At 41.2% G+C, this 72089-nt stretch overlaps 3 protein-coding genes and 1 pseudogene across 4 annotated transcripts; 1 reads left to right on the top strand and 3 right to left on the bottom strand.

Moving 5' to 3' along the window:
• Positions 1 to 33164: 33164 nt before the first annotated feature.
• On the bottom strand, positions 33165 to 39301 carry LOC136501964 (putative disease resistance protein RGA1; annotated as a pseudogene).
• A 901-nt stretch (positions 39302 to 40202) lies between these two features.
• LOC136500416 (ADP-ribosylation factor GTPase-activating protein AGD3-like) lies at positions 40203 to 49571 on the bottom strand. The gene is made up of 19 exons (XM_066495760.1): positions 49139 to 49571; positions 48137 to 48213; positions 47940 to 48040; positions 47557 to 47627; positions 47070 to 47132; positions 46944 to 46988; positions 46617 to 46682; positions 46475 to 46522; positions 46287 to 46382; positions 46164 to 46205; positions 45334 to 45549; positions 45121 to 45252; positions 44775 to 44996; positions 44602 to 44688; positions 44187 to 44522; positions 43627 to 43748; positions 43434 to 43527; positions 40990 to 41486; positions 40203 to 40757 (listed from the first exon to the last, which is right to left on the bottom strand). The coding sequence occupies exons 1-19, from the start codon at positions 49181 to 49183 to the stop codon at positions 40643 to 40645; spliced, it is 2475 nt and encodes an 824-aa protein (XP_066351857.1). The 5' UTR covers positions 49184 to 49571; the 3' UTR covers positions 40203 to 40642.
• A 3712-nt stretch (positions 49572 to 53283) lies between these two features.
• Positions 53284 to 58047, bottom strand: LOC136498996 (OVARIAN TUMOR DOMAIN-containing deubiquitinating enzyme 1-like). 2 transcript variants are annotated; one of them, XM_066494694.1, is made up of 8 exons: positions 57552 to 58044; positions 56332 to 56397; positions 56146 to 56229; positions 55948 to 56070; positions 54675 to 54727; positions 54459 to 54508; positions 54281 to 54381; positions 53284 to 53788 (listed from the first exon to the last, which is right to left on the bottom strand). In XM_066494694.1, exons 1-8 carry the CDS (start codon positions 57765 to 57767, stop codon positions 53516 to 53518), a joined length of 966 nt encoding a protein of 321 aa, XP_066350791.1. In that variant the 5' UTR covers positions 57768 to 58044; the 3' UTR covers positions 53284 to 53515. The 2 variants fall into 2 exon arrangements, with proteins under 2 accessions (XP_066350791.1, XP_066350790.1); XM_066494693.1 differs by having other exon boundaries at positions 55948 to 56229; positions 57552 to 58047.
• A 223-nt stretch (positions 58048 to 58270) lies between these two features.
• LOC136498995 (O-fucosyltransferase 13-like) lies at positions 58271 to 61270 on the top strand. Its single transcript, XM_066494692.1, has 6 exons — positions 58271 to 58581; positions 58667 to 58761; positions 58841 to 58908; positions 59126 to 59214; positions 59292 to 59513; positions 60014 to 61270. Exons 1-6 carry the CDS (start codon positions 58286 to 58288, stop codon positions 60750 to 60752), a joined length of 1509 nt encoding a protein of 502 aa, XP_066350789.1. The 5' UTR covers positions 58271 to 58285; the 3' UTR covers positions 60753 to 61270.
• Positions 61271 to 72089: the final 10819 nt, after the last annotated feature.

Genomic DNA, 72089 nt, shown 5'->3' with positions numbered 1-72089 from the left:
ATGAAAAAATGGCCTATATAAGGATTGTATATATTGATGAGCTTAACAAACTCGGTATTCAAAACTTTTCAATTTGAGACAATCTAGGGTCCCGAAAACTAGTTTGTAGGCGTCGAAATTTAAAAATCACAAATTTGAACCGTCCAAACTTTCTCAAATGGAAAGTTGACCAAAACAACAATTGTAGATCTTTTTGAGTTTAACAAACTTGGTATTCAAAACTTTTCAATTTGAAGTCATTTAGAGTTCATAATACTAGAGTCAAAGTGTTGTTTTTTTATTTGACCAAATTTGACTTGGTCAAACTTGCTCAAATGAGACACTAAATGACCTCAGATGAAAAAACTCTGAATACCAAGTTTGATCATCTCAGCAAGATCTACAATTGTTACATAGCTCATTTTCCCATTTGAGAAATTTTTATCAAACACTAGTCACAACTTCTTGAATCTCATATATACTTTCTAAAACTATGTCACACACTTGTGAAATTTGAACTACATTTTGTTCAAGCTTTCTCAAATGAAAAAATGGCCTATATAAGGATTGTATATATTGATGAGCTTAACAAACTCGGTATTCAAAACTTTTCAATTTGAGACAATCTAGGGTCCCGAAAACTAGTTTGTAGGCGTCGAAATTTAAAAATCACAAATTTGAACCGTCCAAACTTTCTCAAATGGAAAGTTGACCAAAACAACAATTGTAGATCTTTTTGAGTTTAACAAACTTGGTATTCAAAACTTTTCAATTTGAAGTCATTTAGAGTTCATAATACTAGAGTCAAAGTGTTGAGTCAAGTGTGTTATTTGACCAAATTTGACTTGGTCAAACTTGCTCAAATGAGACACTAAATGACCTCAGATGAAAAAACTCTGAATACCAAGTTTGATCATCTCAGCAAGATCTACAATTGTTACATAGCTCATTTTCCCATTTGAGAAATTTTTATCAAACACTAGTCACAACTTCTTGAATCTCATATATACTTTCTAAAACTATGTCACACACTTGTGAAATTTGAACTACATTTTGTTCAAGCTTTCTCAAATGAAAAAATGGCCTATATAAGGATTGTATATATTGATGAGCTTAACAAACTCGGTATTCAAAACTTTTCAATTTGAGACAATCTAGGGTCCCGAAAACTAGTTTGTAGGCGTCGAAATTTAAAAATCACAAATTTGAACCGTCCAAACTTTCTCAAATGGAAAGTTGACCAAAACAACAATTGTAGATCTTTTTGAGTTTAACAAACTTGGTATTCAAAACTTTTCAATTTGAAGTCATTTAGAGTTCATAATACTAGAGTCAAAGTGTTGTTTTTTTATTTGACCAAATTTGACTTGGTCAAACTTGCTCAAATGAGACACTAAATGACCTCAGATGAAAAAACTCTGAATACCAAGTTTGATCATCTCAGCAAGATCTACAATTGTTACATAGCTCATTTTCCCATTTGAGAAATTTTTATCAAACACTAGTCACAACTTCTTGAATCTCATATATACTTTCTAAAACTATGTCACACACTTGTGAAATTTGAACTACATTTTGTTCAAGCTTTCTCAAATGAAAAAATGGCCTATATAAGGATTGTATATATTGATGAGCTTAACAAACTCGGTATTCAAAACTTTTCAATTTGAGACAATCTAGGGTCCCGAAAACTAGTTTGTAGGCGTCGAAATTTAAAAATCACAAATTTGAACCGTCCAAACTTTCTCAAATGGAAAGTTGACCAAAACAACAATTGTAGATCTTTTTGAGTTTAACAAACTTGGTATTCAAAACTTTTCAATTTGAAGTCATTTAGAGTTCATAATACTAGAGTCAAAGTGTTGTTTTTTTATTTGACCAAATTTGACTTGGTCAAACTTGCTCAAATGAGACACTAAATGACCTCAGATGAAAAAACTCTGAATACCAAGTTTGATCATCTCAGCAAGATCTACAATTGTTACATAGCTCATTTTCCCATTTGAGAAATTTTTATCAAACACTAGTCACAACTTCTTGAATCTCATATATACTTTCTAAAACTATGTCACACACTTGTGAAATTTGAACTACATTTTGTTCAAGCTTTCTCAAATGAAAAAATGGCCTATATAAGGATTGTATATATTGATGAGCTTAACAAACTCGGTATTCAAAACTTTTCAATTTGAGACAATCTAGGGTCCCGAAAACTAGTTTGTAGGCGTCGAAATTTAAAAATCACAAATTTGAACCGTCCAAACTTTCTCAAATGGAAAGTTGACCAAAACAACAATTGTAGATCTTTTTGAGTTTAACAAACTTGGTATTCAAAACTTTTCAATTTGAAGTCATTTAGAGTTCATAATACTAGAGTCAAAGTGTTGTTTTTTTATTTGACCAAATTTGACTTGGTCAAACTTGCTCAAATGAGACACTAAATGACCTCAGATGAAAAAACTCTGAATACCAAGTTTGATCATCTCAGCAAGATCTACAATTGTTACATAGCTCATTTTCCCATTTGAGAAATTTTTATCAAACACTAGTCACAACTTCTTGAATCTCATATATACTTTCTAAAACTATGTCACACACTTGTGAAATTTGAACTACATTTTGTTCAAGCTTTCTCAAATGAAAAAATGGCCTATATAAGGATTGTATATATTGATGAGCTTAACAAACTCGGTATTCAAAACTTTTCAATTTGAGACAATCTAGGGTCCCGAAAACTAGTTTGTAGGCGTCGAAATTTAAAAATCACAAATTTGAACCGTCCAAACTTTCTCAAATGGAAAGTTGACCAAAACAACAATTGTAGATCTTTTTGAGTTTAACAAACTTGGTATTCAAAACTTTTCAATTTGAAGTCATTTAGAGTTCATAATACTAGAGTCAAAGTGTTGTTTTTTTATTTGACCAAATTTGACTTGGTCAAACTTGCTCAAATGAGACACTAAATGACCTCAGATGAAAAAACTCTGAATACCAAGTTTGATCATCTCAGCAAGATCTACAATTGTTACATAGCTCATTTTCCCATTTGAGAAATTTTTATCAAACACTAGTCACAACTTCTTGAATCTCATATATACTTTCTAAAACTATGTCACACACTTGTGAAATTTGAACTACATTTTGTTCAAGCTTTCTCAAATGAAAAAATGGCCTATATAAGGATTGTATATATTGATGAGCTTAACAAACTCGGTATTCAAAACTTTTCAATTTGAGACAATCTAGGGTCCCGAAAACTAGTTTGTAGGCGTCGAAATTTAAAAATCACAAATTTGAACCGTCCAAACTTTCTCAAATGGAAAGTTGACCAAAACAACAATTGTAGATCTTTTTGAGTTTAACAAACTTGGTATTCAAACTTTTCAATTTGAAGTCATTTAGAGTTCATAATACTAGAGTCAAGTGTTGTTTTTTTATTTGACCAAATTTGACTTGGTCAAACTTGCTCAAATGAGACACTAAATGACCTCAGATGAAAAAACTCTGAATACCAAGTTTGATCATCTCAGCAAGATCTACAATTGTTACATAGCTCATTTTCCCATTTGAGAAATTTTTATCAAACACTAGTCACAACTTCTTGAATCTATATATACTTTCTAAAACTATGTCACACACTTGTGAAATTTGAACTACATTTTGTTCAAGCTTTCTCAAATGAAAAAATGGCCTATATAAGGATTGTATATATTGATGAGCTTAACAAACTCGGTATTCAAAACTTTTCAATTTGAGACAATCTAGGGTCCCGAAAACTAGTTTGTAGGCGTCGAAATTTAAAAATCACAAATTTGAACCGTCCAAACTTTCTCAAATGGAAAGTTGACCAAACAACAATTGTAGATCTTTTGAGTTTAACAAACTTGGTATTCAAAACTTTTCAATTTGAAGTCATTTAGAGTTCATAATACTAGAGTCAAAGTGTTGTTTTTTTATTTGACCAAATTTGACTTGGTCAAACTTGCTCAAATGAGACACTAAATGACCTCAGATGAAAAAACTCTGAATACCAAGTTTGATCATCTCAGCAAGATCTACAATTGTTACATAGCTCATTTTCCCATTTGAGAAATTTTTATCAAACACTAGTCACAACTTCTTGAATCTCATATATACTTTCTAAAACTATGTCACACACTTGTGAAATTTGAACTACATTTTGTTCAAGCTTTCTCAAATGAAAAAATGGCCTATATAAGGATTGTATATATTGATGAGCTTAACAAACTCGGTATTCAAAACTTTTCAATTTGAGACAATCTAGGGTCCCGAAAACTAGTTTGTAGGCGTCGAAATTTAAAAATCACAAATTTGAACCGTCCAAACTTTCTCAAATGGAAAGTTGACCAAAACAACAATTGTAGATCTTTTTGAGTTTAACAAACTTGGTATTCAAAACTTTTCAATTTGAAGTCATTTAGAGTTCATAATACTAGAGTCAAAGTGTTGTTTTTTTATTTGACCAAATTTGACTTGGTCAAACTTGCTCAAATGAGACACTAAATGACCTCAGATGAAAAAACTCTGAATACCAAGTTTGATCATCTCAGCAAGATCTACAATTGTTACATAGCTCATTTTCCCATTTGAGAAATTTTTATCAAACACTAGTCACAACTTCTTGAATCTCATATATACTTTCTAAAACTATGTCACACACTTGTGAAATTTGAACTACATTTTGTTCAAGCTTTCTCAAATGAAAAAATGGCCTATATAAGGATTGTATATATTGATGAGCTTAACAAACTCGGTATTCAAAACTTTTCAATTTGAGACAATCTAGGGTCCCGAAAACTAGTTTGTAGGCGTCGAAATTTAAAAATCACAAATTTGAACCGTCCAAACTTTCTCAAATGGAAAGTTGACCAAAACAACAATTGTAGATCTTTTTGAGTTTAACAAACTTGGTATTCAAAACTTTTCAATTTGAAGTCATTTAGAGTTCATAATACTAGAGTCAAAGTGTTGTTTTTTTATTTGACCAAATTTGACTTGGTCAAACTTGCTCAAATGAGACACTAAATGACCTCAGATGAAAAAACTCTGAATACCAAGTTTGATCATCTCAGCAAGATCTACAATTGTTACATAGCTCATTTTCCCATTTGAGAAATTTTTATCAAACACTAGTCACAACTTCTTGAATCTCATATATACTTTCTAAAACTATGTCACACACTTGTGAAATTTGAACTACATTTTGTTCAAGCTTTCTCAAATGAAAAAATGGCCTATATAAGGATTGTATATATTGATGAGCTTAACAAACTCGGTATTCAAAACTTTTCAATTTGAGACAATCTAGGGTCCCGAAAACTAGTTTGTAGGCGTCGAAATTTAAAAATCACAAATTTGAACCGTCCAAACTTTCTCAAATGGAAAGTTGACCAAAACAACAATTGTAGATCTTTTTGAGTTTAACAAACTTGGTATTCAAAACTTTTCAATTTGAAGTCATTTAGAGTTCATAATACTAGAGTCAAAGTGTTGTTTTTTTATTTGACCAAATTTGACTTGGTCAAACTTGCTCAAATGAGACACTAAATGACCTCAGATGAAAAAACTCTGAATACCAAGTTTGATCATCTCAGCAAGATCTACAATTGTTACATAGCTCATTTTCCCATTTGAGAAATTTTTATCAAACACTAGTCACAACTTCTTGAATCTCATATATACTTTCTAAAACTATGTCACACACTTGTGAAATTTGAACTACATTTTGTTCAAGCTTTCTCAAATGAAAAATGGCCTATATAAGGATTGTATATATTGATGAGCTTAACAAACTCGGTATTCAAAACTTTTCAATTTGAGACAATCTAGGGTCCCGAAAACTAGTTTGTAGGCGTCGAAATTTAAAAATCACAAATTTGAACCGTCCAAACTTCTCAAATGGAAAGTTGACCAAAACAACAATTGTAGATCTTTTTGAGTTTAACAAACTTGGTATTCAAAACTTTTCAATTTGAAGTCATTTAGAGTTCATAATACTAGAGTCAAAGTGTTGTTTTTTTATTTGACCAAATTTGACTTGGTCAAACTTGCTCAAATGAGACACTAAATGACCTCAGATGAAAAAACTCTGAATACCAAGTTTGATCATCTCAGCAAGATCTACAATTGTTACATAGCTCATTTTCCCATTTGAGAAATTTTTATCAAACACTAGTCACAACTTCTTGAATCTCATATATACTTTCTAAAACTATGTCACACACTTGTGAAATTTGAACTACATTTTGTTCAAGCTTTCTCAAATGAAAAAATGGCCTATATAAGGATTGTATATATTGATGAGCTTAACAAACTCGGTATTCAAAACTTTTCAATTTGAGACAATCTAGGGTCCCGAAAACTAGTTTGTAGGCGTCGAAATTTAAAAATCACAAATTTGAACCGTCCAAACTTTCTCAAATGGAAAGTTGACCAAAACAACAATTGTAGATCTTTTTGAGTTTAACAAACTTGGTATTCAAAACTTTTCAATTTGAAGTCATTTAGAGTTCATAATACTAGAGTCAAAGTGTTGTTTTTTTATTTGACCAAATTTGACTTGGTCAAACTTGCTCAAATGAGACACTAAATGACCTCAGATGAAAAAACTCTGAATACCAAGTTTGATCATCTCAGCAAGATCTACAATTGTTACATAGCTCATTTTCCCATTTGAGAAATTTTTATCAAACACTAGTCACAACTTCTTGAATCTCATATATACTTTCTAAAACTATGTCACACACTTGTGAAATTTGAACTACATTTTGTTCAAGCTTTCTCAAATGAAAAAATGGCCTATATAAGGATTGTATATATTGATGAGCTTAACAAACTCGGTATTCAAAACTTTTCAATTTGAGACAATCTAGGGTCCCGAAAACTAGTTTGTAGGCGTCGAAATTTAAAAATCACAAATTTGAACCGTCCAAACTTTCTCAAATGGAAAGTTGACCAAAACAACAATTGTAGATCTTTTTGAGTTTAACAAACTTGGTATTCAAAACTTTTCAATTTGAAGTCATTTAGAGTTCATAATACTAGAGTCAAAGTGTTGTTTTTTTATTTGACCAAATTTGACTTGGTCAAACTTGCTCAAATGAGACACTAAATGACCTCAGATGAAAAAACTCTGAATACCAAGTTTGATCATCTCAGCAAGATCTACAATTGTTACATAGCTCATTTTCCCATTTGAGAAATTTTTATCAAACACTAGTCACAACTTCTTGAATCTCATATATACTTTCTAAAACTATGTCACACACTTGTGAAATTTGAACTACATTTTGTTCAAGCTTTCTCAAATGAAAAAATGGCCTATATAAGGATTGTATATATTGATGAGCTTAACAAACTCGGTATTCAAAACTTTTCAATTTGAGACAATCTAGGGTCCCGAAAACTAGTTTGTAGGCGTCGAAATTTAAAAATCACAAATTTGAACCGTCCAAACTTTCTCAAATGGAAAGTTGACCAAAACAACAATTGTAGATCTTTTTGAGTTTAACAAACTTGGTATTCAAAACTTTTCAATTTGAAGTCATTTAGAGTTCATAATACTAGAGTCAAAGTGTTGTTTTTTTATTTGACCAAATTTGACTTGGTCAAACTTGCTCAAATGAGACACTAAATGACCTCAGATGAAAAAACTCTGAATACCAAGTTTGATCATCTCAGCAAGATCTACAATTGTTACATAGCTCATTTTCCCATTTGAGAAATTTTTATCAAACACTAGTCACAACTTCTTGAATCTCATATATACTTTCTAAAACTATGTCACACACTTGTGAAATTTGAACTACATTTTGTTCAAGCTTTCTCAAATGAAAAAATGGCCTATATAAGGATTGTATATATTGATGAGCTTAACAAACTCGGTATTCAAAACTTTTCAATTTGAGACAATCTAGGGTCCCGAAAACTAGTTTGTAGGCGTCGAAATTTAAAAATCACAAATTTGAACCGTCCAAACTTTCTCAAATGGAAAGTTGACCAAAACAACAATTGTAGATCTTTTTGAGTTTAACAAACTTGGTATTCAAAACTTTTCAATTTGAAGTCATTTAGAGTTCATAATACTAGAGTCAAAGTGTTGTTTTTTTATTTGACCAAATTTGACTTGGTCAAACTTGCTCAAATGAGACACTAAATGACCTCAGATGAAAAAACTCTGAATACCAAGTTTGATCATCTCAGCAAGATCTACAATTGTTACATAGCTCATTTTCCCATTTGAGAAATTTTTATCAAACACTAGTCACAACTTCTTGAATCTCATATATACTTTCTAAAACTATGTCACACACTTGTGAAATTTGAACTACATTTTGTTCAAGCTTTCTCAAATGAAAAAATGGCCTATATAAGGATTGTATATATTGATGAGCTTAACAAACTCGGTATTCAAAACTTTTCAATTTGAGACAATTAGGGTCCCGAAAACTAGTTTGTAGGCGTCGAAATTTAAAATCACAAATTTGAACCGTCCAAACTTTCTCAAATGGAAAGTTGACCAAACAACAATTGTAGATCTTTTTGAGTTTAACAAACTTGGTATTCAAAACTTTTCAATTTGAAGTCACTTAGAGTTCATAATACTAGAGTCAAAGTGTTGTTTTTTTATTTGACCAAATTTGACTTGGTCAAACTTGCTCAAATGAGACACTAAATGACCTCAGATGAAAAACTCTGAATACCAAGTTTGATCATCTCAGAAGATCTACAATTGTTACATAGCTCATTTTCCCATTTGAGAAATTTTTATCAAACACTAGTCACAACTTCTTGAATCTCATATATACTTTCTAAAACTATGTCACACACTTGTGAAATTTGACTACATTTGTTCAAGCTTCTCAAATGAAAAAATGGCCTTCAAAACTTTTCAATTTGAGACAATCTAGGGTCCCGAAAACTAGTTTGTAGGCGTCGAAATTTAAAAATCACAAATTTGAACCGTCCAAACTTTCTCAAATGGAAAGTTGACCAAAACAACAATTGTAGATCTTTTTGAGTTTAACAAACTTGGTATTCAAAACTTTTCAATTTGAAGTCATTTAGAGTTCATAATACTAGAGTCAAAGTGTTGTTTTTTTATTTGACCAAATTTGACTTGGTCAAACTTGCTCAAATGAGACACTAAATGACCTCAGATGAAAAAACTCTGAATACCAAGTTTGATCATCTCAGCAAGATCTACAATTGTTACATAGCTCATTTTCCCATTTGAGAAATTTTTATCAAACACTAGTCACAACTTCTTGAATCTCATATATACTTTCTAAAACTATGTCACACACTTGTGAAATTTGAACTACATTTTGTTCAAGCTTTCTCAAATGAAAAAATGGCCTATATAAGGATTGTATATATTGATGAGCTTAACAAACTCGGTATTCAAAACTTTTCAATTTGAGACAATCTAGGGTCCCGAAAACTAGTTTGTAGGCGTCGAAATTTAAAAATCACAAATTTGAACCGTCCAAACTTTCTCAAATGGAAAGTTGACCAAAACAACAATTGTAGATCTTTTTGAGTTTAACAAACTTGGTATTCAAAACTTTTCAATTTGAAGTCATTTAGAGTTCATAATACTAGAGTCAAAGTGTTGTTTTTTTATTTGACCAAATTTGACTTGGTCAAACTTGCTCAAATGAGACACTAAATGACCTCAGATGAAAAAACTCTGAATACCAAGTTTGATCATCTCAGCAAGATCTACAATTGTTACATAGCTCATTTTCCCATTTGAGAAATTTTTATCAAACACTAGTCACAACTTCTTGAATCTCATATATACTTTCTAAAACTATGTCACACACTTGTGAAATTTGAACTACATTTTGTTCAAGCTTTCTCAAATGAAAAAATGGCCTATATAAGGATTGTATATATTGATGAGCTTAACAAACTCGGTATTCAAAACTTTTCAATTTGAGACAATCTAGGGTCCCGAAAACTAGTTTGTAGGCGTCGAAATTTAAAAATCACAAATTTGAACCAGTCCAAACTTTCTCAAATGGAAAGTTGACCAAAACAACAATTGTAGATCTTTTTGAGTTTAACAAACTTGGTATTCAAAACTTTTCAATTTGAAGTCATTTAGAGTTCATAATACTAGAGTCAAAGTGTTGTTTTTTTATTTGACCAAATTTGACTTGGTCAAACTTGCTCAAATGAGACACTAAATGACCTCAGATGAAAAAACTCTGAATACCAAGTTTGATCATCTCAGCAAGATCTACAATTGTTACATAGCTCATTTTCCCATTTGAGAAATTTTTATCAAACACTAGTCACAACTTCTTGAATCTCATATATACTTTCTAAAACTATGTCACACACTTGTGAAATTTGAACTACATTTTGTTCAAGCTTTCTCAAATGAAAAAATGGCCTATATAAGGATTGTATATATTGATGAGCTTAACAAACTCGGTATTCAAAACTTTTCAATTTGAGACAATCTAGGGTCCCAAAAACTAGTTTGTAGGCGTCGAAATTTAAAAATCACAAATTTGAACCGTCCAAACTTTCTCAAATGGAAAGTTGACCAAAACAACAATTGTAGATCTTTTTGAGTTTAACAAACTTGGTATTCAAAACTTTTCAATTTGAAGTCATTTAGAGTTCATAATACTAGAGTCAAAGTGTTGTTTTTTTATTTGACCAAATTTGACTTGGTCAAACTTGCTCAAATGAGACACTAAATGACCTCTGATGAAAAATAGTGCTAATCTTGACGCAAGATAGATTCACGGTTTGGGTCGAACGTACCATAGGCTAGGAAATCATTTTGGATGCACCCAATTGAACTCCTAGGTGACGTGGGTCTTGTGGAATCTCACTTCTTTCCTATTTGAACTACATTTTGTTCAAGCTTTCTCAAATGAAAAAATGGCCTATATAAGGATTGTATATATTGATGAGCTTAACAAACTCGGTATTCAAAACTTTTCAATTTGAGACAATCTAGGGTCCCGAAAACTAGTTTGTAGGCGTCGAAATTTAAAAATCACAAATTTGAACCGTCCAAACTTTCTCAAATGGAAAGTTGACCAAAACAACAATTGTAGATCTTTTTGAGTTTAACAAACTTGGTATTCAAAACTTTTCAATTTGAAGTCATTTAGAGTTCATAATACTAGAGTCAAAGTGTTGTTTTTTTATTTGACCAAATTTGACTTGGTCAAACTTGCTCAAATGAGACACTAAATGACCTCAGATGAAAAAACTCTGAATACCAAGTTTGATCATCTCAGCAAGATCTACAATTGTTACATAGCTCATTTTCCCATTTGAGAAATTTTTATCAAACACTAGTCACAACTTCTTGAATCTCATATATACTTTCTAAAACTATGTCACACACTTGTGAAATTTGAACTACATTTTGTTCAAGCTTTCTCAAATGAAAAAATGGCCTATATAAGGATTGTATATATTGATGAGCTTAACAAACTCGGTATTCAAAACTTTTCAATTTGAGACAATCTAGGGTCCCGAAAACTAGTTTGTAGGCGTCGAAATTTAAAAATCACAAATTTGAACCGTCCAAACTTTCTCAAATGGAAAGTTGACCAAAACAACAATTGTAGATCTTTTTGAGTTTAACAAACTTGGTATTCAAAACTTTTCAATTTGAAGTCATTTAGAGTTCATAATACTAGAGTCAAAGTGTTGTTTTTTTATTTGACCAAATTTGACTTGGTCAAACTTGCTCAAATGAGACACTAAATGACCTCAGATGAAAAAACTCTGAATACCAAGTTTGATCATCTCAGCAAGATCTACAATTGTTACATAGCTCATTTTCCCATTTGAGAAATTTTTATCAAACACTAGTCACAACTTCTTGAATCTCATATATACTTTCTAAAACTATGTCACACACTTGTGAAATTTGAACTACATTTTGTTCAAGCTTTCTCAAATGAAAAAATGGCCTATATAAGGATTGTATATATTGATGAGCTTAACAAACTCGGTATTCAAAACTTTTCAATTTGAGACAATCTAGGGTCCCGAAAACTAGTTTGTAGGCGTCGAAATTTAAAAATCACAAATTTGAACCGTCCAAACTTTCTCAAATGGAAAGTTGACCAAAACAACAATTGTAGATCTTTTTGAGTTTAACAAACTTGGTATTCAAAACTTTTCAATTTGAAGTCATTTAGAGTTCATAATACTAGAGTCAAAGTGTTGTTTTTTTATTTGACCAAATTTGACTTGGTCAAACTTGCTCAAATGAGACACTAAATGACCTCAGATGAAAAAACTCTGAATACCAAGTTTGATCATCTCAGAAAGATCTACAATTGTTACATAGCTCATTTTCCCATTTGAGAAATTTTTATCAAACACTAGTCACAACTTCTTGAATCTCATATATACTTTCTAAAACTATGTCACACACTTGTGAAATTTGAACTACATTTTGTTCAAGCTTTCTCAAATGAAAAAATGGCCTATATAAGGATTGTATATATTGATGAGCTTAACAAACTCGGTATTCAAAACTTTTCAATTTGAGACAATCTAGGGTCCCGAAAACTAGTTTGTAGGCGTCGAAATTTAAAAATCACAAATTTGAACCAGTCCAAACTTTCTCAAATGGAAAGTTGACCAAAACAACAATTGTAGATCTTTTTGAGTTTAACAAACTTGGTATTCAAAACTTTTCAATTTGAAGTCATTTAGAGTTCATAATACTAGAGTCAAAGTGTTGTTTTTTTATTTGACCAAATTTGACTTGGTCAAACTTGCTCAAATGAGACACTAAATGACCTCAGATGAAAAAACTCTGAATACCAAGTTTGATCATCTCAGCAAGATCTACAATTGTTACATAGCTCATTTTCCCATTTGAGAAATTTTTATCAAACACTAGTCACAACTTCTTGAATCTCATATATACTTTCTAAAACTATGTCACACACTTGTGAAATTTGAACTACATTTTGTTCAAGCTTTCTCAAATGAAAAAATGGCCTATATAAGGATTGTATATATTGATGAGCTTAACAAACTCGGTATTCAAAACTTTTCAATTTGAGACAATCTAGGGTCCCGAAAACTAGTTTGTAGGCGTCGAAATTTAAAAATCACAAATTTGAACCGTCCAAACTTTCTCAAATGGAAAGTTGACCAAAACAACTAATTGTAGATCTTTTTGAGTTTAACAAACTTGGTATTCAAAACTTTTCAATTTGAAGTCATTTAGAGTTCATAATACTAGAGTCAAAGTGTTGTTTTTTTATTTGACCAAATTTGACTTGGTCAAACTTGCTCAAATGAGACACTAAATGACCTCAGATGAAAAATAGTGCTAATCTTGACGCAAGATAGATTCACGGTTTGGGTCTATTTTTTCCCATTTGAGAAATTTTATCAAACCACTCGTCACAGCTTCTTGAATCTCATATATACTGTTCTAAAACTACTGCACACACTTGTGAAATTTGAATTACATTTTGTTCAAGCTTTCTCAATGAAAAATGGCATATATAAGGATTGTATATATTGATGAGCTTAACAAACTCGGTATTCAAACTTTTCAATTTGAGACAATCTAGGGTCCCGAAAACTAGTTTGTAGGCGTCGGAAATTTAAAATCACAAATTGACCAGTCCAAACTTTCTCAAATGGAAAGTGACCAAAACAACAATTGTAGATCTTTTTGAGTTTTAACAAACTTGGATTCAAAACTTTTCAATTTGAAGTCATTTAGAGTTTCATAATACTAGAGTCACAGTGTTGTTTTTTTTATTTGACCAAATTGACTGGTCAAACTTGCTCAAATGAGACACTAAATGACCTCAGATGAAAAAACTCTGAATTACCAAGTTTGATCATCTCAGCAAGATCTACAATTGTTACATAGCTCATTTTCCCATTTGAGAAATTTTTATCAAACACTAGTCACAACTTCTTGAATCTCATATATACTTTCTAAAACTATGTCACACACTTGTGAAATTTGAACTACATTTTGTTCAAGCTTTCTCAAATGAAAAAATGGCCTATATAAGGATTGTATATATTGATGAGCTTAACAAACTCGGTATTCAAAACTTTTCAATTTGAGACAATCTAGGGTCCCGAAAACTAGTTTGTAGGCGTCGAAATTTAAAAATCACAAATTTGAACCGTCCAAACTTTCTCAAATGGAAAGTTGACCAAAACAACAATTGTAGATCTTTTTGAGTTTAACAAACTTGGTATTCAAAACTTTTCAATTTGAAGTCATTTAGAGTTCATAATACTAGAGTCAAAGTGTTGTTTTTTTATTTGACCAAATTTGACTTGGTCAAACTTGCTCAAATGAGACACTAAATGACCTCAGATGAAAAAACTCTGAATACCAAGTTTGATCATCTCAGAAAGATCTACAATTGTTACATAGCTCATTTTCCCATTTGAGAAATTTTTATCAAACACTAGTCACAACTTCTTGAATCTCATATATACTTTCTAAAACTATGTCACACACTTGTGAAATTTGAACTACATTTTGTTCAAGCTTTCTCAAATGAAAAAATGGCCTATATAAGGATTGTATATATTGATGAGCTTAACAAACTCGGTATTCAAAACTTTTCAATTTGAGACAATCTAGGGTCCGAAAACTAGTTTGTAGGCGTCGAAATTTAAAAATCACAAATTTGAACCATCCAAACTTTCTCAAATGGAAAGTTGACCAAAACAACAATTGTAGATCTTTTTGAGTTTAACAAACTTGGTATTCAAAACTTTTCAATTTGAAGTCATTTAGAGTTCATAATACTAGAGTCAAAGTGTTGTTTTTTTATTTGACCAAATTTGACTTGGTCAAACTTGCTCAAATGAGACACTAAATGACCTCAGATGAAAAAACTCTGAATACCAAGTTTGATCATCTCAGAAAGATCTACAATTGTTACATAGCTCATTTCTCCATTTGAGAAATTTTTATCAAACACTAGTCACAACTTCTTGAATCTCATATATACTTTCTAAAACTATGTCACACACTTGTGAAATTTGAACTACATTTTGTTCAAGCTTTCTCAAATGAAAAAATGGCCTATATAAGGATTGTATATATTGATGAGCTTAACAAACTCGGTATTCAAAACTTTTCAATTTGAGACAATCTAGGGTCCCGAAAACTAGTTTGTAGGCGTCGAAATTTAAAAATCACAAATTTGAACCGTCCAAACTTTCTCAAATGGAAAGTTGACCAAAACAACAATTGTAGATCTTTTTGAGTTTAACAAACTTGGTATTCAAAACTTTTCAATTTGAAGTCATTTAGAGTTCATAATACTAGAGTCAAAGTGTTGTTTTTTTATTTGACCAAATTTGACTTGGTCAAACTTGCTCAAATGAGACACTAAATGACCTCAGATGAAAAAACTCTGAATACCAAGTTTGATCATCTCAGCAAGATCTACAATTGTTACATAGCTCATTTTCCCATTTGAGAAATTTTTATCAAACACTAGTCACAACTTCTTGAATCTCATATATACTTTCTAAAACTATGTCACACACTTGTGAAATTTGAACTACATTTTGTTCAAGCTTTCTCAAATGAAAAAATGGCCTATATAAGGATTGTATATATTGATGAGCTTAACAAACTCGGTATTCAAAACTTTTCAATTTGAGACAATCTAGGGTCCCGAAAACTAGTTTGTAGGCGTCGAAATTTAAAAATCACAAATTTGAACCATCCAAACTTTCTCAATGGAAAGTTGACCAAAACAACAATTGTAGATCTTTTTGAGTTTAACAAACTTGGTATTCAAAACTTTTCAATTTGAAGTCATTTAGAGTTCATAATACTAGAGTCAAAGTGTTGTTTTTTTATTTGACCAAATTTGACTTGGTCAAACTTGCTCAAATGAGACACTAAATGACCTCAGATGAAAAAACTCTGAATACCAAGTTTGATCATCTCAGAAAGATCTACAATTGTTACATAGCTCATTTTCCCATTTGAGAATTTTTATCAAACACTAGTCACAACTTCTTGAATCTCATATATACTTTCTAAAACTATGTCACACACTTGTGAAATTTGAACTACATTTTGTTCAAGCTTTCTCAAATGAAAAAATGGCCTATATAAGGATTGTATATATTGATGAGCTTAACAAACTCGGTATTCAAAACTTTTCAATTTGAGACAATCTAGGGTCCCGAAAACTAGTTTGTAGGCGTCGAAATTTAAAAATCACAAATTTGAACCATCCAAACTTTCTCAAATGGAAAGTTGACCAAAACAACAATTGTAGATCTTTTTGAGTTTAACAAACTTGGTATTCAAAACTTTTCAATTTGAAGTCATTTAGAGTTCATAATACTAGAGTCAAAGTGTTGTTTTTTTATTTGACCAAATTTGACTTGGTCAAACTTGCTCAAATGAGACACTAAATGACCTCAGATGAAAAAACTCTGAATACCAAGTTTGATCATCTCAGAAAGATCTACAATTGTTACATAGCTCATTTTCCCATTTGAGAAATTTTTATCAAACACTAGTCACAACTTCTTGAATCTCATATATACTTTCTAAAACTATGTCACACACTTGTGAAATTTGAACTACATTTTGTTCAAGCTTTCTCAAATGAAAAAATGGCCTATATAAGGATTGTATATATTGATGAGCTTAACAAACTCGGTATTCAAAACTTTTCAATTTGAGACAATCTAGGGTCCCGAAAACTAGTTTGTAGGCGTCGAAATTTAAAAATCACAAATTTGAACCGTCCAAACTTTCTCAAATGGAAAGTTGACCAAAACAACAGTTGTAGATCTTTTTGAGTTTAACAAACTTGGTATTCAAAACTTTTCAATTTGAAGTCATTTAGAGTTCATAATACTAGAGTCAAAGTGTTGTTTTTTTATTTGACCAAATTTGACTTGGTCAAACTTGCTCAAATGAGACACTAAATGACCTCACATAGAACACCTGACTCACATCGGCAGCAAGGACGAATGGTTCCTCTTTGTACCCAATATTGTTGAGGTCCACTGTTATCATTCCATACTCTTTGTCGACTGTTACCCCTCCTCTGGTCAGCTTCACCCATTGGCACCGGAACAAAGGGACTTTAAAATTAGGTGCGTAGTCTAGTTCCCATATCTCTTCTATGCGGCCATAATATGTTTGTATATTCCCATTTGGATCTGTTCCATCTATGCGAACATCACTATTTTGATTGGTGCTCCTTTTATCTTGGGCAACTGTGTAAAATGTATTCCCATTTATCTCGTACCCTTGGTACGTGAGGATATACCACGATGGCTGCCTAGCCAACAAATACAGTTGCTCATCAATATTGTCATCGCCTTGACATTCTTTTCGCAACCAACCACTGAAACTTTCCATGTGCTGACGCCTAATCCAAGCTTCAGTCTTCCCTGAAAATTTGGATCGTAAGAACTCCTTATGTATCTCGATGTACGGATGCACCAATGACGAGTTCTGAAGAACTGTGTAGTGTGCTTTATTGAAATAATCGTCTTCCATGCCGATATATGTTTTCTTCCCTAAAGTTCCTTTACCACTGAGTCGCCCCTCGTGTCGTGATTCGGGAACACCAATCGGGGCAAGGTCAGGAATAAAGTCAACACAGAACTCAATGACCTCCTCTGTTCCATAGCCCTGGGCGATGCTTCCTTCAGGCTTAGAACGGACTTTCACATATTTCTTCAAGACTCCCATAAACCTCTCGAAGGGGAACATGTTATGTAAGAACACAGGTCCAAGAATACTAATCTCCTTCACCAAATGAACTAGGATGTGTGTCATGATATTAAAGAAGGATGGAGGGAACACCAACTCAAAGCTGACAAGACATTGAACCACATCATTCTGTAGAGTAGCTAGTTCCACTGGATTGATTGCCTTCTGAGAAATTGTATTAAGGAATGCACATAGCTTCACGGTGGCTAGACGTACATGTGGAGGTAGAATTCCTCTTAAAGCAACTGGAAGCAATTGCGTCATAAGCACGTGGCAGTCATGGGACTTTAAGTTTAGGAATTTCTTATCTGGCACATTTATTATACCCTTTATATTGGAGGAGAATCCCGATGGGACCTTGATGCTGCTTAGACATTCGAACATGTTGTCCCTCTCTTCTTTGCTAAGCGTGTAGCTAGCAGGACTTAAGTAATGACGTCCATCATCTGTCTTCTCTGGATGAAGATTGTCTCGTTCTTTCATGCCCTGCAAGTCCTAGCATGCTTCAAGTGAATCCTTTGGCTTCTCGTACACACCCATGAATCCTAACAGGTTCACACAAAGATTCTTTGTTAGGTGCATCACGTCGATTGCATGGCGGACCTCTAGGACTTGCCAATAGGGTAGCTCCCAAAAGATGGACTTCTTCTTCCACATGGGTGCGTGTCCCTTAGCATCTTTGGGAACAGATTCACTGCCTTGTCCCTTTCCAAATACTACTTTCACATCCTTGACCATTGCGAGTACATCTTCCCCGGTTCGGTTATAAGGCTTCTTCCGATGGTCTGGCTTACCTTTAAAATGCTTCCCTTTCTTTCTTACTTGGTGATTCAACGGAAGGAATCGACGATGGCCAAGGTACACAACCTTTCGACATCTTTTCAAATATATACTGTCAAGGTCATCAAAACAATGTGTGCATGCATTATATCCTTTGTTTGTCTGACCTGAAAGATTACTTAAAGCAGGCCAATCATTGATTGTTACGAACAACATTGCTCGTAGGTCAAAGTGTTCTTATTTGTACTCATCCCAGACACGTACACCTGGTTTGTTCCATAAAACTAGAAGTTCTTCAACTAATGGCTTCAGATAGACATCAATATCGTTGCCAGGTTGCCTCGGACCTTGGATGAGGATCGGCATCATAATGAACTTCCGCTTCATACATAACCATGGAGGAAGGTTGTAGATACATAGAGTAACTGGCCAAGTGCTATGACTAGTGCTCTGCTCTCCAAAAGGATTCATACCATCTGTACTTAAGGCGAACCTTAAGTTTCTAGCCTCATTTGCAAACTCTGGAAATTCCCTGTCTATCGCTCTCCACTGGGACCCATCAGCTGGGTGTCTCAGCATATTGTCTACCTTACGGTCTTCTTTATACCACCGCAACAACTTTGCATGGTCTTTATTTCTGAACAAACGTTTTAAGCGTGGTATTATAGGAGCATACCACATAACCTTGGTAGGGATTTTCTTTCTAGGACGTTGTTCACCCTCGACGTCACCAGGATCATCGCGCCTGATCTTATACCGCGATGCTTTACATACCGGGCATTCATCCAAATTCTCGTATTCATTGCCATGGTAGAGGATGCAGTCATTAGGACATGCATGTATCTTCTGGATTTTTAATCCCAATGGGCAGACAACCTTTTTTGCTTCGTACGTAGTGGTGGGCAATTCATTTGGCTTCGGAAGCATCTTCTTTATGAGGTTCAATAAATTCCCAAATGCCTTGTCGGATATACCATTCTTTGCCTTCCATTGTAGCAATTCCAGTGTTGTACTCAGCTTTTTTTGCCCCTCTTCGGCCGTCGGGTATAGCAACTTCCTATGATCCTCAAGCATGCGCTCGAACTTAACTTTCTCTTTTTCACTTTCCCATTCTTGTTGTGCATCACGAATGGCATCGCCAAGAGCATCACCGAGATCATCTTCTACCGCTACCTCTTCTTCATCTCCCCTCATTGTAGTATCATCAAAGGCACCATACTGAGCAATAATATCATCAATGTCTAAATCTTCTCCTTCACCTTCTTCCATCATGACTCCCGCTTTCTCCATGCTTAGTCCAACATATATAGTTTGACATGAAACCTGACTTAAGCAAATGTGAATGAAGACTCATTGAGCTTGAATATTCTTTTAAATTCTTACATAGGGCACATGGACATCACATGAAACCATCCCGCTTATTTGCCTCGGCCACACCTAAGAAATAGTGCAAGCCCTCAATAAAGTCTTGGGAGCGGCGATCGGCATTGTACATCCAATGGCGTGACATAATCTGTATTACACGACAAATTATGAAAACCTTGAACATAATTTAGTATTTTATTACACAACATAAATGACACACACACGGTTGATTAATTAACTAAGTCTGGCTACAACGTAAGCAATCCCAACTATCACTAAACAAACTAAAACTACAATGCACTTCAGTAACATAATTATTTTGTGATCGTACGCAACTAAAACAGACAAATCATTCTTCTGTTGAATATCAATAAGCTTCTCCTGCTGGCTCACTGCCTCATCAGCAGCAGCCGCTACCTCAAGCGCACCTAAATTCTGCACGTATGTAGCATAATCTTCCTCCCAGTACCAACCATCGCATCCATTGCCCTCCCACTGTAATTAAAGCCAAAAAATATTTAGTCAAAAATATTCAAGAAAAGCAGGTCAATTAGCCATAAAGATAAAATGCGTAAGAAACTCACATCGCGATCCGGGCACTTGTAGAAAACACAGTCCTTGTTGGGTCCCTGTCTCTTGACTCGGTACTCCATCACAATCTTCTGCTTACACTTGCCGCAGATAATGAGAGAGAGTTCTGGTCTCAGTCGTTTCGCAACCGAACAAGAGGCCGATGATCCGGTACCAGTTGTCATCTACTTTCTATACTTATTTTTGCAAACTAGTATAAATTTCATATTTTCTAAAATGATATATTTAAACAAAACTAGTACGGATTTCACATGTTTCAATAAATAACCACCCGTACTAGTTGACCTTGCTTACGTGATCATCTCGGCCAGCATTTCTCCACCGGACGGCACCGTACTTGGCCAAGGAAGAGCTCCGATTCTACGAGAAAGGGAACACGGTCTTCCACGACCGTTGCAGCTCTCCCTCGTAGCATCAAAGTTCCTCCTTGACGTCCGTTACCGCTCGACAGAGAACATGTTGGCCGAGCTGAACACGGTCCGCAAGTTCAACTAGTACGGATTTTCTATAATTTTCTAACTATTTACTAAGTTTTTCATTTCATGGAAAATTTAATTCTAAAAAAAGGCATGATTTCTAAGTAGTTCATTTCATGGAAAAAATAATTCTAAGTGACGTGCTCGATATCGGCGAGCTCGCGGACGTTTAGGTTGCCGAGGATAGTAACATTTGTAGATGACATTTGTAGGTCTGAAGTTATCAAATATCCATCAAATTATAGCTCAAAAACATGTTTCAATAAATAACCATCCGTACTAGTTGACCTTGCTTACGTGATCAACTCGACGAGCATTTCTCCACCGGACGGCACCGTACTAGGCCAAGGAAGAGCTCCGATTCTATGAGAAAGGGAACACGGTCTTCCACGACCGTTGCCGCTCTCCCTCGTAGAATCAAAGCTCCTCCTTGACGTCCGTTACCGCTCGGCAGAGAACATGCTCGCCGACTTGAACACGGTCCGCAAGTTCAACTAGTACGGATTTTCTACAATTTTCTAAGTTTACATATAAAATCATAATAAAGTCCAACATATAAAGTTACACATGCATCTACATCGCAAAATGAGATAAGCTACTGATAAAACATAAGAGGATTAAGTTTGTTACCTCTAAAATCGAAGAGCAACACCAATGGAGGGGGAGAGAGCAAGAACAACAGCAAGCTGAAAAACAGAGGCAGTGAGTTTGAATGGAATGGCTCGGGCTCGGGGAGGAAGAAATGAGCTGAATTATAGGCCGGGATTATTAGTCCCGGTTAGGGGTCCAAACCGGGACTAAAGATTAATCTTTATTCCCGGGGCATCACCCAAACCGGGACTAAAAGCTTTAGTCCCGGCTGGTATTACCAGCCGGGACTAAAGGTTTACCTTTAGTCCCGGTTGGTAATACCAGCCGGGACTAAAGGCCCCTGCCCCGCGGACGACCGTTGGGCAGGGACCTTTAGTCCCGGTTCGTATTACCAACCGGGACTAAAGGGTCCTTTAGTCCCGGGGGCAAAAAATGCCGAGGCTAATGCCAAATTGGGATATCGTTCTAAAGTCTGTTCTCTAGTAGTGAGGTGTCCACCTCCGGAAGGTTTCTATTAATCATTACTGAAGTAGTGGTTTATAATTTTTAAGATATGATCTCGGGAGGCAGAACGATTATCAATGCAGTATTTTATTAAAGAAAAAGTCTACATAACCCCCTAGCGTGTTGAAGGTGGCCGGTCTATATATCCCCTAAACTATAAAACCAGGTATTGCGCACATTAAACTTTGTGAAATCGGACAAATAACCCCTAGATGGTATTGGGAGATGGTTTTGCTGATCTGGCAAACCACGATGGCTGGTTTTGATGACATGGCATCCAGACCCACCTACAGCCTGGATGAGGGCACTCCCCACGCCATCGCTGGCTCGCGCCCGCGCCGCACGATGGCTGGTTTTGATGACATGCCATCGCTGGCTCGCGTCGCCGCGCTCGCGTCCGTGCCACACTCGCGCCGACTTCCTCCATCCCGCCGCGGCCACCACCGTGCTCCATGGCCAGCCTTTGACTGCTCTCGTTCACCATTGCGATGCTAAAGTGGAGCCCTCACTGAAGGTCGTAGACGGTGGAGTCGGCGGCGAACCTCTCGATCTCCTGGATTGCTTGCGGACGCGCGGGTCGTGCGGCCGTGTGCTGTGCCCTCGCAGTCCACGTAGAGCCCGTGTGCGAGGACGTCCCGGTGTTTTTTCTGGTCACCGGTCTCCATTGGCGCCGAGCCGAGCTCGCGACTTGCCGCGCCTTCTCTGCTCCCGGCCTTCCTTCTCCTTGCCTCGTTTCGACTCCGTGCTAATGGCCCACGCCTCCCATTTGTACAGTTTGGACAGTGGGAGTTCCGTTCGCCGGGAACGCCGTTGTCCGCTGTCTCCGCGAACCGCAGTCTGCTGAGCACGAGGGCGACCACCTCCGAACCTTCGCACAACGAGCCGCATGAACCGGACAACAGGAGATCATGCAACGCCTAAACTAATGCATCTACATTCTGATTATCTAAGATAACAAACCATGCACGTCCACACCTTGCAAGCTTCATGCATCCATGCAAATCCCTTAGACATCGACGTGCGCCAACCCGGCCATAACGAATTCAAGGCCGCGAGCGAGCGTCGGGAGGCATGGCATCCACGAGATGACAGCAAGCGCGAGCGACGGGGACACAGCTGTGCGTGCGCGCCGCCGGCTGTGCTGTGGCGGCGACGAGCACGGTAGCCAGTGTTAGGACAAGGTCATGAGCCGCGGAGGCTAGGGTTCACGACGACGGTAAAGAACTAACAGCTTTTAAGTCTCATGGACAGCATGCAGGGAAAGGAGACGGAGACCTCCGCTCGGCCGGTCGCTCCGGGCGAAGGCTAGAAGGCTACGACGAAGGCTCCGCCGACATAGGCGAAGGCGGAGGCTATGGTCCGGGTGACGATAACGGAGGTCCCGGCGAAGACGCCCCGGGCGTAGGCACTCCGAGCTCAGGAAAGCTCCCGCTCGGCGGTGGCGCCGGCCCATGGGCCGATGGTGGGCCGTCGGCAGTGACCCAACAAGCAAGGACGGTTGAAGAAGAAGGCATCCAAAGTACCCCTAGCGGTTTGTATTAACATAGGAATATTCCAAGGATGTACCGTAACCGACAAGAGGTAGAATTATAAAGAGTAGCTTTAATAAACAGTGCCCTTTAAAAGGAGGACTCAAACTATGTAGGAAGGAGAGCTGGTGAATACATTTATGAAACCCCAATTGAACTGGTACCCACCTTCCACGCCACTTACCTTCGCCCAGAGCACTCGACTGGGCGAAGGCTTCGTCGTATCCCATCTCTGTTGGAAGTCCTCTGGTTTTTCAATAGCGAGCGCCAAGGAGTCTGGCTGCACTAATATATTTCATCCTTGGCTAACTTCACCCAGCCAAAGGTGACCCATCTAGGCTGACAGGTGGGCCTTGATGCCACATGGTTAAAGCTAGCCAGCATGAATCGCCACATAAGCAAAACCACCCTCAAATACCATCGCAGGGGTTTTTTGTTCGGTTTTCTAAAGTTTATTGTGCAAAATACATGGTTGGATAGTTCAGAAGGTTATGCAAACCACCTTAGATACCTCAAGGGATTATGTAGATTTTTCCATTTTATTAATGCAACAACTACAGACCTTTATCTAAAACTTCTTTTTTCACACCAACAACTGCCGTCTTTTATCGATGCATGCAGAAACACCATGATCAGAATGTGTTGGTTTAGAGACGTACTCCTTCCGTTTTAAATTATAAAATATTTTAGCTTTTTTAGATTTATATTTTTCTTGATACACCTAGATATATTTTATGTTTATAGATATATATATATAGTAAAAACTATTTAAATTTAAAAATAACAAAACGTGATATAATTTGGGACGAAGGAAGTATCTCGGAGCCAGACCCGGCATGATGCGGACACCGGCGTAGAGTCCGAACTGGGCACGTAACATGGAGATAGAGGCTGGCAAGGTGAGGGAGTCCGATAGAGTTGGAGTCGGATCGGAGCTGTCCTCCGTGTGTGATCAAAGGACCCTGTTGTCGACGCAAATTTTTAGTTCTCACGCACGCACGGCAGCAGCCGCTCGAACACCCAGTATACGTACGCAGCGTCGAGCACATGGAGCATTGGAGCTGCAGCAGGAGGAGGAGGCGACGTTGGTGTCCAAGAGCATCTACCTCGGCCAGAATTCCAGGGTCGAGCGCACGGAGGCCTCGACAGTGCCTGGAGGGCGCCACAAGAAGAGGGCGTTGGAGCTGCGCCACCTGCGGCTGCAGGAGGAGGACGAGGACGACGATGACGAGTACTGGGAGGAGAAGGAGGCGACGTTCGTGGCGGGAGCGGATGGAGCCTACACCAATTTCGAAATGCCCAAGAGGATCCACCGCGGCTACGACGTGGGTGTGAGCTCGGCTCGTATACGCGCCTTGGATGCCGAGGAGGAACGCGATGTTGCCTTGCGCCAGCGCCACAGAAGCCAAGCCGCCGCCATGATGCGGGACATGTACGCCGAGGCCATGGCCAAGGCTGCAGCTGCCCCGCGCACATAGATGTATGCCGCCAGTAGTGGTTTATCTATCTATCCTTACTATTACATCTAGTAGTTCCTTTAATAATTATTAACATGTTGGTTCTTCTTTAAACATCCCAGTCTTCCAATCTCCATCTGTTGTCGTCGTCGTTATCAAGTTTCCAGTGCGTTAATAATGAGCCCGTGCCATGCTTATGCGTTTTGTTTTTCTTGCAATCCTTTAATTTCTTTTCTTGGAAAAAAGTCGAACTCCGTTGTGTTTTCGGTTTTATGTCTCAGATCAGCCTGCTTAGCCTGGAGCATCAGACTCACGAAACGACGGCCGTGCAAGATCGAGGATGTAGTTCTATTTAATAGTAAAAACGAATCGGAGACGGTGACTCATGTACGCCGGCCGTGCTAGAGGATGTAGTTCTACTTAATAGTAAAAACGAATCGGAGACGGTGACTCATGTATGATCCGGGGTTTACTCTTCTTTTCTAAAGTTATTAGTTTTATTTATTCATTAGGGCAGAGTCCTAGTCTTTTAGTTGAGTCAAAACACGGACTAAACTGTTACAACATATTATGTTGCATTTGTTGCTGGTGAGTTGTCTTAAGTGCTTGACATACTCCCATCGTCCTGAATATATACATTCCTAGAGTTGTCTTAAGTCAAATTTTTTGAAGTTTAACCGAATTTCTATATAAACATCAAGATTTATGACATCAAATTAGTATCAATAGATAAATACTAGAATATATTTTCATAATATGCTCATTTTATATCATAGATGTTGTTACTCTTTTCTATATATTAAGATAGCTTGATTTGCACGGATTCTAGGAATTAATTTATTTAGTGACGGACTGAGTACTTATTAGTAGAATACCAAATTCAATGTACGAGTAGTTTAAAGCAACATAAGTTAAAAATGCTAACAATGCAATAGGTTCAAATTCTACAACTAGGATGACCACAACCACATGAACAAAAGCAAAGATAAGCCCACCATCTCTTAGTGTTTCCAGCTCCAACTCGTTCAGCTTTGAGATGGCTTCTCAAATTCCTTTCCAGCTTGATTTTTTTTCTTGCAGGGATTGATTATGAGATGCTCGCACTTTGATTCCACATTTTAAAATTCTCTTAGTTCTTTCTTCTATTATTTCTCTTTGAAAGCCAAAGTCTATTACAAACATACCTAGGGTCCCTTTAGCAGTTTTTGGAACCTTAGTAGTGTCGCAGCAAGCAATCTTCATTCTAATAGCGATGTTCTTGAATTTAGATGTCGCAACAAGACCGAAAGTAAGTAATCCTACGTTTTCTCTGAACCATTGCTTTGCATTTTCACATTAACTATTAACTTATTTGTATAGTTTGAGTATCCAAAATGTTGGTGGAGCGAGTGTCTTTATGGACCCAAGTCACATTGACCTATGAAAAAGGAGGAGGTGCTAGCAGAGAGGGCCTGTGTTGGGAGGAAGTGTCCATGTTGGGTGCCAGCCAACTATGGCCTTGTGTCTTTGGAGCTTGGCGTAGGTCACTATTGTGGACATATGGTTGGTCGTGATGAGGTTAGTCACATTTATGATCCCTTTAAAGTTAAATTGATAATCTTTGACACTACTACAGAAAATGATTTTTCGAGGCACTGCCCAAACATTAACCGATACGGTCACAAAATCCAACTGTCTCGTAAAATGCTTGAGGATTTTCGGAGGCGGTCGTTTTCATTTACGGAGGCGGTCACAATTAACTGTCTCACAAAATGCATTTACTGAGGCAGATATTTTATTTACGGAGGCAGTCAAAAAATGACCGCTTCCTAAAATCGATTTATATATATGAGATGAAACCCTAGCCCATTTGTCCACTCACCCGTCAGCTAGCTTTCCTTCTTCTCTCTCTTTTCTCCCTCGTCTCTCTGCTCGGATCTGCGGTGCATGGCCCTCACGCTCCCTTCTCTCTTGTGGTGTATGGCCCTCGAGCTCCCTTCGCTCCTGTAAGGAAAATGGACCCTAGGCCCATTTAGTTTGGATTTTGGTGTTTGATGATCAACATGACCAAATTAGACTAATGTGTTTGCTAGAGTTTATTTTATAGTTCAATAGGATGCAACACGGACTTGGACCAAGTTTGGAACGTGAAGAAAATAATCAACACTCAAAAGAAGACATTGGAGGAGGTGTTTACAGCCTAGAAGTGAAGCAAGGAGTTCAAGACGCGAAGGTGTCGAAGCCCGAGCAAAGCCACGCGAAGAACGGAAGCGGACGGTGGCTGAATGGGCGTCGCCCTAGGGGTGGCGGTGCCACCAGAGACAGGCTACTGCAGCTAGAAAAAAGGGGGGCACCGGACAGCACCGTGTGCACCGCCCTGGTCACCGCCATGGGTTGGCGGTGCACCGGACAAGGGGTCACAGTGCCACCGTCCTAATTTTCTAGAGAGCAGCATTGGGGGACTCGGGCACCGCCTTCATCACCGCCCTGAGTGTGGCAGTGCACTGCCCTATGAATAGTACCCCCAACGACCGGATTGTCAATGACCAGTGGCTAACTGACGTGGCTGGCACCGCCCTGTCTGGTGCCCGTGCAGAAAAGTGGAGCTCAGCGTCAACGGCTATATCTCCACTTGGGGGCTATAAATACCACCTCAACCGGCCATTTGGAAAGTGTGGGAGCTAAGGGAAGATAGGAGGGTGTTGCTACACCTCATTTGTGCTCTCCACATGCATAGAGCTTAAAGAATCACTTGGTGATTAGCATAGGTGCTTTGCGAAGCGCTTAGGTTAGTTAGACCACTCTTATATGTGCTTGCTCTAGGCTTAGGTCTAGTTGCTAGTGAGGTTTGCATACCTCTCATCCAAAGGTGCTTGCATGCACTGTGCTTGTACTCGGCGGGGCTTGTAGTCTTGCAAGACCACACCAACCGTATTTGTGGTGTTGCCGCCACCATGTACCGAAGTGAACAAGGCCCATGATGTTTCGAACTGAAGCTTGATAGTGAAGATGTTGGAGAGTGGTCCGGGAGAGGCTTGCCGAAAGGCACACCGGAGACCCACTTGCACATGTTGAAGGTCTAGGGATATCCACGGAGTTACCCAACCGGGAGCTTGGCCCTTTCGAGGGGCTCCAACGAGAACTAGGGGGAAGCTTGAGCGCTTCTCGATACCTCGGTAAAAATACCGGAGTCGTCGACGGGAGTTTACACCTCTACCTCATCTTTACCTTCCGCATTTACATTACTACCTTGGTTGTATGCTTTACTTCCCTAGCTTAGTTGATAGGCTAGTTGATAGGATTGGAACCTAGGTTGCATCACTCTTTTGCGGTAGAGATAGCAACACACCTAGCAAAACTGTAGCTGCAAATTTAGATAGATTACTTTCCTGCATAGGTTTTGACTAGGTAAAATCAGAGGCCTTATTTTAGAGTAGATTTTTAAGTTGCCTAATTCACCCCCCTCCTCTTTGGCATCACAGTCCCTTACAAGTGGTATCAGATCCGGTTGGCTCAATTTGGACCTTTGGCTTCACCGCCGTTGAGCCGATGCTATTTAGAGTGGTTGGGATGGATACTCTAGGCCTCCGCACTTTGATGGCACTAACTTCTCCTACTATAAAGCTAGAATGGCTTATCACCTTGAGGCGTTAGATTTGGGTGTTTGGAGAGTCACTCGTGATGGGATGAAACCCATTAAAAATCCCGATAAACTCACAAAGAGTGAAGAAAAAGAAATTCATTTCAATGCTAGAGCTAAAAATTGCTTGTTTGAATCTTTTAGCATGGATGTGTTTAACCAAGTGTTCACTTTAAATATGGCACATGAAATTTGGTTAAAACTCCAAGAGCTCCATGACGACACAACTAATGTCCGTGAGCAAAAACATTGTCTAGCTAAATAAAATTATGATTCCTTTAAAATAAATGATGATGAGCTTGTTCGTGATATGTATTCTCGTTTGAATCTAATTATCAATGAGCTTCATTCAATAGGATTAACAAAGCTAGATGATGTGGACATCATGAGGAAGATCATCTCCATGCTACCACAAAAGAAATATGCAAGCATCATTACCATCCTTCACAACATGGAGGACTTGAGCATCATGACCCCGGCCATAGTCATTGGCAAGATAGTGGCATTTGAAATGTCACGGAAGATGGATCAAGAAGAAGCCTCATCATCAAGCAAAGGCAAAGCTCACGCATGTAGTGAGAAAAAGAAGATGAAGGGCAAGCAAGTTGAGACAAGCTCAAGCTCAAGCTCCTCAAGTGAAGAAGAAGAAGATGAGGATGATGATGATAAAGAATCAAGTGATGATGATCAATCTTCCTCCTCCACCTCGAACCTTGATGAAGAATCAATCAAACTTATCAACAAGGTGGAGAGGATGATCCAAAGACTCAATATCAAGGGTGTGCCCATACAAATTCAAGATTTCATTTTCACCAATCAAAGAAATGAGCAAAGGAAGAAAGGATGCTATAGATGCGGTGAGTTGGGGCACTTTATGGAAGTTTGTCCAAACAAGCCCACACCCAAGACAAAGAAAAAGGCGTGCAAGGACAAAGCCCTCACATCAATAAGGTCATGGGATGATTCTTCAAGTGAAGAAGAAGACCATCACAAGAGGCAAGGGTACAAGCACTCATCATCAAGCACTTCACGAGTGTGCCTTATGGCACGAGGAACAAAAAGTCTATCCCTAGTGATAGTGATAATAATAGTGATAGTGATGATGAGCTTCCTTCTTATGAGCAACTTGTGCAAGAAAATCTTAAATATACTAAAAGTTGCACTAGTCAACAAAAGAAGTTAAAAATGTTGCAAGAAAAGCTATATAGTTCACAAGAAGCATATAAAACCTTGCTCAAATAGTATGAGACATTTGCTAATCTCAATATTGAACTATCTACTAAAATTGAGCAACTTGAGGCTACTGCAACAACAAATGCATGCACAATCAATGATAAGCAACTTGTAAAGAAAAATAAAAAATTAAAAGAAAAGTTAGCTAGCACAAAATGCCTATAAAAGTTTGCTTGCTAAAATGGAAACCATGTGCAAACATTGTGATGAGCTAACTAATAAAGTTGCTAATTTTGAAGTCATCGATACTACCCCACCGGGGCATCTAAAAAGAAAAATTCAATTTTTGATATACCTAAAAAGGATGCCTCTACTTCTTGCAATGATTTATGTTTAGACTCACCCTTGTGCAACCAAGTTTGTGTTGAGAAAGTTGTTGTAGATACATGCACACAAGAGGTCGCAATGGAGAATGAGCAACTCAAGCAAGAAGTGGCTCGCCTTACCAAGGACTTGACTCAAGTAAAAGGCGAAACAGAGCAAGCCCAACTTCATCAAGATAACACCATCAAGGGAGTAAAGAAGTTTGATGAAGGGCAAACTGTGATTTGCTATGTATGCCACGAGGAAGGCCATAAGTCCTACGAGTGCAAGATGAAGAATGGGGAAGGGGCTAAGAAGAAAGAGAAAAACAAAAAGGAAACAAGCAAGCTCTTCAACACCTACACTAACAAGGTGGACAACAAGGCCTCCACACCTTATCTCTTGACGAAGAAGAAAAATGATAAGGTGATGGTCATCAAGGTGAACAAGCAAGCCAACAATAGGGCCAAATGCATTTGGGTGCCAAAGCAGATCATTTCCAACATGAAGAGCACCAAGAAGGTTTGGATCCCGAAAGGGAAGTGAGAAGTCCGATGAACTTCAGAGAATTTGGAGACTTAGCAAAGTATGGGTGCATTTCATGGGGTGCATCATTATGGACAAGGTAATTGCCAAGTGGGTTAGTGAATACTATGGACCCAAATTCCCCTTCCCATGTTATGTAACTAGATTTAATTTCTTACAATTTCAATTAGCATCTAGTTCCTTTTCATGCCTAGATTTGCATTTGCATGTTGAATCTTTTGTCTTGCATACACTAGGTATATCTTATTGTATGCTTGCTCAGTTTCACTCTTAACCCTTGGAGCAAACCTACATGGTTTAAATTGTTTAGGAGCACGACACATAGCTTGTTTTATAATTATTTATATAATATGTGCCAAAGTCCAAATTATAGATAATTTCCCCCGATTATCACTTTTGAAAATGATTCTCACATTCATGTGATATCATCTTTTAAGTGTTTCAAATGCATGTTTCAAGTATTTTATTTGTCTTCAGACGTATGTTGCAAATGTTGCATCTGGATGTTTCAAAAGTAGATCAGATGTTGCATCTCGCTCGCTTCTCACCTTTGACTGCCTCGTCTCGGTGTCTCCACCTTTTCTCGGCGCCGGCTGGGCATTCAAACTAGAGGCACAGGCGAACACCGCATCGATGCTGGCGGCGAGGTGTGGGATGGCGGCGCAGCGGGCGCCGAGTCGCCACGAGTAGCGCGGGCGGGCGATAATTTTGTTCCGTGCGTGATTCCGTTACGCGAGCGGGCGGACGCTCCTTCTGTTACTCTATTATGTGGTTCTGTAGCCGTAGCTGAGATTGAACGGCTCCTGTGGCAACTATTGGACAGGTCCTAGCTGCGTCCGGACGGGTCGTAGGGCCAGACGTCCGGGCGCTAGTCATCCCGATTGCATTATGTTGAGATAATAAAAAATGAATAACTATTAAATAGCTCCATGCATGACCACATCCCAAATATCTTAAACGAGCTCCTAATAATTAAGCAATGCTAGGTATATATTTGCAATCATAGATAGAATTCTAATCTAATAATAACAAATAAAGCCACTACAAATTTATGAAGCCACCGATGACCTCCACGCGCCGATGAAGGAGATATTGTGTTTAAAGCGCATGTTGCAAACGTATGTTTCAAGTGTTTCAGGTGTTTCAGAGGAATGTTGCAAATATTTTATATCGATGTTGCAAAACTAGATCGTGATGTTGCACATGTTGCAAGGGCTATACATGTATGTTTCAAGTGTATGTTCTAAATGTTTCATCCTTTTTAGACGTATGTTGCAAGTGTTTCATCTGGACGTTGCATATACATGCATGTTTGCAAAGTATGTTTCAAGTGTTCCATGTGTTTCATGCATATGTTGCAAGTGTTTTATCTAGATGTTGCAAAAGTAGATCTGGTGTTTACATATGTTGCAATGGGACCCACCTGCTGCAAGCCTCCTGCTGCAGCTACTGTGGCGCTGCCATTGGTCACCGTGCGGGCGTTTGAGGCCAGTAGATGCATCCGCGGCGCGCATCCAACAACGGGGCAGGTGACTGGGACCCACGTGGTTTCTCGCATGTGGGCACGGTAGTCAGGGCGGAAAGCAACGTGGGCAGGAAAGGTCGTGCGCGCTGTCATCTGACGGAGCGTCTGATATTTGGAGCGGCGTCCGGATGTCTGGGCGCTAGTAACTTCCATATCAATAGGGGCATCCTGGTGGACATATCGCCTGCTAGCTGCATTCGAGCATATCCACCAGTGAAGCATTAGCAACTGATGCCTCACCACTTTCCATATATGATCTGTTTTTTCCAGACTCCGCATGTCTTCTCTTTTGCTTGATTTCACACTTTGAGTTCTCTATTATAAATAAAAGCATAAATATTATGTGGAATGTCTGCCTGCCATGCAAGTGAACCGAAAAGCTTCATGAGTATGCTACTACCGGTTATGAAATTGTTAACATGGCATAGAAGAAAGATTTCAAAAACTGAAATTGTTCAGAACACATGCTACTGAATAGGGCCCATCTGAGACACAAAAGGTCCTTACAAATAATGTAAGGCTTCATCTCTAAATGCCTATATGCTTTGTAATCTAGTGGCCGACTGTATCACTGCTTATGGTGCATCTGTAGGTGCTGAACTGCTGATGACTCTAGTCTATGGTTAGACCATCTATCAGAATTGTAATGCCTTTGCGTGTCGGGCGATTTGCTTGTTGGTGAATGATGAATGGAACAACGATTCCGCTTCAGGACTTGTTTGGCTGTACTTCAGTCGATCCCAACACGTGTGGATTAGGCTGCAGCCAAACAAGCACTCCGAAGGCATGGGCTCAAACCTCAAACTGGCGCTGCCCCATTCGCGTGGTGCAAGACAATGGAGAGAAAAAAAATAAGGGCAACCAACTCCATTTATATAATTTACAAGCTAAATGTGCATCAATGTCAGGAGCAGGAAGGCTGCCAACCGGAAGTCCGGCAAGAAGATCTGTGGGCGAGTGCAAGCTGTCAGTGGGGTAATGTTGTCAGTGTGTGTAGGTGAAGGGCTGTCCTAGCTGTAGCCTGGCTGGGCGGGCGTGAGTTGTATGAGAAGTCTGTAACCGCCTGAAACGGTATCAATCAACGGAGAACTGAAACTCTGAACCCAACCGTGTTCTTTGTTCTTCTCTACGACTATTTCTCCGGTTGCCAGTGGAATCGTGACAATCAACTGAAAGCAAAACCAAGCCGAACGAATGACTAATAACTGCTGATGCTAAAGAAGCACAAAACGGAGGGGAACACACAGAAATCGACAGCTAGAAGCCCCGAAGACACGTACTACATGAGTTGCTCCCACGCCACAAACTTGGATTATAAGAAATACACTGGAGCCATCATGTTAGTTGAGTCGGCTGGCCACACTGATGGAAAGGCTAACAGTGATTTTTCACGCTGTTATTTGAGTCTTCCAAAATACGTGCACTCTGCAAACTGGCAGAAACAAAGCATGGATGAGACAATATGTTTATGATATATTTATCCATCTAAAATACACTAGAGTTGTGCACAAAGGACAAAACAGATAGGCTTGAAAACTAAAAACGGAAATATGTTAGCCAGAAACAGAGCACTGGAGAGGTCTTCATTTGATCTGGTACAAGTTTTTGAAATCCCAACCCTGCCCACGATGGGTTAAATACATTGTCCCATTTATTTCAACGTCTACTGTTTCATACAAAATATTTGTAAACTGTGTTTTCCTATGTAAACTGTGTTTTCCTATGTCGATCCTTCTTACGTTCAAAAAAAATATGTCGATCCTTCTTGATAATCCACAAAAGTCAAATGAAGTCATTTTGTGCATTGAAGTTCCGTGTCACTAGTATAACGGAATGCTAGCTCAGCAGCCCTACAAATCTGTAAATACTACAAAGCGGGACGTAACAGGAACCTCTGAGTCAAACGGCCTGTTCGCTGGTTGGTTTCTGGGCTGGTTTGGACTGGCTGGTGCTGGTTTGTTGTGAGAGGAAAACACTGTTGGCTGGCTGGTTTGGGCTGGCTGAAACCAACAAGCGAACGGGGTGAAACTCTTCATTTTTGTGGGGCTTGATGACAGTCAGTTGGGTAAAAGCAATAGAAGGGACTAAATCTGAAATTTACCTCTGCATGCAGAACAGATCGAGAATGAAGTGTCCGGCAGCGATTGATTGAAATAGGAACCATGGCGTCGGTAGTGTGGAAAACATTTTCTCATCAAAAGCAACTTCAAATCCTCCAGACTGAGAAGCCTCAACTTTGCTAGATCTCCAAGGTTTGAAGGCAGCGCCATCAAACTTTTGCACAAATAAAATCTCCAATTCCCCGAGTGAAGCAGGCAGCTTTAGATCGCAACTATGATGTGAAATAATGTGGCGAGCTTCTTGCCTTAGATTGCAACTTGAAATCAACAATGTCTTAAACAGCTGAAAATAAGAATGACAAATGATTTAGACAGAATAAATTGTGTGTTGAACTGTATGTATATACGCGGATAGACAAACAAAATATGCCTTATAGGAAATAGAGATAAAACAAGATAGTACGAGAGGGGTGGTAGATGCAGGAGCACCGAGCACGCACCTCAATTACTCAGAGAGTCACCACCGCACAAGGGGAGGAACCTCCTTGGGACTTCTTCATTTGAGGTTCTGTTGCTGCTGGAATGCGTTTATCTGGAATTGGAATGCGTTTATCAGATAGCACCGGGGATTCAAAGTCCGCGTGCTATATCATGTGAACGACCGCCAAGGACAGCGTGTTATCTGCAGTAGTTGAGTCGACCACACTGGTAGTGGTAGGGAGACTTTGTTTTACTGAAGGTGCGATTGCAGTAATCTGGCCGCTTGTTCTGTCATGGAAATCCTGGTTGCATTCAAATCACACCTGCATTGAAACAGAAAACGAAAACAGCAGTGAACTCTGCCTTAGAAAATATGAAGGAATGTAACAAGATAGTTGGGGAGAGGTGATAGATGCAGGAGCACGCACCTCAATTACTCTCAGAGTCACCACCACACAAGGGGACGAACCTCATCATGGACTTCTTCATTTGGGGTTCTGTTGCTGCGGGTATGACTTTATTTGTAATTGGAGAGACAAAGTCGAAGTACTCCCCACCTTCCCTGCAACGTCTCTGCAGGTTGGAGCAGCCCAATATGTACAGGGATCTGAGGGTCCGGAGCTGCTGGAGGAGGCCCTGCGGAAATTTATCAAACCCAGGGCAATAGTGGATAGTCAATCGCTCAAGAGAAGTGAGGCCATCCATCCCGTCAGGCAGCGCTTTCAGTTCATCACAGTCCATCAGACTGAAATGGCTCAATTTTGGCAGATCTCCAAGGTTTGAAGGCAGCGCCACCAAATTTTTGCACAATTCAATGAACAGTTTCCCAAGTGAAGCGGGCAGCTTCAGAATCTCCAGCAAACTATCACATCTAAATATGTATAGCCTTTCCAACTGGGGCAGAGGAAGGATTTCCTCGGATGATGAGCCCTTTCCCTCTAGTTTGTCGCAGGATTCAATAGCCAGATATTGAAGGCGAACCAAGCATCGGAACTCCTCCACTGGCCAGCTGACAATGTTGTTGCATTTAAAGATTTCCAATTGTTCCAAGAAAGCCAAGCAATCCCCAAGCTCAAGCTGCAATTTGGATGAGTTGAACATTGATATGAAGCCATTGTCATTTCGTACACGTAAACTTCTCAGGCAGTCCAGCGAAGGTCTTTGGCTTTGGTTTTGATGATCCTATACAGGCATCACCATGTCTACCAGCATCCCAATGTCCAATCGGACAAGAGATGGAGAAGATCCCAAAGGTATGCCCATAGGAACAGGCTTACTGTTGTAACATTCTAGAAAAGTGAGAGCGGGGCTTTCTAGAAAAGTTGCAATTTTGTTGCAGTCGATGATGCGCACCTGTTCCAGCTGAGGAAACACCACCAAGCTATTAGGCTCTCCTGCGCTGTTTTCTGCCCATCTCTCGAACTTTGGCAATTTCTCCAAACACATCGTCTTTAACTTTGGAAAAATTGCTGGAGAGGTATTATGCCCTGTAGCTTCAATGTCAATGTTCTTACATAATGTGGACAGGCTGTTCATACGGCATAAATACAATTTCTCAAGATAGGGTGACAACCACACTAATGGTAGATCCTTACATCTTGGGCAGTTCAAAATATATAGTTCTCTTAAACACTGGAACATTTGTGGATCTCTCATCCATTGTGAGATGGATAGGCCAGCATACCCATGTAGCCCCAATATTTTGAGCTCAGCATGAGGTACAAGAGATTCCAGTACCTCTTCCTCATTATTACTGATGGCCTCGTCATGCAACGGAATGTATTTCTCATCACAGCCCCAATGCAAAAACAGTTCAGTTAGGTTCTTTTTCTCATGGAGATTGGCCTTTGACCCACTCTTTACTTTACTTAAACTGAATAGTTCCAGCCTGTTTCCAAGGTGTCTCAGGTCTTTTAGCTCCTCAATACCAAAGCCATCTCCAACGTCCACAACAAAGTTTGTCAGTGTGCAGAGGCTGTGTAGCAAACTAAGTTTTGGAGGCATCCGCTTCAACCTTTGACATCCAGTTAGATAAATGTGGGTGAGCTTTCTCATAGTTCGCATGCCTTCTGGTAAAAGCTCTAGGTTCCAACAATGGTTGAGGATCAGTGATTGCAAATTATACAACATACAAACTGAATTCGACAATCTAACAATTGTTGACTCAGAAAGATCAAGATATCTTAAATGTGTTGTATTTAAGAGCTTTTGATTACGCCAACATAGCGCTCTTAATGATGTAAGATTGAACTTCTTAAGTGCCTTGTAATCTGATTCATTAAAATACATGTGCCCTGACTCAGTTAATAAAGTGTGGATAGGAGATGAGTTTTCCATCAATCTAGTGATTTGTTGTTTCAACTTAGGCCGTGACAACTGGATGTGACGTACATTGTTTATCAATGTTTCCTGTGGAATCAACTCTGCTACAACGGCACACTCATCTGTAGTTTCTTTTGCTAAATCATGCATTAAATCATGCATTTTACATCCAATTTGCTTGTATGGACCGAAACCCTTGTATGGACCAAAATTATATCGGTCAATTATCTTGACATTCACATCTTGAATAAATGACCTCCACACCAACTCGTTGAAAACAAATTCACCTTTCTGCACCAAATCTGTTGTTCCCTCTGCATGAATAAAATTGTTTGCCATCAATAGCTGGATTAACTTATCCTTATCCATCTCATAGTCCTTAGGGAATACCACGCAGAAGGCAAAGCATTGCTTCATTTCAGATGACAAGTGCATGTAGCTCAATTTCAGAATGAACAGTACTTCGTATTTACCAACCCTATCATCCTCTGCGATGGCCTCCCATTCCTTGATTGTATGTTTGGAACTCATCAATCCACCCATTGTCTTCAAAGCAAGAGGTAGCCCCTTGCATTTGTTGACAATATGTTTGCCAATTTTTATCAACTCTGATTGCTCCTCGACTCCTTTACTAAATGCTTTCTTTGAGAACAACTCCCATGAATCATCTTCACTCAAGCATGCTAGTTCATGTGGTGGAAGGGTGCCCATTATAGAGGCAACTTTTTGGCTTCGACTTGTGACAACTATCATGCTTCCCAATCCAGCACTTGTCGGTGCGGGACCCACGGGATACCCCGCAAGGAAGGGAGAAGAACTAGCCTAACTAGGATTCTTCCCCTGTAACCTTAGCAGTAGTATTATTCTGTAATCCTACTAGGAACTCTCATTGTAAACCGACTAGGACTCTGGCCTCCTGACTATATAAAGGAGGGCAGGGCTCCTTGGATCGGGAGTTCAGACAACAATTGTACAACACAACACTTTACGATCAATCCAACGCAAAGGCTAATGCCGACTGGACGTAGGGCTATTACTCGATCTACGATCGAGGGTCCGAACCAGGATAAATCGACTGTCTCTTGCGTTTACCGTCGAGTTCTGCATACGCTGAAGCCCGAACATACTGCCCCGGATACCCCCGTGGCAGGCTATCGGTGGTCAAACATCGACAGCACTGGAAGAACATAGCAGTGGTTTCAAGTCATCCTCCCACCTCTGTTGTTCTTCATTCCACACGTCGTCAAGAACCAGTAAGAACCTTTTCCGGCCAATGACTTCCTGCAGTTTTGCTCACAGTAGCTCAATGGTGTCAGGTAGGTCACATCTTGCATTTGTAGCCAACTCTATGATGGACCTCACAATAGCAATGGCTTCAAAGTTGTCTGACACAGTGCCACATCTTCAACTCAAAGTGCTTCTGAATTTTGCTGTCATTGTACACCATCTTGGCTAGTGTGGTCTTGCCCAAACCTCCCATTCCAATGATGGGCAGAACCTGTACATTCCGCTCATCTTGCTGGTCGAGTAACATCTTCACCGCGACTTCCTTGTCGTCGTCCCTTCCAAGGATATCTGCAGACTCGTCCAGTGCAGAGTGCGTTTGCCGATACACAGTTTGTGGCGCTACTGGCTCACGCTGCAGCAGATCAAATTTCTTCATATCCTCCACCAGCTTGTGGATCTTGTCCAGCACGTTCTTGAGATCCCTGCTCGCTTTATGACGGAACATTCCTGGAGGTGAAGTAGTCAAGTACCTTGCTGGTGGTAGACCGAAGGCTCAGGGCCTCGCGGCGCAGCGCCTCGTACTAAAAGTCGTCAAGGACGTCGTCGGCCTGGTACGCGGCGGCCCTGAGCTCCTTCATCCACGCCTTGACAGCGCGGCCGGCCTCGTTCTCCGCCTCGGCCTTCGCCTCGGCGTCCGCCAGCAGGGACTGCACATACAGCAGCTTCAGCTCCAGGTCGCGGCGGTCGCCGTCGACGCCCCACATGCGGGTGACCTTCTGGACGAGCGCGTCGGCGGCCTTGCCGACCACGCCGCGCACCACGGGAAGCAGCAGCGATTCAGCCATGGGCGGCGCCTTTGCCGGGATGACTCTCAGCCTCTCACTTGTCTGCAAGCTGTGCGCGCGCCGTGGGATGCGAGAGACAGAGGTGGCGAGTGGACAGGTGGTAGAGACCTGGATCTGGAAGGAAGACGAAGGAGAGTGACTAGTGAGTGTGGGTCCCACATACCCTTTCTCGTCAACGTCAACGTCTCAACGAGCCCGTAGCTAGTGTGCCTTGTAATTTGTAAATAAAAAAATAGTACAAAGGTTAAAATAAAATTGCTAGTGCATGTCCAGTTGTATCGACTGTCGAATGATCTGTCTGTCGGAGTTTTAAAATTTTTAATTAAATATAAGTTTAAGTTTAACCAAACTTACACAAAAAAGTATTAATATTTATGACATCAAATAAATATTATTATATTAACTATAAAATGTATTTTTTATAATAAATCTATTTAAAAGTATAGATATTGATATTCTATAAATTTAGTTAAATTTAAGAAAGCTTTTCTTCTATAGCTACAATTATGTTCTTTTTTTTTGGTAGAGATAGTACAGATTAATACACAAGAATTACCCTAGAAACAAAGACATTACGGAAGTACTACGCGCTACTGATCCTATTACAAAAATGCAAATAAGAGTATTTTCCTAGATGTTGTCGGCAAAAAAACCACACATCCAATAGCACGAAAATGATAATTTCTCTTTCAAATAGAGAAAATAGTTACGGAAATTTTTAAGGCATGAAATTTACGAGTACTGATCGCTTGAAAAGTTTTCAAAATGCAATAGTACTCATTCCATAGTTTTTTAAGGCATGAAATAGTAATTTTTAAGGCATGAAATTTAGAGTACTGATTCATGCATCGGTAACTTTTCAAAAAATCATAGCTCTTTCTGTCTTATGTCTTATCTTAGATAAAGATGATCTTTATATGAAAATTGTAGCTCTCGATGAAACCGCAATTTTATAATGGATCATTATAAAAAAAACAGCCAAAAGGTATCTATGAAACTTTATCTATTTTGGATTAAGCAAGGCACAACTTTCGTATATACCATCCACACCATGCCAATATTTCATATACCACAACAGCACATCTCGATATGTACAATCATCTTTCATCAGAATGCCGCATCTACTTCATGATGAAAGATGACTAGAAAATAAAGAGAAGCAACTCCATTTACAAGCTTACTATGCATCACCTGCAGCAAACAAAACCAAACCGTTTGCCAGATGACTAAATAAGGACCGCTGATGCAAAACAAGCAAAAGGTGGGGAAAGAAACAACAGGCGCATCATGATACTAGAGCCCTAGAACGACATGTACATAGGTTGCTTTCATGCCATAAATTTGGATTGTCTGCACGACAAGCTGGGACCGAGCGGGGCTGGAGCCCTGTTAGTTGGGTCGACCACACCAAGAGGACCTTGATTTACTGAAGGTGTGGTTGCGAGATTATCTACTATGGTCCTCTAACAACGCAAGAATGTCTTCGTCGCTTGTTCCACCGTCGATTGCATACTGTAATGCTGTCCTACCATCTCGATCCATGGCTTGTGAATCAGCCCCTCTGCATACAAACGAAAAAAAGAAAATGAGACTTTGTTTTGCATTCCTGCAGCTTTGCTGGATCATTCAGTGTTCTTCCCACAAAGAAAAGCAGAAAGCACACTTCGCTAAACAAAACAGAGCTCTGATGATGATTATATATTATTATACTAGTAGTGATTCGAATAAACCTTGTTGACAAATCAAACATGTAGCCCAAGATCAAATTCCTGAATAGTCAGCTTCTTGCATACCTGGAGAGGAGAAGCTTTGCATGCCGATGTCTTCCTTTCAAAATGCAGTGATGAAGGGGTGTCCGACCCCTAGAATCATTTGTATTTACACTAGCACCATACTGCAAAAGTAATTCAACCATCCCAACATCTGCAACACGGCATGCAAGATGGAGCAAGGAGAGACCTTCACAACTGTCCTCCATGTCATCTGTGCATGAACTCGTGCTAGCAGGGGAAAGGGGCTCTCGAGGAGAAATCTTATCATGTGAATTGCAATCGAAAAATCTAGGACTTCCATCAGGTGGTGAAGCCGGTTGCTCGTGCTGAAGTGCTTTTCCAAGAGTCAAAAATGGGCTAGAAGGCATCTCTCCATAAACTAAATTTACATTGGCACGTGATCTCACAATGAGACTGTATGCTGCTTTCTTGTCATTTGCAGCTACACTATTCCACATCTGCTGAGCTAGCTGATTCTCATCCATGCTATGGTTCCGTATGAATTCTTTGTCTACATACTGCAATATTTACACCGAAAAGGTTCAAAAAATTCAGCAACCAAATTGGGATATATGACACTAAATATATTTTCAAACTGAAGATCTTCAAATAGGCCTACAAATACACGCATTGAACCATGTTTAACGTTATACAGATTCTAGTTCATGCAGTGTTGTTTTCAGATGGTTTCATGGGCATGTGATCATGGATGAGCATTGGGTAGTGCCTAAAGTAATTTCTTACGAAACTTCAAGAATCTTGCCAAGTATGTAGCCCCTCCAGTCACCGCTAAGTGTCATTTTTGAATGCATCATGTCCAGACACATATTTTGCCACCAATTGCTACTGTAATATGTTTTTTAAAACCAAAAGAAACATTATAGAAAGCTAGTTTTGAGACAAGCTTATTTGTACTATTTCTGAATGGTCTATTTAATATAATTAAATATATGAAAAATTCATGGTGGCCCTAAACTTGTCAGGCTGTGCCATCGAGGTCCATCAACTTATAAATTGCATTTTTTTGGACCCCTAATCTTGGAGGTGAACCACTTAAAAACGTTATGTGCCTAAAACTGCAATTTGTAAGTTGGTGGACATGACAAGGGTCGACCGTATATTTCACTCTAAATATGTATTTGGACAAAGTTACAATGGTTTGACTGAACACATTCTTGGATGGAATGTTTTTTTCTTGATTGGCGAGAATATTGATCAAAATACCAAGAAAAATGCTACCATGAGTACATCATCAGTGTAACAGTTTGCAGGACGAACTATTATTTTTCCTTTTCCTTTTGATAATTACTCCCTCGTTCCAAATTGTAAGTCATTTTGGTTTTTTCTAGGTACATAACTTTTGTTACGTATCTATATGAACATGATGTCTAGATACATAGTGAATGACTTACAATTTGAAATGGAGGGAGTAGTTTCAACTCAATAACATCATGAAGAGTAAATTATCTAGTTCACATATAGCATATATGAGTGCAGATTTGGTGCCAGGAGGGCTGGCGCCCTCGTTAGCTAAATACCATGTTGCAATGTTCAAAAAAATCATGTATGTACTATGTAGTACACATAAAGTTAAGTACAACCGCAACAATTCAGTTTGAAATTCATCCTAGATGCCAAGAAACAAAATAGACAAGCAATCAACCTGGCACTGTTCATCATGTGCTGACAGTGACACTTCTGTTTTTTTTTAATCTCAGCATCAAGGATGAATTTCAATATTGTTGTGGCTACACTTAACTTTAGGTGTACTACATACATGATTTTTTTGTGATGATTTTTGAAACATTGTAACATGATATTTTAGCTAACGAGGGCGCCATATGATTTTCCAGCATATATAATGTAAAAGAAATATATACAGTGGGTCTCAATTTATGAGGAAAAAAGCAGGTGAGCATATTGGCCGATAAAACAAAATAAAACCATCCAATCAACTCTCAGCTACAGGAGCATGTTGTCTCTACAAAAGTCTATGCAGGACTTGGCATTAACATTCTTCATTCATTTGAGGTCTGGGGTCTATGATCATGGAGTAAGGTTCATGTGCGAAACACTACAGAACATCGGGTGAGTTTTTCTTAGCAAGGTATGCAGAGAGTTTCCTTGCTTGATAATCTTTACACAATGAGATACGCGTGCTAATTGTGTGATCTGGGAGAAACAGAGCCTTTTTAAAAAAAATACAGGTGGATGTCTAAAGCCCTCTTATTATATGGGAAAGAATTGAATCAACAGAAAGAATGTCTAGAGCTGGTAGCACATCCTAATTGGCACTATCCATGTTGGGACTGGAGTTCTCTATTTGGTAAACTGTTAAGGAGTCATATTTGTGCAACCATTCTTTGCATGGAGACTCTTCAAGACAATTTGGTTTTTAACACCCCATCCATTGCTAAAGAATAAAGGAATACACGGCTACAGGCAGTTGTGAATGTAGTGAATACCTTGGCATGAATAAACTTTTCCTTGGCAGAGAATGCATCTTTGTGTTTAGGCTTGCTAACAGAGAGGTACTGTGGTGTGTCTGATCCATCAGCACTGCAAAAGAAACAATGTTGCAAGTTTGTTACCTGGAGAGCAATAGAGAAGACATTGAGTTACTTCATAAAGAGATTAAAAACAGACATAATATATTACCTTGAATTATCATCTGGCAACATTTCTTCCCAAATATTGTTGACAAACATGTTGCCTAATGACTGAAAGAGATTGATTACAGATGGCTCCCAAACTCTGACATCAAGTGTCAGAGATCTTACCTGAAATAAGATGCATGTGTTTAGGCTACTAATCTATCAAAATAAATATATAATTATCCTAAATTAGCAATACAAAAATGTACTCAGCTATAAGAAACCCTATTTACAGAATTTGAAAAAATAATAATAATTGTTTTGGCAACAGGTTTATATTTTAGATTCTTTAGCTATTTAAGTTTTGACACTCTTTTTTTTGGGCAAAAGTACAATCATGTTTCACTTCCTTCTCTATGCAAAACATGTTTTGTCGCTTTAGGTGTAGCTGTCGGTGTGATAGCACCACTGCACCAAAGCCCAATTTATTTGATATCATGCACACACTGAAACAACCTCTAGACTTTAAAGAATAATGAATGCAGAAATCAATCTATGTGCATGACCATCAAGAGAAACAAGCATCTATTAAAAAGACTTAACAGTTAAAAGTTTTGTGGTTACCTTTGATATATGCACTCCAAGATTTCTGTGCACCCCAGAACACTCTATGCATAGAAGTGCGCCAAGGTTTAATGATGCCCAATCAGGTTCCGAAGCACCACAGTCAGCACACATATTATTGCCATCAACTTTCCTAAGCAAGTCAATTGGTTTTTCAGGTTTCATGCTGGTTCTGTGATGATGTGTGCCTCTGACATCATGCTGCCCATTTCCAGAGTTCTTCTCCAGTACTAAATCATCGATTACAGAAGGTTCAAATTCCACTGAACTTGTAAAGGAGCTTCCATCACTAATACTCCTATCATGACCACTGCCCTTAGGGCTTGACATAAAACACTGAAACAGAACAGCCAAGTATTGTAACCGGAATATTCCAGAATACATGAAATCCAAACAGAAGCCATCCATTACTAACCTGTTCTGGGGATTGTGAGCTCAGTAAAGAGGCAATAACACCAGTTATCTTTTCAATCCAATCCATCTGATCTACTGCACTCTCTGCCTGCATAAATAGCAGATGTGTTCATGAAATATGAAAGTCTTAATCATATTCAATAAGACAGACTGCTCCATAAACCTGTGCTATACCTGCAATGTGTAGATCTTTGTGGGTGAAATAATTCTGAAACAGAACCTCAGATCTGATTGCTCAGCATCAACTTTAATGGTTGATGTCAACAAATTTACGGTATGCCGTGCAACAGACTTTTCATCATGTATAATACCATGGTAATGAGAAGAGAACAATCTGCTCAACAACCCAGAACCATGTTCAGGGGGGTTAACGCTTCTTTGCATGGAGCAACTAGCCTATATGACCAAAGGCAAATGGTTGAGGAAAGTATCTGAACTAAAATATATCATGCATCATGGAACAAAATATTATGCCAACTTAATGAGCATTTCAACACTGAATGTTACAACGGAGACCTACAGGTGGCCTAGTAATTTGCTTTCGATAGTAGTACAACATTCCTCGACTATCAAGTACGAAGAACCTTCTTTTCCAGTCAGCTCTCAAGTTTGAAGATCTTTTCGAAAGATAACCTTGACGAATGGTCTGAACCTGGAAGTAGTACATCACAAATTTAACTTTCTTTTTCAAACTGTAAACCTGCTTTAGATCTCCAGTGTATTAGTGTCTTACCTTGCCTTTTGAAGTTGACTGCATAACTGCCTCGATCTGTTTATGTGAACTTCTGCCAATTGTCTGTATTCCATCACCATTATAAGAATCATTCAAACCATTTATAGAAGACCGACTTTCCCGGTCTATCTGCCTTTTATACTCATGCATCCTCTCTACAAGAGAAGCTTGTTCCTTATTTGCCCTTTCTCTTGATTGCTGTGCATAAGCAAGAACCTGAAGAAGAATTTAAAAACAGGTCGAAGGAAAACTTTTTTGTCAATATTTATGAGTAGTTTAAGTAGAAGAAAAGAAACATTGAAGAAACAAGCAAAACTATGCTGCATCTTAATGAAGCAAAGCACAAATAAACAAATCTCAGTAAGCATGGGTGGTTGACATAACAAATTTTTTGGCTATAATGCCGGTAACAAAACAAGAAAATGCAAATAAAGCGACAGAGTTGATCAATGAGGTAAATACTACTCAATAAGCCGTCTAGATAATATTATCGTAAGCCAAAATCAGCAGAGCCTTTTGTTATAGAACTGGTCCAAGTAATAGAATTTCATTCTATTTCAAAAAAAAAAAAAAAAGTGGCAATTCTTAGTTACTTGGGGATAACTCAGTCCAATTATTTTCTCGTAATAATCAAGATCATCATCAGTATATATAAAAGTAACTGCAAAGTTGCACTGAGCACTGAGAACTGGACTGATGCGAAGATCACCTGTCCCAACTAGTGAATTGAAAGCAGAAATGCAGGGTGCTAATATTTACATGTTCAGATATGTAACTACTAGAGCAAAGCATTAACACCATAATACAAAGGGAAATGGTTTAAGAGCTACCTGATTAATATATGGCTCCATTTGATGCAATAGATCATATCCCTGACAAATAGCAATTGATAGGATTAATCTCATTCATGCATAATATAGCTACACCACAAGGTAAAATATGCAAGGAGGTACTTGTTTAAAATATCGAAGATGTGAGTCCATCGTCGCACTAACAGCCTCCAAAAATTCAAATCTCTTCTTTGCCTCGACATGGGAAAGTGAAGTGACCTGAGAAATTAACATGGTACGGCAAACAATGGCATGCTAAGCATATAAGCTCAGAAACTAAGGAGCAAAGTAAGGGACAATGCAAACCATACCAGATTGAAACGAGCTTGCTCAAATGAAGATCTAGCATTGTGAAGCTCCTGGTTATTACCAAATGCTACTTAGTTAAAGGGGAGGGAGAGATGCCTTAATTTGTGTTACCAATGTAAAATGTTGAATAAGAATGGTTTTTACATCTTCAATTGCCGTTGTTATGTCCGGTCGGGTACCTTTCTTCAATGATAGGTACTTCTCACGAATCTATAAACAAATCAACCAGTTCACAAGTTAAGAGCATACTCTCTCTTAGAAATTTAGCAAGCAATAATATTACAATTATGCAGCAAAGCAAGTATGGCAGACAGCATAGGAATCGTATGTACATGTTATGCCCAGGCAGAAACTTGTCAAATTCCACATATATTGATGGGTGAGGAAAGAGTAAGTTTTTGCTGTTATCTATGAAACAGCACAAAAAGAAAATACATCACACACGAGGAACAACATAATAAGATAGCTTACCTGGTCATATGAGAGGCTAGCCTTGTCAAAGCGCTTATGAGCATCCTGCATGTCAACAAAATATCATTCAATTATTTTCAATGTGGATTTTCATGATTTTGTGTTAATGGGAAATAATACTAGTACCTTCACATCATGCAAATCAATGTCAACAAAATTCAGTAATCTGTCATTTAACATGTGCTCAACCTGTCAGGAAACCAAATCAGAAATTAGAGCAGGTAAATTACTAAAAGTTAGATGTGTCATGGCATGATATAAATTAGACTTTCGATAAGGGAACATCAAATATCACACCACCCTAATCATATGACTTTGTAGTTTCAACATGAAATGATGCTTGGAAGACCAATTTCTTACATAAGGTGCATGTTCAGAAAAAAAAAAAGAGAAAAAGGTATAAGAAACTTAAAGTATAATGATATTCCTCGCCATAAAATTTCATCCGGTAACTCACATTGCCACGTTGATATTTCAATAACAGACTATAAAGGGATGTTTTAAGGTGCAGTCACTTTCAGGCCTTCCTTGTATAAGCATCTCATTATGAGGAAAAACAAGAATTTGGCCTAAGTAATACATATAATCACATTCTAAATAAGAAATGCACTACCTGGGAGCGCAGGACTTCCTTGTATGTTCCAATTTCTCTTAAGGCAATTGTAAATTTGGTCATTACAGGCCCTGGAAAGGAGATGAAAATTCAGTATGCTCAGTAGAGGGGAACTGAAGACATTAAGTTCAACTCTACTCTTATGTGGGGAAAGAGTAATAAAGAAATGAGAAACAGGTAATATAAGCAGGTTGAAAAATGAAAGCAGTTAAAAGAAACAGTAAAATACTAAAGAATTGAACATTATTTTTTTCAAGGACCAAGACATGGTGGCAAGAACAATTAAGCAAAACAAAAACAATAATAAAAACCTGCTGCGCACTTGCATGATAGGTTTATAAATGCTGCTGGGAAAAGCATACAAAGAAAATAACATGACTAACCACCAAAAGCAACACTAATTGGATCATTGTGGCCTCCTCCAAATGTTTCAAGTGAGCTAGCAAATGCAATATCTCCATCGTATGCTTCCCCTAGCCCTTCACTGGAACAAAAGGGCATATGGCGCAGGGGAGTGAATTGTAGCTCAACCATACTGCCTGTAAGAAAATAAACGCATAGGCAATGAATGGTCACTTACGTATACTTACGGCAACCTTTATGGAACTTCAAACATCTCTCTCTCAGCAATTCAGCACTCTCCTCAAGTGATTGTATCTGTTTTCAACAGAACAGAAAGGTGCATACAATTAGTCATCAATCAAAGGAAGCAAAGTTTCATTCATGAAAGCAACCAGTAAGAAAAAACGTTTCTTCCATATTAATAAGTTACACTTGAATGTAAAACATATAGGTTCTGCAAATGCCTTCTAAATTGGACAACTCATAAAATCTATCCTTGAAGCACTTTTTACACTATGTTCAGAATTGAAAAGTTTAAACGTGCTGTGCAAGTTCATTAACACACTCAAGAAAAATGGGATGCCCCTTCATAGGAAAAAAAAAGAAGCTAATTTTGAAAAGAAATCAAGCTAATTCCGGACCACTCATTGTGGTGCCACGGAAAAATCACAAAATATTGGCAAAGAAGCAACAAACCTGACTAATTGACAATTCAACGACATGCTGCAATGCAGATGCACATCATACACACACGCACACGGGCACACATAGTAAAAACAAGTAGATGCGACAATACAGAGCGGTCATAATAAAATGGAACCACATGCTGCAATGCGGACCTGCCGATCCGCGGAAGGGCAAATCGGAGGGAAGGAATTATGCTTTGCACGTGCATTCACAAAACGAATAAACAAACAAATGAGGAGATTCGGGGCACGCGCCGCACATCAGCCGTCCAGAGAAGAGAAGCAGCGGCGAGTTAGCAACCTTTCCCTTCCCGCAGTCCGCCACCGAGCACCGGCCATGTGCACAGCGCCGCCAAGGAGGTCAGGGAGAGAATAAAATTTGGGGGCGGAGACACGCACGCACGGATCAAACCTGCCCAGCCCACCGGCCACCGCGGCAGAATCCAGGAGCCGGTACGAATCCAGGCAAAAGGTGGCACACGCCCACGGACACACGCACGCACGGGAACGCTAGGGACGGAGATCCGCCGGGATCACGATGGTGCGGCTCTCACCTGCGTCCGGAACATGGGCGAGTCATCGAGCTTGGCGAAATACATGGCTGCCGTAGCCGCCGCCACAGTCACCGCCACTGCCTCCGCAGTCTCGCCACCTCCCCCTACCAGGCCATCCGCAGGCACGCCGCGGCCCGCGGCGCTCCCTCCTCCGCCGGCTGTGGCTTGCTCCGTACGTCCAACCGACGCCGCCGCCGCCGGGACCCGCGCGAAGGTAGGCAGGTGGGGGATCGGAGGAGAAGGTGCGGTGCCAGCGGCCTCGTCGCGGCAGGGCGGGGCGGGGAAGGGAATGGCGGCGATCTGGGCGCGTGAGGGGCGGGGGAATTGGTCGGGTGGCTCGGCGAGGAGGGAGGGAGGGAAAGGGGGAGGAGCGGAGCGGAGCGGGGTGGTGGAATGCGCAAGAGGGGAGCCTGGGAGGGAATAGCGGTGCGCTCTTTTCTCTCTCCTCGTTCCGAGAGGGAAGAAGAAGGGGGTGGCGAGTTAATTCATCTCGGCCCAAATTGTAACGATTAGTCAAGCTGATTATCATTCGGTTCAGGATTGGTGGTGGGGCCCAAATTGTTTTCTGTATGTAAGGAGCAGTCAGGAATTGCGCATTTTAAATTCCGTCGTCATCAGAGATGTCATTCTGTTTAACGATGCCGTTCTGTCACCGTTAATTAAAGCGTGGTGGGCAGGGTCAGGGTGAGTCAGAGTGGCAGCCTGACAAATTGGACCGGTTGGTGATCTGCCAATTCGTCGCTGCGTTAGGAGTTGACGATGGCTGTTTCATTTCAGAATAGAAAGAGAGGCCGTCACTGTCGCGTCAACTGGGCGCTGGGCCCGCCCAGCACGGACACACACCACTGTGCAGTGCTCCTGACGATGGAGATGTCGAGCCGGTCTCGTCTTCTTCGCGTTTTTTCCCCTATATATAAAAAACATTGTAGCACAGTGTTAAGCTGTTAATAGTGTTACTATCGGTTCTGCAGATGATGGGTCACAGCACAGCCCGTCGTTGGATTAATTACACGCAGCGCTCACCATCTGCTACGGAAAAAGGTCAGGACAGGATTGGATGGCTGCTGCTGCCATCCATCATGCGTGGTTGCCGAGGTACAAGATTACGAGTGGTTGCGCCCACTAATGTGACAGTGACTATGACACCTGCCCTGTTCGCTGGTCCTAGGAGCCATGCTATTTCAGGCCTGGTTTAGATTTTTTTACTTTTCTTTATCACATCAAATTTTTGAACATATACATAGAGTATTAAATATAGATAAAAAAATAACTAATTACACAGTTTGATTATAAATTACGAGACGAATCTTTTGAGCCTAGTTAGGCCATGATTGGACAATAATTGTTAAATACAAACGAAGTGCTACAGTGCCAAATACTAATTCCTAACCTCAATCTAAATAAGGCATCAGCTTTTCTCTCGCAACAAATTAGTAAATAGTAATTTTAGCCATGATTTTTTAGCAAAGTGAACAAGATCATCGTCATTCAGTCTAATCCCCCCGCTAGCCTGCTAGTGCTAGTGCGACTCGCTCTCTATCTAATCCCGAGAGTCCTGACGTTCGGCCTATTTCGCTTGTTGATTTCAGTTAGTTCAAATTAGTCAGTCAATAGTATTTTTTTCTCATAATAAATTAGCATCAGTCAACCTAAATTAGCTCAGAAACCAATCTGCGAACGCACCGGTTAACACTAGAGGGCGCACTCAACTAGCATTGTTTTAAATACGCAGCATTTCGTCTACATCGTACCTGCACCCTGCCTTGAATTGAGTTGATCTTTGATGAGAGGACAATGGCCCTGTTCACTTATCTCGTGAGTCTTACTGTTTCAATGAATAAATAATGTTTTTCTCTCACAACAAATCAGCAAATAATACTTTTAGCTATGACTTTTCAGCGAAGGAACAGCACCAATGGCCTCAATGGAGATCAATTTTGAAAAATATATATAATCCAAATTTGTTTTTTAGTGTCTACATAATAAATTTGGCGCGGGGGTGGGCCCGGAAATGCTGCCTTTTTCTTTTTGGGCCCCGCTGGCCCGTTCGGAGATTCCGCGCCCCGCTGTGCGCATCATGGCCCGGAAGGCCGGAAGTCTCGTACCCGCCACCGCCAGTCCCACTCCAAGACTCCCACCATGAATGACCCATCCACCGCCACTCCTCGCAAACATTTTGTTTGGACTCGTCAAATGATGTCCATGATGATTGCTTCGCCCGCCCTCACTTAAATAAAACTAAATGAATTGCTATACTAATAAACAGCAATAAGAGTTTCAAACAATTTAGAGCCAGTTGCTTGTCACCAACTTCTTGAATCTCTAACCTCCAACAAAAATGCGCGCGTAAGACGCCTTCTTCTCCGGCGGATTTCATTTGGCCAGTTGTGTATAATAAAATTTTTTTGGGTTGCTTGTGAGCACTGAGAACTGCGTTATCTGCTGATCCAAGATTGGATGTCTCTTTTCTCCTTGCTATATATCGCGTCTTTCTAAGGCCTTGTTTAGATTGCAAATTTTTGTAATCTGGACACTGTAGCACGTTTCGTTTGTATTTGATAAACTTTGTCCGATCATGGACTAACTAGACTCAAAAGATTCGTCTCGTGATTTACAACCAAACTGTGCAATTAGTTATTTTTTTACCTACATTTAATGCTTTATGCATGCGTCCAAAAATTGATGTGATGAAAAAAGAGTAAAAAAACTTAGAATTTGGAGGTGATCTAAACAACACCTAAGGCATGAAACATGATCGCTGTCTCCTTGCAAGTTAGATGACGTTTGACGAGACACGGGAAGCTGGCAGCCAAGCCAGAGCGAAAAGAAACAAGAGCAGCAGCAGCACGCCAGCAACCAACTAACCAACCGCCAGGACCGGAGTGTGGGAACAGAAACATAGACCACCAAACGGAGGAAAATGCCCCTTCTTTTTTCAGCTGTGGCCTGTGGGTAAGGAACGCAGTTTACAGTGTACTACTTGGCAGTTGAGACCCATTTTCTTCGTTCTTGTCACTCCTGCGTCATATGCCCAACAGCCTAGCCATTAAGGCACCCAAACCTAAAAATGCATGGTTCATGTTGATTTTGCGGCAATAAACGGGGCGTAACGCCCTTCGCAATTGGCAGAACAGAGTTGCAGGATCCAAGTACAGGTGCTCATAAACCCAAGACCACCATCAGGTACATGTAGTGTTCATATCCACTGCGCGGATGAATTTAAGCTGTGCTCTTCAATTCTCATTTATTAGTAGTACTTGTTATTTTAGTTCTGAAGTCTGAACAAAACGAAACAAAAAAGAAAAAAAGCTTGCTTTCCTACGTGGAGTAGGCATGTTCGTACACAATAGCTTGGAGTGCCTTTGGCCTTTGCAATGCATAGGGGCAGCTCTCCAGGCTTTGTCGACCCCTTTCTTTCTCTCCAATCGCAAGGACATGTCTCCGTCAACTGATTGGTTGCCATGTCGCCCCCGAGATGCATGCTCTGTTTGGCAGGATTTATCGCTGCTGCGGCTGATTTGTTATGAGAGAAAAATACTGTTCCATAACTAAAAAAGTATGGCTAATTCTGGCTTATAAGCTCAAGCGAACAAAGCCGCAGATGATCACCCTCCAACCTGAGAACTCTAACTTCCTGTACAGCATAATCGCCAACTTCTCAACAAATATTTGCCGAATGCTGCTCGGCCTTCCGCTCCCTACTTCACAACTTCATAACAATCACAACTGCCCATCTGTCAACCATACTGGAGATAACATCGACTACACCCACCCAGGATCATCTGTCAACCATACTGGAGATAACCTGGACTACACCCACCCAGGATAAGCGCCCTGTTCGCTTAGGCTTGTTTGGCTTATAAGCCGTACTTTTTCAGCCAACGAACAGTATTTTTTTCTCACACCAAATCAGCCAACAGTACTTTTAGCCATGACTTATCACCTGATGCAATAAAATAGAAATGATGAATCTGCAGAGCCATTTGGAAAGTGAATGGATGCTAGCCTGCTACTATTACAACTACAAGACAAACACCCACTAAGAACACTGACTGTTCTATACTCCATCCATTTCAATAGTTTTATAGTCTAATAAACATTATGAGTTTGGTTTCCTACGATGAATGAAGGTAAAAAAAACCATGAACGAAAAACTGATCAGTAACAATATCAACAGAACTTCTCCGCAGTCAACACAATGTTAAATATTGTACCAGAGTAAGACTTACAGCAGGCAGAAAACAACTAATTTCAACGAGGGTATTAGCACACAAAAACAAGTTTGCCACCTTTGGCAGCACACAGGCGAAACATGACTACAGATGTCTAGAGTGTGTGCTTTCTCAACCAAGTCATGAAACTAGCCATGAGCAAAATTCACTTTGGGTAGAGAATATCGTAGTGACCAGGCCGGTAGAGCAAAGTGATGTAAGGTTTCTCGGCAGCAGGAGTAGATGTCATCGCAGCATCGCCCTCGGATGCATTGGCCGAAGGGATGAAATCATGGTGATTCACGCTCAGATTGCCAGTATCACACGAGCTTCGGTCTAGGTACATAACACGGATAGGTACACCTAGTGCATCTGATAGGGCAATTATGTGCACATGGTCACTTTCCTCACCCATAGGTTCCACAGAAGCCTTGCAGAACTGCAAACCAAAATTATAAATCAGGTCATCCTTGCATCTGCATATTTATCAAAATGTTTACTGAAATAGGTTACAGATTCAGTGCTGGAAATAACAGTGTGACTTCAACAATTATTTTAGCTTATTTGCCCACATGGGCAGCAGCATAAAATCTTTCCCTATCATAGCATTTGTTACAGAGTACAGACTTACGATAAACTACACCATTGGGGGGAAAAGGTTTGCTCAAAGAGTTGCTACCTCATGATATCTAATCGTCTATATCTGATCTTTAGGTAAGGGAAAACCGCTCTGGAAATAATGGCTACATGTGCTCCAGAACAGTTTAAGGCAACAATGAAAAAACATACTGTGATTACCAATCACCACAGATACTATTCACCAGGGAGCAACAAATAGGATTACAGATTAATGTTACTTGATGCACATAAATGACCATGAATATAATTTATGTAGTCCATACAACATGTGACAATGGAATATGGGACTCACCTGAACCACAGTTGAATTTGTCAAGCCAGATATGAATGGTTCAAAGAAGTCAGACCTCCTTTGAATTTCACCAGAAGTGACAAACCTAAAGAACATGACAACTGAAGACAACTGTGTTAGATAGCAATACCAAGATAGTGTAGAACTACAGAGTTTGAACACTTAGATGTATACAAACCATAATCAGAAACTTGTGGATCCCTGGTTCTTTCTAGAAGCTCTTCAGGCCTAAAGATGTCAGAAAACAAATAGATTTACTAAAGATACACAAAAATGATGATAGGTATTGTCATATTTTGTGGAGGGTTCAAAGAAAAATGTGTCTTTGATATCAACAAGTCAACACTTCTTCATTATGTATTCAGGGGACAAAATACAACCCTATGATATTTACCCTATAGGAGTTTCATGTCCCTGCAGAACACTTTCCAGCATATCAATGAATATCTGAGCAAAATCAGAGAGCATAATTCAGTATGGGGAGAGATCACAAAATCTATGAGGTGTATTGCAAAAGAGGACTCCCTCCAATCACAAATATCAACAGTTTAGGACATCGACATAGTCTACTAGGTGAACTGAAAAATTGACTATCAATTTCTGTAAAAATATATATCTCTCAAATAGTAAAGTTAGATATAATGAAATTATTTTTCATGATGAATCTAGTACCATGAATTTTATGTTAAACTGCTATTTAAGATTTTTAATTTTTTACTATTGATGGTCAAAGCACAAAGCTAAAAGATTTGACATAGGACAAACCTAAAACAACATATATTGTGATTAGAGGGAATAAATTGATACTCCCTCCACTCCAAATTAAAAGACGTTTTGGCTTTTCTAGATACGTAGTTTTTGCTATGCACTTAGATATACACTATGTCTAGATACATAGGAAAAACAATGTATTTAGAAAAGACAAAATGTCTTATAATTTGGAATGGAGGATTAATCTGTTTTCAAGAAAGTTATATTTCTTACAATTCCAGGCATATATTAGTCAGCAAGGTTCAACTCTGCAATTTTCATCTTTATTTTAACTAAACTACACCAGCATATTTCCAGACAACTAAACACTAAAACATGAGTCACAGTCATCCAGCTCATAGTCACAAAGTTTCTGGGTCGATGGGGTTACTCGCGAGAGATTTTTACACTTCGGGGCGAAAATGAACCCATGAACCCGGGTCTGGGTCGACGAACCCGGGTCGAGGGTCAAAGGTGGTGAACCCATTTTATGTGACTATGATCCAGCTGCATTCTATACTAGTACAGTAGAAAACTTTGTGTGACATAATTCATCTAAGACGCAACCCAAAAATTCATTTCTCTTATAAGCTGTCTGATGTCTGTATCTTTCATAATTGTGGCGATGACGCAACCCAAAAATTCATCTCTCTCTTATATGCTGCATTCTGTATCGCGGCACAAAATTCATCTAAGACTACAATAACCCAAACCAGCCCTGTTCTACAGATAGACATCAGACAGCTTATAAGCCAATTCATCTATGCAACCCAAAAATCATCTGGAAACGATCGCGGCACATAAGTAGACAAACCCACAAACAGTAGATGATGTAGAGCAAATAAACTGGAATACCGCCCTAACAGAAAACGCATGACTGAGGGAAATATGTGAAAATAACCGTTGAATAAACTTACAGCAAAGAAATCCTCAAAAGTGAACTCAATATATCCAAGAGACAGGAGCGTCTTCTTGCATTCCTCAATTTTTACCATGATGCGATCAGCCTCAGCTTTGTCTTGTGTCTCTAGGATGTGTTCCTGGGTGCAAATATAAGATAGGATCATCGCCACAATTATGAAAGATACTTGTGAAAAGCATACTGCAGATACTACCAAGTAGGAAAACATAAAGCTTCGATAAAAGCAGTTTCCATCTCCACGTGTCCGTCTTAAAGCACCATATTGTTCGCCAAGCAACTACAAACAAAGTAGGAGACTAATTGAACAAACTAGACAATGCATGTTAAATATCCACATAAAATGCAGTAATTACATATAAGATTTGCCAGACACAAGAACCTTAATTTTCTCTTGTAAAATTGGGCTGCCAGACTGAAACTCGGCTGCTAAAGAGGAGAGAGGTTCCTGCAACATTTACAAGTTGCATAATAATTAGTTAATTAGTATGGAAACCACCATGACAATCAGAACATGTTAGCCTTCATAACAGCTCAGAAACGTTTCTAATCATCAAGGAAAGGTGATTAAACATCATCACAAGATGCTCTTTTTAGAACCAGAAACAAGGCACTGTTCCATTTTATTGAAATGGGACATGAGGACAGCAGTTTTCGCCCAGTTCAAACAGACCACCTACTAACATGGCGCAGCCCAGATAACACCAACCAACAGGTGACCACAAACAGCGTAAGCAAAACACAACCCAACTTAATCCTGGTATAGGCTATGAACTTTTGAAGCAGCCCTGAAACTTCAGTACATAGCAAGACAAGCTCAAATCAGAGTTTATAACCAACTGGTCGACTTAAATAACAGATCAATCTCAATATACTGTTCCATATGATAAAAGAAACACGTGGCAGGTTTTTGGCTAGACAACGAATCCGTCTACAGTAGCTTGAGTATCGAGAATAAGCAGAGCAACTAAAATGTTCTGGAAACGAACCAAACAGTAGGCATAAACAGGGGTAGGCAACAAAAGACTCCAAGATTATCCACCACCTCCTACAGATAACTCTATTTGACACTTTCTAAACTTAAAAAGGAATAGCATACTTTAGTGGGAACCGGACAACTTAGGGGATACATTTTTCACTTCAATTGATCATACAAGAAAATGGTGTACCAGTTTCTCTGTCCAGTAGTCCCCTATCAACAAATACGGGAGTCTAAAGGAGAAGTTCTCACTGAAATCACACCTTTTGAGCCATAACCTCCTTTTCATCCTAGACTAGAACAAAACACCCCCCATCATCTCCAAAACTACATCACTCATGCTTACCAGCAAAACTCTAACACCAAGTAACCAACATTCAACTGCGCTAACACCAAGTAACCAACATTCAACTGCGCTAGAGTACTGTCCGTCTGTCCCCGCAATCTGATCCCACTAGAGCCGTAGAGACGGCCACGACATGCATTTCCACTAGATCACTGCAACTCTGTATATATAACACTAAAGCGTGATGGAGACCCATCCCAATACACGGCGGGCCAACCAATGACCGATCGCCGAGAAGCGAGGATGGCGGGGGACAGAGGGGCTCTCCCTCTCTCACCTTTTCCCCAACGCACGGCAGCTTGGGCCCCTCGGGGATGTCGGGGTCGGGGTCGCCGCAGCAGGCGCGGTAGTAGTCCCCGCCCATGGAGAGCTCCACCGACACGGGGTCCGAGAAGCCGCTGAGGCTCGGGCTAGGGTTATGGTCCGGCCCCGCCCCCTCCTCCAGTCCTCCTCCTCCTCCCGCGGCGTGCGGCGCCTGGAGCACGTCGCCCATGGCCGCGTCCTCCCCGGGGGCCGGCGCCGCGGCGACCTCTGCATCGGTGGTGGCGTCGGGGACCTCGCCGCCGTCCGCCGCCTTGCGCTTCCGGGCGCTCGTGTCGGCCGCCTCGCGCGCCAGCTTCGCGGGTTGGGGTCGGGGTGGGGGTGGGGGTGGGGGCGGGGGCGTGGCGGCTTGGATTCGGGTGGGGAAGCGGCGGCAGCGGAAGCCTGCTTCCTCTGATCCTGCGGTGCGTCGTCTCTTCCGAGATCTCGGCGCAGGTGGAAGCGGAAATACGTCCGTGTCGTTTTGCGGATAAACCCTTGTTGTTTACCGTTTACTAACGTCTAACCCCTCTCTCCAACTGGATATACTCACGTCAGACTGACATGCGGGGGTAGCTCAAGCACGGTCCCACCTGCCACACTGATAAAGCCGTCGGCGACTTTCCAATTGGCTATGGGCTGGCTACCCGAGTACCCGCTGCTACCCCAAGAGGCCAACACCATTTCGACGCGTCACTGCTTGTGGATGACATGTGGGGCCCTCATGTGGCCTGGGACCCATTTTTTTATCTGCTGGTGTGGCCCGGTGTGCTAGCGGTTAGCCTGTGGGATTTCTTTCTCCAACGCCGCCACTGGCCGATCAGATCCAGGGCCTCACCTGGCGGCTCCGGCGACGGCGAGTCGCCGGCGGCCATGTCACCGGCGGCGGCGTGGTGTGCGCAGCACCGCCTCCGGTTCCTCCTACCGTCCCTCTTCCTCGCGCCCGTCCTCTTTTTCCTCCTGTCGCCGCCGTCCTCTCCGCCCGTCTTCAGCCTCCCTGCCTCCGGGTACGCGCCTCGCCCCTCGTGTAATCGCAGACGCCTCTAGAATGTTCTAGCACAATTCCTTAATCCCGCATTCGGTTTGTGGCAGAGAGGTGCCTCCTTCGGGCTCGCGGTTCATATGGGCACAGCGGCGGTTGGTGGAGTGGCGCCCCTGCGAGTGGTGGCGGACGGCACCAGTGCAAGGTAAGGCCTCGCAGTTTCGGGGTGGAATTTGGATGCTGGACCTGGACGCGCTGATGACTGACGCCTACCTTCCGTGCAGCTGCGTCCAGGAGGAACGGGTACATCCGAATAGACTGCTACGGCGGTCTCAACCAGCTGCGACGTGATGTACGTTAAGAGACCTCGGTTAGAGTTTCCTCCTTCCTGTAGGGATCAATGATTGATTCCGAAACATGCTCTGGTTGTCAGTATCGTAACAGAACTGCATGGAGTAGTGAATCTCTGAGACTGAGAGTGCTGAACTTTCAGTCTGAAGTTCTTGGTGTTCCATAAAGCAATTCTACTTTGTTTTTCACCAAATGATCCCACTGTGATGGTTCTGCAGCTATGTGATGGAATTGGGGTTGCACGTCTTCTGAACGCAACGATGGTTCTGCCCAAGTTTGAGGTTGCCGCCTATTGGAATGAGTCTAGGTATGCTGATTGAAGTTCTGTAGTTCAGTTCTGTTTGAAATATGCTTACGGTAGTTCTTATTGGACTGTTCTGTCAGTGGCTTTGCAGATGTTTTCGATGTTGAGTACTTCATTGAGCAGACTAGAGGGTATGTGGAAGTTGTGAAGGACTTGCCTGCAGAGATAGCATCCAAAGAACCGTTTAAGGTTGACTGCAGTAAACGGAAAGGACATTTTGATTATGTCGAAAGTGTACTTCCAGCTCTCTTGGAACATCAATACATCTCACTGACACCTGCCATGAATCAAAGAAGAGATAGGTACTGCTCGTATATATCATAGATCCCTTGCATTTTCCGTCCATTTCCATAATACTAATGCTCTTACTCACGCTTACAAGTAATTTGTTTCACAAAATACATTGGGTTTTGCATGACATCTAATAGAATATGTTATTCTATATTCATTGTATTAGTATGTTGGAAGGGGTGATAAATAAATTGGTTAGCAATAAGATATTGCCAAGGCTTGGACCAGTCAGCAAGCCATGTCAGCATGAGAAGCCCACGTGGAGGGATATGAACCTAAGTGATACGGCATACAAAGTTTATGGACCAAAAAATACACTTTCATAGAACCTCCTCACAAGTTAATGGACCTCTGGTGTATTTAACTCTTATTTTATTAACTCTTCTGGTCTTCATATTTCTATCAGCAGTCCTATTAGGCCCTTTGGTATGATAAATTTTTAAATGTAATGTTAGTTATTCATCTTGACACTGATTCTGTGCCAAACTGATATATATTTGTGTGTTTTCAGAAACCCCTCGTATGCAAAAGCTTCATACTGTCAAGGCTGCTACAGTGCTCTCAGGTTGAATAAGAATGTGCAATCCAAAGCTGTTGAGCTTCTTCAAGCCATACCAAAACCTTTCTTATCCCTTCACCTGAGATTTGAACCAGATATGGTTGCCTACAGTCGGTGTGCATACACTGGTCTTTCTTCCAAATCAATGGACTCCATTGAAGCTGCGCGTGGGGAGGTTAGGAAGGTATTGACAGGTGATACTGCCCGCCTGTGGAGGAACCGTGGCAAGTGCCCTCTAACACCAAGTGAAACAGCATTTATCCTCCAAGCGCTAGACATTCCTTCAAATACAAACATTTATTTAGCTGCTGGTGATGGACTAATGGAACTTGAGGGTTTCACATCCATTTACAAAAATATATACACTAAATCATCTCTCCTGGCCCATGAAGATTTTGAGAATATGCATGGCAACACAAAAGCTGCCCTTGACTACTATGTTTCAGTCAACAGTGATGCCTACATTGCCACATTCTTTGGGAATATGGATAAGATGGTAACTGCAATGAGAACAATGCAAGGTCTCCAGAAGACACTGGTCTTGAGCAGGAGGGCTTTCGCAAACTACACTGCCGCTGGCCTAGCAGGAGAGCAACTGGCTAAGGCTATGTGGGATGCTCATCGAGAGGAATATATCAGAGGCAGGGGATCGGCTCTGCCCGAGTACTGCTTTTGTGAGTTCAAATTGTAGCACTAGTGGGCTACTGCACGATGTTTACCTAGACGGACACCTGTTGGCTTAATGCAACTCATAGATCGCAGTGATTCGTCCTGTTCAAATTACAGCTGAGACAGAGATGTAAATATGAATGAGCTTTTACTGCAATGAGATAACGGGCTTCAACTGGGTACAGCTGAGACAGAGATGTATCATGACCTGGCCTTCTGCGTGAGTCAGCTGCGCTGTAGTATCCAGACCAAGGGAAATGCTCTGGTTGAGATTTCATTGGATGCCACATGCCAGGACTGTTTTCGACAACATGATTTTAGCTAACACTGTTTTTGACAACATGATTTGCACAAACTCATATGTGCCACGGCTGCAGCTAAGGGGGTGTTGGGTTGCTCCTCCTAAACTTTAGGAGCTGTCCCATCGGATGTTTGACACATGAGGTATTAAATATAGACTAATTACGAAACTAATTGTATAGTTTGCGACTAATTTACAAGACGAATCTTCTAAGCCTAATTAGTCATGATTTGATAATGTGGCGCTCTAGTAAACATATGCTAATGATAGATTAATTAGGCTTAATAAATTCGTCTCGTGGAATACTGACGGATTCTGTAATTTATTTTTTTATTAGTATCCAAATACCTTATGCAACACCCTTACGTCACACTTCTTAAATTTTAGCCACCGCATCGAAACACCCGCTAATACAGTGATACGTGAGGATGGATTGTTTCATCACCGCCACGTAGGTGATGTTCGTACAAGTTATGTGTGATGTACCAATTAAAAATTATTGTCCGGAAGATATTAACAGCCTGTTCGGGAGGCCGTATCATATCGTGGATTATTTACTGCTGGTTGGTTTGGTGTGAGAGAAAAATATTGTTCCCGGCTGGAAATTTACGATCGTTTACGAGCAAGCGAACAGGCTAAGATTGCCTTTCCAATACCACTAGATTCGCCATTAGTGGTGCGGAATGGCCAATACCATGTTAGTTTGATGTCCAGCAGCAAATTTTAGCTTTCTTTTTCCTGCAGAAGTCAACTTTCATTGCAGTCAAATTATCCTTAGTTACAGCCGCATTTTGAAGGGTACCCAAATGAGGATTTTAAATTTAAGGGGAAGTTTAGCCTTCCAGTTCTTGTTCAGTGCATCATATTTATTTCTGCACAAATGATCGTACATTGATTTAGCTGAAAATCAACCACTTTTTCCCCAACCCCATTTCGGTTTATCATCTCAACAGAGATAGCAAAGGACCACCTAATTGATTCTGTTATCTTCTGAGAGTAGGATTCCATCTTGTACTGGCCATTTCAGCCACAGAGCTATTTTTGCTCATAGCTAATCTCGTACAATGCAGGGAATTGCTCCTTAAGTCTGCCCCCTTACCAATGCCAACAAATATAATCCACACTCAACAGCAGAACAAGGAATATAATCCACACTCAACAGCAGAACACGGACAGGGTAGAATTCGTACGAGAACATAAACCTAAAATCATCCCAAATAGGAAAATAAGGCCAAAAATAATAAAGCAATTCATTTTCAATCAATCCAGCACCCCTGTCCAGCTTGTCTGGCTCCAGTGGCATAACTAGGAATTAGAATAAGTGTTTAATGTAATGAGCCAAATGATAGATGTTCCATATGTATCTTCATGATATTAGATAACACACATATATACTCTAGTTCTAGCATTGGTCCAAATTCTAGGGTGGTACATGGTTCAACGGTGCCACCTAGCTAGTCGAGCCTTTCAACACATGTCCTTAACTTTGAGACCATCATTCCTCACAAGGGAATTGGAAGATTTGTGTCTCAACTGAACTGCACAAGAATTTATAACATATTTTTGCTTTACAATATATTGCCACAAGCCATTTCCAGATTCCAGCTTCGACCACCGTTTGCACAAAAGGCTCGACTTCATTTTCATCAGATTTTGTACGTTCGAAAACAAAATTTCCTCTGATTTTGAATTCTCAAACCCCGTTTCTTCTTTGGTTTGGTAATCACACACCATTTTAGTAAAGGAAGACAAGTCTTCAATGATAGAAGCATTTGGGAATCTCATTTGATACATGTTTTGGTTCACCTTCTTAGATAACTATGTCCAAGCAGATTGAGGGTTGGACATGTCTTCGATTTCTGATCATCAGCAGAGCTGACAATAGAATAGAAGCTTTAGCCAGACCCCCCCCCCCCGTCCCCACCCCCCCCCCACCAAAAAAACACCCAAAAAAAATTTACTCCCATGGAATTTTGGTAGTGCACGCCATGACAACATGTGCCATGTTCGTTTGGCTGATAAGCCATGGCTGAAAATATTGTTGGTTGATTTGTTACGAGAGAAAAATATTGTTCATTGGCTGAAAAAGTACGGCTTATAAGCCAAGCGAACAGAGCGATGACTTTCCTTGTTATATCTTGTGCGTGCAGAGTAGATAACTGGGTTGAGATAGTTCTCAGGTCTTTGTCCAAACTAATTACTCCACTCCACTTCACAAGCTATCTGTTGATTAGGCTGCGTAGTCAACAAAAGGATGAACATGCACTTTAAAATTCACGCGCTTTCTTGTCATCAAACTGTCAACGAAAACTAGATAGCGTACGCTGCTTGAACGAATCACTTACGCTGATAGCCAAACTAATTAATTCCTCCCCTTCATTCACAAACCGCACGCAACTAAATCAATACGAAGTGCAGGACTGTCACAGAAGAAGAGCCAAACAAAACTGGATTTGCTGTAACAGGATAACGGTATACTGCTGCCCACCCCTTTGGGTTTGCTGGAGGATCTCGTGTGAGATAGATACGAATGCATTCCAACAATTCTCGCCTCTCGATTGGATCACCGAGAAACACCACGCCAGCGGTGAGGAGACAGCAAGAAGGGCTCGCCGAGAACGAGTTTTACCGACTCTCGTTAGTCGTCTCTCGTCTTTACCAACAAGGGCGTGTTCGGCCAGAACATGGCTGGGCCGGTGCAGGGCGTCGTTTTTGTTGGACTGTACACCGTCTTGGCCTGGTCCGCACCTTGCTTAAGGCCCCGTTCGTTTGACCGGGAATGAGCCCAGGAAAAATTCCAGGCCAGTATCTTTACTCAATTCACAGAAGCTTTCACTGGCCGGATTAATTCCTGGCGTCCTAATGCCCCAACCGAACGAGCCCTAAAGCAGCTAGGAGCCTGGCTCCAGAAAAACGAAAGGGAGGTTCATTTTTTTGAGCCTGGCCGACTCCGTTCACGAGAGCCAATGTGGTCACCTCTCGTCCCACCCCTTTCGTCCGCGCTGTTTGCTCATCTTTCCTCTCGCAACGGATAATTAACTTTTTATCGTCATAACGGATGACACCTCCTTAAACAGTAGTTTTAGGTTTGACGTTATGCTTTTAACAGTAGAGAGAGAGAAACGGTACACATTTACCATTTTTGCTCACATGGCACGCCAGCTCCGCTGTCCAGCTCGGATCTGAGTCAGCAGCCCCATGCGAAAAGTCAGTCATGCCCCTCCCCTCATTGCCATAGATTAAAGGATGGACGGCTCAGGATAGCGCAGACAGAGATACACAAACTTGTATTTTTAAGATATTTATTTTTTATTTTGCAAAGGAAAAAAGAACGTATATGACATCATCATGATGTCATGGCTCAAGAGCAAAGCACTGTGCATGGCGCCCACTAGCAGGTGTCCTCCATCCAGCGCGCCGTGTCGGCGACCTAGGAGAGCGCGGCCACGGCGCGGTTTCAGTTGGCGCGCAGCTGGCGCATGTGAGCGCCTCAAGCTTGGCGTAGAGCGTGGCGGTGGCGGCCCGCGTCGAAGGCGGAAATCTCAACAGCCAAACCACGAAATCCTACCTAGCTGGCGGCGATGCGGAGGAGCCCCCTACGGATCCTGGTGTCGGTAGGCTCAGAGATGCGCATCTGCACCCGCATGAGCTCCCCAACCATGGCGGGCCTCCGCAGGGCTGCCGCCTTCCCGCCACTCCTAGGGCTGTCGACGCCCTTGGATGAGGCGGAGGAGCGGAGCCCGAGTGCCTTCTTCATCTTGCTGGCAGCGGCGGAGGTGAGGAAGTGCTAGAGCGAAGCAGAGGACGCGGAGGAGGAGGCCAGGGATGGCGGCGGCCCCGCGGTGGCCACCGACGAGGACTGCAGGATGTAGGTGAGGGGCTTCCCGCCCGTGGTGCGGGAGGCCACGACCAGCACCTTGTAGGCGGCCTCCCGGAGGTCCGCAGCGGAGAGGGTGACCCTGAGGTCCAGGAACGGCGAGGGCAGCGCAGAGGTGGCGGAGGAGGGGGTGGAAGCGGCCGCCGACGGGAGGAAGCCGTTGGAGGAGGAGGAGTGGGACGAGTCACAGCGGGACTCGCGGAACAGGCAAGCCATCGCTTCTCCCCCCCCCCCCTCTCTCTCTCCCTCTCGTGCTAGGTCCCACGCTCTCTAGTGGAGAGAGGAGGCTCCGGTCCAGAGCAGGGAGGAGAGACAGATGGGGCCGCTTTTCGTCACGGGGGATGAGGAGGAGAGAAAGAGGGAAATGAAGCTACTGCAATCTATGGCAATCCTGAGTCGTCCATCCTTTAATCTATAGCAATGAGGGGAGGGGCATGACTGACTTTTCGCATGGGGCTGCTGACTCGGATCTGAGCTGGACACGGAGCTGGCGTGCCACGCAAGCAAAAGTGGTAAATGTGTATTGTTTTTCTCTCTCTATTGCTAAAAGTGTAGCGCCAAACCTAAAGCGCTATTTGAGGAGGTGCCATTTGTTATGATGGTAAAAAGTAAATTATCCCCTCTTGCGAGTGCTCGTCGGTGGCCGTATCCTCCACTCCGCCGCCGCCAGCACTTGTTGCACCCGCCCCTCGCCGCCTTGCGCACCTACCATGCCCGCTCCTCCACCACGGCACACCCTGCTCAAGGAGGAGCGCCAGAGGAGAGGAGGCCCACGGCGCACAATACTCAACGAGGAGGAGCCTACCGGACCGCGAGCTCAAGCACCTCCGACGTCGCTTCTAGCTGCTCTGCTTCCAATGCCGTCGCCTCCTCCCACTTCTCTCTGGCCCGAATCTAGCCCAATCCTCTGCTACTCTTGTCGGTGTTTCAAGTAAGCATCAACTAGCCCGAATGGTGTGCTAAAAAGACACAAGGTTTATACTAGTTCGGGCAGAATATACCTACGTCCAGTTCATGGTTGTGGCTCATGTTATTTGCACTGAAAGGTTTGTAGTAGGGGGTACAAACGAGCGAAAGAGGGACAGGTCCCAAGTCTCTGATAGAAAGGTCGAACGGGTGTTGAGAGCTTGGATGCTACTTAGCTATGTGGTGTGATGTCTGTGGAAATTGATCTATCCCCTTAGTGGGGTGTCCTGCCTTCTCTTTTATAGACCAAGGGGAAGCAGGGATTACAGATGGGAGAAAGAAGAAAAACCAGAGGCCAAAAAGTCCTTCGAAGGTGTCGGGTCTTCCTTTCCCTATGAGCCAGCCCTACTGACACAGCAGACAGTGCAAGGGATAGCTCCATGCTGAGTGTCTCTCCGTTGATGATGCCATGCTCTAGCTTGATCAACAAGTGGTCACGTCCCATCCTGCCTCGACGAGCGGCACGATGGACCGGGGTGTCGATCCGCAACCCCACAAGGAGCGAACGGCACATTGACTGCGCGTCCATCACTGTAGAGGACGTGAGTCTCCTCTTGGACCATAGCGGTTGTCGTATGGTTCCATCAGGATCCACACCCAAGGGCCAATGGCGGCGCCCACAATACTGTAAAACAAATGTCGGCGCCCACAACACTGTTCAGGGCTCTGACATGCGCAGAAGGGCCTTAAAGCGCCCGTCTTGTCATATCATGTCGATACTTTCCTACATGTGTGCAGGGTGTGGTCCTCGGTATTACGGTTGACTTGAGTGTCATGGCTTATCTGTGCACGTGTTATGAAGGAGCAACACGTAGACGTCGGGCGAGGCGGAGCCAGCCCCCGGACGTTGGGCGAGGCAGAGTCTGCCCTCGGACATCAGGCGAAGCAGAGTCTACCTCAAATGTCAGGTGAGACAGAGTCTGCCCTTGGACGTTGGGCGAGGCGAAGTCTACCCCCGGATGTCGGGTGAGGCGGAGTCTGCCCCTAGACGTCGGGCGCAGTGGAGTCTGCCCCTAGACATTGGGCGAGATGGAGCCAACCTTTAGAGGTCAGGCGAGGCGGAGCTAGCCCCTAGACATTGGGCGAGGCGGAGTCTGCCCCCGGACGTTGGGCAAGGCAAAGTCTGCCCTCAAATGTCGGGGCGAGGCGGAGTCTACCCCTAGACGTCGGGTGAGGTGGAGCCAGCCCCCAGACGTCAAGCGAGGCAGAGTCTGCCCCCAGACGTTGGGCGAGGCGGAGTCTGCCCCCGAACGTCGGGCGAGGCGGAGCCAGCCTTTGGGGGTCGGACGGGACGGAATTAACCCTCGGTCGTTTAGATAAGAGGCGTAGTCACGTTCTTGTCTATTTAAAAGCATCAGCGTTTAATGGTTATTAGCTCATCCTCTTTGGGTACCCTAGTATTTGGTCTCCAATAGTAGCCCCTGAGCCTCTGAGTGATTCGGATGGAATCTCCCTAGGGTGATTTGACTTGCCAGAGGGTGCGTGCGAGCGCACCCGACGGGTGTAGCCCTCGAGCCCCCGGGTGATTCGAACAGAATCGCACGGGGGTGATTCATCTTGCTAGAGGGTGCACGCGAGCGCACCTGATGGGTGTAGCCCTCGAGCCTCGGGTGATTCAGACATAATCACCTGGCTAGTGATTCGTCTTGCTAGAGGGTGTGCGTGAGCGCACCCATCGGGTGTAGCCCCCGAGCCCCCGGGTGATTCGAAAAGAATCACTTAGGGGGTGATTTGGACCCTTCGCGGGTATGGCTGTGAGATTTGATGGTTTGTTAGCTAGATAGTTGTAATACCCCGGTGTTATGCCAGCATTTAGGCACTGCAAATCATGCATATTGTGCATCATCAAGCATCCTAAGTATCCATGCCTAACTATCTAAATGATAACTAAAACCATGCTTCGAAACGTATGAAACATGCTCGTGAAACATGAATGTTGCATACACTTGTTTAGAGTTGTTTTTGCCCTAATTATGCTTGCTAGGTTAGTAAAACATGTTTGGCTAGCATTGTAAATCATCTAGAATTATTTAGCACAATTTTTGGAGCAAAGTTTGTATTCAAGCTTTTGACAAAATATGCATTTGAAATCTTTATTGAAAATGGTAAAAAATTCTCCCTATTTAGCTTTTGCTTCCCAATTCAAAATCTATGCAAAATTTTTAGTTGGTCCCTAAAGCAAAGTTGTAGAGGATTAAATTCTAAGCAACTTTTATTTTTAGGCCATTTTCAAAAGGAGTCATTTTCTTGCTCAAAAGGGTATTTGAAAACTGATATTTGAAAATTACTTAAAAATAGAAATTGAAAAAATGGTTTCTCTTCTTTCACGGGCCGCCGCCTCACTTCTGGCCCGCCAACCGAAGCCGGCCCAACGATTCCCGCGCGCCGCGCCCTTCGCCTCAGCCCAGCCAAACTCGCACGACGGCCCGCCTCCGCGCCGCTCCCCTGCTCCCGCTCGCCGTTCGCCAGCACACGCCATGTCCCGACCAGCACCAGAGCGCGCTTGCCGCGTGCCCGCCATGCACCGGCGACGTACGCCGCGCGGCAGCCACGGCCTGCCTCCGCCTCCACGCGCTCGCCTTCTTCTGCTGACCCCATTGCGCACCCCACTCCACTCTCTCGCTCGCTCGGCAGCAGCGACAGCAGCAGCGCGTGCCTGCCCTCGCCACCGCGCGCCGCGCCTCGCCGGAGCCAGTTCACCCGACCATCCTAGCTCGTCGTTGAACTCTCCATCTCGCCCGTAGCTCCGCCTCCTCCTCGCGCACCTCGTGCTCGTGTCACTTCGCCGTGGTAAGCATCCTTTCCACGGGAATCGCTCATCGGGGCACGACCGAGCTCGCCGGTGAGCTCCGCTCCCGTGGACTTCCCCGCTCCGCTTTCCTTCCTGCCTTTCTTTCTCGTGCACGAGCACCGCACTGCACCGTGGAGTCTCCCGGGCACCTCCTATCACCCTACCATGGCCGGAGACGCTCCACCAACGACGAACCGCGCCGTCGCACCGCCATTGCCGCCGGCAAGCCTCGCTCCGGTGAATCGCCCCTCCCTATTCACCTCTATCCGATGTGGTTTGGCATGGGGAGCATGTTGGTGCCCTCCGTTTCACCGGGGAACCTCGTCGTCGGCGAGAGTGCGCCGCCCCTACTTCGGTCTAACCGACAGGTGGGCCGTTGACCCACGAGGGCCCACTAGTCAGCGCCCTGGCTCAGGTCTGGGTGCATAGCACCGGGTGCACACAGCCTTTTTGTCGGCTGGTTTTGAAAAGGAATTAAGAAATGAATTTTTAGATTTCTGTTAAATACTTTGGAAAATGTTTGTGTACTCATTTTGGCTCCAAATTTATTGAAACAAATTTTGCTAGGTTCCTTGTCACCAGATCTACATAATAAAAATATTGCATGTCATTTATGAGATACTTTTCTGTAGAGCTTTAATTAATTCTTGATATTGATGATATCTTAAAAAATGGTTAATAAATCCTATAAGTATCAGAAAAATATGATTACAAGTGTGTTATTCTACTTGTGTAATGTACTTCCTAGGAAAAATATATGCCATGCATGTCTTGTAGAAAAATTATGAGATGTAGTTCAAGTGCCTTTAATGGCTGATTTTTGTTATTTTTGCTAGAGTGCAAAATTTGTATAAAACATGCATGTGATAATTTTTGAACAGTGATTATTTGTTGTGTAGAACATAGGAAAATATTTCATCTGTTGTTTGACACTTTTCACAGTACAAAATATTTTCATGTTCATAATCATGCCATAGCTTGTTATTTTGGTGTAGGCTAATCCACTCATCCAAATGCCATAAAAATCTGATGGTAGACTACTTAGGGTAGTACTGTGCTATGGTAATTTTCTAAGATTTTTATAAGCTATAAAAATAGATGTTGTTATTCAAACCTATTATTAACTAGGGTTAATCATATGTTGCTTTGTGTATGTTTAAGAGATTAGTGAAGCTTTGATGTATCTTTGAAGCATTTAATGAGATGTGTTGACTTAGCATATTAGTAGTAGAAGAGAATGTTGTAGATGATATGTGCTTATAGTATATGTTCTTGGATGATGTTGACTACCTTGCATTCAATCATATCCATTGTGTTCATTTCATCCGATGCACTTTTTGCATAAGCACTTACACACCTGCATCATACAGGATCGCAAACCAAGAGCCCAGTCGTCATACCCGAGGAGCCCAAGGAATAGCTCGAGGTGCAACCGCAGGAAGTGACCGAAGCCGACAAGGAGGACGTTGAGGAACTTTCGGAGTGCCCCGATCATCGCCCGAGCTCCTTCGAGAGAGGCAAGCCCCGGAGCATTTTCTCCCCAGTTTGTAATTATTAATTAAATGATTTACTTTAATTGATGCATTACGTTCAGGAGTTGTTTGCAACCGTTGCTGCATTATACCTTGTCTACCTTGTCATACGATATCCTTGTTACCCTGGTATCCGTAGTCGAGTCAATGCTTAGCTAGCTTAGACCGGTAGAAGTCGGGTGATTTCCTGTCACCTGCGAGCTATAGGTGGTTACCTGGATCTACTTGGATAACTATGTAGTCATGGTATAACTAAGTGTTAAATGAAGTTGAGACCGGACGGAGACTTACAGAGTTTTGGACTGTAGTGCTTTCCGTCTGTGTCGATTAAGGACCGACCGTTGTTGGGCATTGAGTCATGTTGAACGCATGCCTTACATTTAGCTGGCTAAATAAAGTACCTTTCGACCACAAAGCTGGGAGATTATTCAGGACGAGTAGATTGCCCGCAGCACACTATACCGGAGCAGGTGTGGTAGGACACGGGGGCGAGATGATAAGACCAAAGTGCAGTCGGTCGGCCCCTAGGTACATGTGGTTCCTGGCAAACTCGAGATTCCTAGATAGTTGACTCGGTGACCAATACCTCACTTTAGCGGGTGAGTGAGGTTTGTGTAAGGAATAAATCACCAGCTGGTTAGGAATCGATTTGAATCGCCATCGCTCCTGGATAGTGAGCACTTGACTTGAGTGACTTCATCGTAGTAATGTTAATGGAACACTTGGACAGTTATAATGAATATGACATTATGGAAGTTGTTGATGATCATTGGTTATCATTATTGGCTTAATCACATGCTTGCTCTAGTATAGGTGCAAATTTAGCCGACAGGTTAATAACAATTAACTTGATAATAATGCTTTTGGAAAGGTTATTGAAATGCTAAAAATGCTTCTTTTTGCAAATGAGTCGGCTACCCTACTATAAAGCTCTTCATAATCCTTGGTGTCACTTATTTTCAGTTATGTCGGGTAAGTCTAGCTGAGTACCTTCTCGTACTCAGGGTTTTATTCCCACTTGTTGCAGATGGGCAGATGTATTATGGCTATTGTATCAACTGCCTTTATCCTGCGATGGATGATGCTTAGGACCATGGGTATGGTCATTCCTTATGTCTCGTCTAATGCTTTTGTTGGAGATGATCATTAGCTGGCACTATATTTGAACTCCGTGTGAGTGTGTGTGGTTTGAACAAATGGCTTCCGCTACTTCTATTTGAACTCATTTTGTAATAACTATGTTTAAACTCTGATGTATCTGCGATGCGAACTTTTATGTAATATGTGATGGTGACTGCTAAACTTATTATGATCTTGGCTGGGATGTGAGTTGGTTTGAAATCCTTCGTGATTTCATGGACTACCGGGTTATACGGGCTTAAGTTTGCTAAATCGTCTGCTCCGGCGGATGATTTTCTTACTTAATTTTGTATAATTGGTCGGTTCTGTTACAGCCGGCATCAGAGCATGGTTTAGCGTATTACTATTCACAAGTGTATTTAAAACAAAAAGGCATTTGAAAAACATGATTTTCAAACTAAAAAGTGTGCCAGTGGTCATATCCTTTATGCCCAGTTAAGGACTCTAGGTGGCTTAATTAAGTACTGACTTGGGGTTCTTGCATCATATTTCTCTTTCGTCGCTCATATGGTGTGCTATTGTATGAGTGCCACTTGTTTGAGTGGTAATATATGGATCATTTGTCTCTACGCCTCAGTAAGTGTGAGCTGTGAGAGCATGATCAGATACATCGCCAATCTATGGTGAATGCTTATATGATGCTGGAGTAATTACGTGTTTTACGCATGTTTTACAAAGATATCTCATGTATGGGTATTCCGTCTGTTGAGGCGATGCCGTCAATAGGACGATGGTTCGAGTAGTTACTACCA

Source organism: Miscanthus floridulus, chromosome 13 (genome assembly GCF_019320115.1).
Source record: "Miscanthus floridulus cultivar M001 chromosome 13, ASM1932011v1, whole genome shotgun sequence".
Taxonomy (NCBI): domain Eukaryota; kingdom Viridiplantae; phylum Streptophyta; class Magnoliopsida; order Poales; family Poaceae; genus Miscanthus; species Miscanthus floridulus.
This window is presented reverse-complemented; position numbering and strand designations above follow the sequence as displayed.

Excerpts from the sequence above, each read along its gene's own strand:
- LOC136500416 (XM_066495760.1), bottom strand. The coding sequence starts at position 49,183 with ATGTATTTCGCCAAGCTCGATGACTCGCCCATGTTCCGGACGCAG. Across the intron at positions 44,689-44,774 it reads CAAAGATCTACACATTGCAG|GCAGAGAGTGCAGTAGATCA; the intron begins GTATAGCACAGG and ends CTATTTATGCAG. Across the intron at positions 43,749-44,186 it reads TTGGAGTGCATATATCAAAG|GTAAGATCTCTGACACTTGA; the intron begins GTAACCACAAAA and ends ATCTTATTTCAG.
- LOC136498996 (XM_066494693.1), bottom strand. The coding sequence starts at position 57,767 with ATGGGCGACGTGCTCCAGGCGCCGCACGCCGCGGGAGGAGGAGGAGGA. Across the intron at positions 56,398-57,551 it reads TGCCGTGCGTTGGGGAAAAG|GAACCTCTCTCCTCTTTAGC; the intron begins GTGAGAGAGGGA and ends TAAATGTTGCAG. Across the intron at positions 53,789-54,280 it reads CAAATTCAACTGTGGTTCAG|TTCTGCAAGGCTTCTGTGGA; the intron begins GTGAGTCCCATA and ends TTTGGTTTGCAG.
- LOC136498995 (XM_066494692.1), top strand. The coding sequence starts at position 58,286 with ATGTGGGGCCCTCATGTGGCCTGGGACCCATTTTTTTATCTGCTGGTG. Across the intron at positions 59,215-59,291 it reads GCCTATTGGAATGAGTCTAG|TGGCTTTGCAGATGTTTTCG; the intron begins GTATGCTGATTG and ends CTGTTCTGTCAG. Across the intron at positions 59,514-60,013 it reads ATGAATCAAAGAAGAGATAG|AAACCCCTCGTATGCAAAAG; the intron begins GTACTGCTCGTA and ends GTGTGTTTTCAG.